The sequence below is a fragment of the Perca fluviatilis genome, chromosome 3, assembly GCF_010015445.1.
Source record: "Perca fluviatilis chromosome 3, GENO_Pfluv_1.0, whole genome shotgun sequence".
Classification (NCBI taxonomy): Eukaryota; Metazoa; Chordata; class Actinopteri; order Perciformes; family Percidae; genus Perca; species Perca fluviatilis.
This window is the reverse complement of record NC_053114.1, coordinates 42,088,328-42,153,042: the sequence shown is the minus strand read 5'-3', so window position 1 is coordinate 42,153,042 and position 64,715 is coordinate 42,088,328. Positions and strand designations below refer to the sequence as shown.

General features: G+C 40.8%; 2 protein-coding genes across 3 annotated transcripts in view; both read right to left on the bottom strand.

Annotated features, from left to right (window-relative positions):
• Positions 1 to 13,189: 13,189 nt before the first annotated feature.
• On the bottom strand, positions 13,190 to 55,206 carry LOC120556371 (CD82 antigen-like). The gene is made up of 9 exons (XM_039795926.1): positions 54,992 to 55,206; positions 37,570 to 37,642; positions 36,420 to 36,492; positions 26,056 to 26,177; positions 24,166 to 24,240; positions 19,186 to 19,284; positions 17,775 to 17,936; positions 17,554 to 17,637; positions 13,190 to 14,505 (listed from the first exon to the last, which is right to left on the bottom strand). The coding sequence occupies exons 2-9, from the start codon at positions 37,630 to 37,632 to the stop codon at positions 14,425 to 14,427; spliced, it is 759 nt and encodes a 252-aa protein (XP_039651860.1). The 5' UTR covers positions 37,633 to 37,642; positions 54,992 to 55,206; the 3' UTR covers positions 13,190 to 14,424.
• Positions 55,207 to 60,413: 5,207 nt separating this feature from the next.
• Positions 60,414 to 64,715, bottom strand: part of LOC120556558 (G2/mitotic-specific cyclin-B2-like) — a 4,861-nt gene continuing 559 nt past the window's right edge. For both annotated transcript variants that reach the window (XM_039796208.1, XM_039796207.1), the window contains exons 3-8: positions 63,636 to 63,920; positions 63,391 to 63,549; positions 63,076 to 63,312; positions 61,340 to 61,480; positions 60,719 to 60,829; positions 60,414 to 60,642 (exon numbers count right to left, since the gene is read on the bottom strand). In XM_039796208.1, the coding sequence (XP_039652142.1) occupies positions 60,532 to 60,642; positions 60,719 to 60,829; positions 61,340 to 61,480; positions 63,076 to 63,312; positions 63,391 to 63,549; positions 63,636 to 63,920 (1,044 nt within the window). In that variant the 3' untranslated portion in view covers positions 60,414 to 60,531. The remainder of the gene's footprint in view (positions 60,643 to 60,718; positions 60,830 to 61,339; positions 61,481 to 63,075; positions 63,313 to 63,390; positions 63,550 to 63,635; positions 63,921 to 64,715) is intronic.

Genomic DNA, 64,715 nt, shown 5'->3' with positions numbered 1-64,715 from the left:
GACCCGGGAAGCGCGCGAAAGCAGGACCCAAAGCGTTACTGTAGGGAGGCAAACGTCGGGAAATATCGAGGGCGTGAGCCGCAAGGTCTGCGGTACGTTGCAAATATCCCATTAACATTGATTGAGTAAAAGGGCCGAACCTGGTCTACGTTGATTATAGCGCCCCTAATGGCCGATCTTCGCCAAATTTGGTACAGAGCCTCAGAGCGGCATGCCGAACAAGCATCACAAGTTCCGTGTTTATAGCAATTACTACGGCAGAGAAATTGCAATCGAAAGTGTACCACCGGGGGTTAGAACGCCAACACAGAGGAAGAGGAAGGGGACGGACATTCGGCCAAAAAAAGAGGGACATCCGGCGGGATTTCAGGCGGCACCGGAGCAATCCAGGAAGTGGAGCTTCGTCGATATAAACTACACTACAGGTGAATAGCGAAAACATTTTAACCCATGAAACTTCCATAGTTGATTACTTATATTAAGACAATAATTTTTCTGAAATTCTCTGTTTAGAACAGAAATGTGAACACTGGATAAAGCCACATTCAAAATTCTTGTTTGATTTAGTTGACATATTAGAATCAAAGGTTTTTTTTACAGAGGGGGTTTTGGAAATCTCTTTTTATCTCTCCATAAATCAGAAAAATGAAGCTCAGCGTTAGTTAATCCAGGACACAGAAGTCATAAGTCTGCTGGTTGAACTATCATTAATATCAGACACAAACCAATCACAGCCATTCTCACATCAGGGTGGTCCTTTTAAATATGACTCTCTCCTCACTGCTACACTGAGGGAGGAGGAGGAGGAGGAGGAGGAGGAGGAAGATGAAGAGGAGGAAGAAGAAGAGGAGGAAGAGTAGGAGGAAGATTAAGAGGAGGAGGATGAAGAGGAGGAGGAGGAGGAAGAGGAGGAGGAGGAAGAGGAGGATCATGAAGAGGAGAAGGATGAAGAGGAGGAAGATGAAGAGGAGGAAGAAGAAGAGGAGGAAGAGTAGGAGGAAGATGAAGAGGAGGAGGATGAAGAGGAGGAGGAGGAGGAAGAGGAGGATCATGAAGAGGAGAAGGATGAAGAGGAGGAAGATGAAGAGGAGGAAGAAGAAGAGGAGGAAGAGTAGGAGGAAGATGAAGAGGAGGAGGATGAAGAGGAGGAGGAGGAGGAAGAGGAGGAGGAGGAAGAGGAGGATCATGAAGAGGAGAAGGATGAAGAGGAGGAAGATGAAGAGGAGAAGGATGAAGAGGAGGAGGAGGAGGATGAAAAGGAGGAAGATGAAGAGGAGGAGAAGAGAGAAAAAAAGGAGGAAGAAGAAAAATTAAGAGGAGAAAAGAATGAAGAGAGAAAGATGAAGAGGAGAAAGATGAAGAGGAGATGAAGAGGAGAAAGATGAAGAGGAGAAGGAACTGTTCGTCCATCAGGATCAATCCTGGTTAACTCCGAAGGATGATGAGATGATGGATGATGATGATGATGATGATGATGAAACAGCATTTACATCAGGGTGGTCTTAAATGCTACTGCTAAGAGGAAAGAAGAAAAAGAAGAGGAGGAAGATGAAGAGGAGGAAGAAGAGGAGGAAGAGTAGGAGGAAGATCAAAGAGGAGAAGGATGAAGAGGAGGAAGATGAAGAGGAGGAAGAAGAAGAGGAGGAAGAGTAGGAGGAAGATGAAGAGGAGGAGGATGAAGGAGGAGAGAAGGAAGAGGAGGAGGAAGAGGAGGATATGAAGAGGAGAAGGATGAAGAGGGAGGAAGATGAAGAGGAGAAGGATGAAGAGGAGGAGGAGGAGGATGAAAAGGAGGAAGATGAAGAGGAGGAGGATGAAGAGGAGAAAGATGAAGAGGAGAAAGATGAAGAGGAGGAGGATGAAGAGGAGGAAGATGAAGAGGAGGAGGATGAAGAGGAGAAAGATTAAGAGGAGGAGGATGAAGAGGAGGATGAAGAGGAGAAAGATGAAGAGGAGGATGAAGAGGAGGATGATGAAGAGGAGAAGGAACTGTCTGTCCATCAGGATCAATACCTGGTTAACTCGATGATGATGATGATGATGATGATGATGATGATGATGATGAGCCTGAATCACTGTTAACAGCCATAAAGAAACGTGTGTTTAGGTCCAACATGCTGCATCAATCAGACTGTGGATGATGATATCAGTTGGGTGTGTGTGAGTGCTGCTGAAGTGGAGATTTCTGGCTCAGACTCTGAGAACGAAACCTTTGAAGATATGGATTGTAAAATTCAGACATTTTGAAAACACTACAGGTGAAACAGGTCAAAGATTTTAACTGGTCTTTTGAAAATTGTATGTTTAAATTTGCTAATGTAACTTTTGGTAAATGTAGGAGAACTCTCCAGACGCAAACAGACAACGTGTAGTAGAATAAACTTTCTTTCCACTAGTCTGAAAGAAGACACGTTATGGAAGCGAAATAGCTTCTGTGTATGTATCCCTCCCGACAACAACGTGAGATCAAGGAGAGGGTAATACTTGAGTAAAAGTACAAGTATCTTACCAGAAAATGACTTTGGTAGAAGTTGAAGTCTCCTTTTAGAATATTACTTGAGTAAAAGTCTTAAAGTATCTGATATTATCAGTACTTAAGTATCCATAGCAATTTTCTGATATTAAATGTACTTAAGTATTAGAAGTAAAAGTAAAAGTAAAAAAAAATAAACTTTGATTATGAACTTTATGGCCAAAGGTGTGTAACGTTATCTTCATCACCACTGTCGTCGGGGTGGTCATCGTCTGTTACCATGGCAGCAGAGCCTGCACCAGGTGCTTCCATGACACTATCAGTCATTATGCTTCCTCCTCTTCTTCTTTAGTTTTTGCCTATGTTTTTTGGCACAAACAGGCATCAGGTCACCAACTGGAACGGAGCGTGCATTATCTTGGCAATTTAGGAGCAATTTTTGATTTTATTTTGTAGTAACGAGTAGCTAAGATGCTTAGGGGGGAATGTAGTGGAGTAAAATTATACATTTTATTTAGGAAATGTAGTGGAGTAAAAGTAAAAGTTTCCAGAAATATAAATAACGAAGTAAAGTACAGATACGTAAAAATTCTACTTAAGTACAGTAGTGAAGTATTTGTATACTTTGTTATATTACAACACTGCTCTAGAGTCACTACTCGCTCCGAAGCTAATCGCCGTCACTCTCTCACTTCTCCCTCGCTCTACCACACACACACACACACACACACACACACATGCCGGCTCGACGCACACACCAGTGCACAAGTATAAACTTCAGGCCACTTCCGTAGGCTACGGAGAAATCTCTGCGTGGAGCCTCTGCAGGACCATAAATCAGCCTTAAAGGGCTAACACATTTTTTGTCTCAGTGCAAGTAATTAGGTTGTTTTTTTTGTCTTTTGTTGGCTCACTTTTACTCACAACATGCTAACCGGCAACATAGGATTCCATTCACTACGCTAAGCTAACTAGCGGCGGCGCTGCCGGTGTTGCACCGGACTAAAACGATGCATGCACAAACAATGCGTTGGCCCCCCTATCTACAGCTAGGGGAGACCCCACTCATATTTACAGCTAGAGGAGACACCCACCTATCTACAGCTAGGGGAGACCCCCCCACCTATCTACAGCTAGAGGAGACCTCACCTATCTACAGCTAGAGGAGACCCCACCTATCCACAGCTAGAGGAGACCCCACCTATCTACAGCTAGGGGAGACCCCACCTATCTACAGCTAGAGGAGACCCCACTTATCTACAGCTAGAGGGAGACCCCACCTATCTACAGCTAGAGGAGACCCCACCTATCTACAGCTAGAGGAGACCCCACCCATCTACAGCTAGAGGAGACCCCACCTATCTACAGCTAGAGGAGAGGAAGACCCCACCTATCTACAGCTAGAGGAGACCCCACCTATCTACAGCTAGAGGAGACCCCACCTATCTACAGCTAGAGGAGACCCCACCTATCCACAGCTAGAGGAGAACCCACCTATTTACAGCTAGGGGAGACCCCACCTATCTACAGCTAGAGGAGACCCCACCTATCTACAGCCAGGGGAGACCCCACCTATCTACAGCTAGAGAGAAACCCCACCTATCTACAGCTAGGGGAGACCCCACCTATCTACAGCTAGAGGAGACCCCACCTATCTACAGCTAGAGGAGACCCCACCTATCTACAGCTAACAGCTAGGAGGAGACCCCACCTATCTACAGCTAGGGGAGACCCCAACTATCTCACAGCTAGAGGAGACCCCACCTATCTACAGCTAGGGGAGACCCCACCTATCCACAGCTAGGGGAGACCCCACCTATCTACAAATCAGAGGAGACCCCACCTATCTACAGCTAGAGGAGACCCCACCTATCTATAGCTAGAGGGAGACCCCACCTATCTACAGTTAGAGGAGACCCACCTATCTACAGCTAGAGGAGACCCCACCTATCTACAGCTAGGGGAGACCCCACCTATCTACAGCTAAGGGAGACCCCACCTATCTACGCTAGAGGAGACCCCACCTATCTATAGCTAGAGGAGACCCCACCTATCTACAGTTAGAGGAGACCCCACCTATCTACAGCTAGAGGAGACCCCACCTATCTACAGCTAGGGGAGACCCCACCTATCTACAGCTAGGGGAGACCCCACCTATCTACAGCTAGGGGAAACCCACCTATCTACAGCTAGAGGAGACCCCACCTATCTACAGCTACAGGGAACCCCACCTATCTACAGCTAGGGGAGACCCCACCTATCTACAGCTAGAGGAGACCCCACCTATCTACAGCTAGGGGAGACCCCACCTATCTACAGCTAGGGGAGACCCCACCTATCTACAGCTAGGGGAGACCCACCTATCTACAGCTAGGGGAGACCGTGATGAGCCCTATTTCAACACATGGTGGAGTATCCCTTTAAGTCTTCTGCTGCAGGAAGAACTTTTAGACCATTAGAAAGCTAATGTCAGCGAGAGGGAGCATGATGTACTGAAGGCATAATACCTTCATCAAACTTGATTTCATGCATGTTCTCTGAATTATTATCCATTTGTTTCAATAAACAGGACACAGATTTATTTGTTATTTTCCTATTTTAGCTGCATTAAGGAAGAAGCATTTTTATTTTTATTTTTTTACAAATAAAGCTCGTATTTGTATGAAGTCTCTAATATGTACGTTAGTGCTTCATGTGGTGTCCAGCTTTGGTTCTTTTCACCCACTCAGCACCCACTCAAGTGAAGAACACCATCAAACGTTCACAAACAAATACTCAACTTATTTAAGGATACTCGGAGAAAAACACCATCTGTCTGATGAAAAAAACATTCACGATTTTCACATTTATTTTCAAGAGGACGAAGAAAATGGAGAGGAAGACTCCTGGGTTGGAGCATTACATGTCATTTAGCTGACGCTTTCATCCAAAGCGACTTACAATTGCTATTTATGTGAGAGGTCACACACCTCTGGAGCAACTTATAGGTTAAGTGTCTTGCTCAGGAACACAATGGATGATGTATCACAGTGGGAATTGAACCCTAATCTCCCGTACCATACGCACGTGTCATACCCACTGCAGTTCATATTTGTATTTAAGGTTTCTACTAGAACATGTTTACATGCTTTAATGTTAAAAAAAACACATTATTTTTCTCATACTGTCTGTCTGAATATATTTGTATTCACCCCTCTGTCTGAAACACTCTGTTGTGGGCGCCTGTCTCTTTAACCATCCCTCCCGAAAAAGCCCAGTCTGCTCCGATTGGTCAGTGTTTCTGGGTCTTCTACATCAGCGCTCTCAGAGTCCCTGCATCGTCATTGCAGGGACTCATACTCTGCTTCTGACTGGCTAGTAGTCCTTACCTAGGTACTGTCAGGGCCCGCCCTCATACTCTGCTTCTGACTGGCTAGTAGTCCCTACCTAGCTACTGTCAGGGCACGCCCTCATACTCTGCTTCTGACTGGCTAGTAGTCCCTACCTAGCTACTGTCAGGGTACGCCCTCATACTCTGCTTCTGACTGGCTAGTAGTCCTTACCTAGGTACTGCACGCGACTCCCAAAAAAGATGTAACAGAAGTGAGATGTCTCACTCTGTAGCTAAAACAGAGAGCTCAACACACAGGGTGAAAAGAGGAGCTGCAGCAATGTGCAGTACAACAAAAATATGGTGTTTTCTGAAAATTAAACCATGTAAACCTATTCTGATACAACCTCTAAATACAATTATGAACCTGAAAATTAGCATAATATGAGCACTTTTAATAAAATCTTCTCCAGTTTAGACCAAATATTTAAACTCAATTATTACCCAAACTACATGATAAAAGCATCTGTTTTTGTAGATTTGCTTCCTGATTTCCCTTTGTTTGACTGATACTTCTCTGATACACCTCTAGTCGTGTGATACCTTTGTTTTCACTTCCAGAGAGGTGGTTAAGATAATTTGGGAGGGCCGTGTTTAAAACCATCATTTCACCGTCAGATCATTACCCAAGACTTCACTCTGGTGGTGTGAAGGTGGGTCAAGACTGAGGGGTGGTTGCTACGAAGTGGATGATGATCCAAATGTTCTAGAGAAGACTGAGTTTGAGTCCCAGCCATCGTTCAACGACAAACTGATCTGTGTGAACTCAGTGAAAGAGACTTCCGTTAAACTGGAGATTCTCCTGTGAGCTCTGAGGAGACTCGCAGCCGAAGCGCGAGCGTCTCTCTGAACATTTCCACCCAGCAGAGACTCGTCAGGAAGCTCTGACAGTTTGAATGAAACGACCCCACACAGACTCCCATCCATGTCACTAATGACTTCCTCTCATTGTGAGCTGAAATTACATTACGCTGAACATGGCTGACGGTGATCTCACTGCTCTGGACTTTGTGTGTGTGTGTGTGTGTGTGTGTGTGTGTGTGTGTGTGTGTGTGTGTGTGTGTGTGTGTGTGTGTGTGTGTGTGTGTGTGTGTGTGTGTGTGTGTGTGTGTGTGTGTGTTTGTTTTTGTGTGTTGTTTCTCACATCTGTTTTTTTTTTTTGTGTGTGTTGTGTTTGTGTGTTTGTTTTTTTGTGTTTTTTTTTTTTTTTTTTTTGTAGCTGTTGTTTTATGTAGAAGACGTATGGTGTGTGTGTGTGTGTGTGTGTGTGTGTGTTCGGACTCGTCTAACTTTATTTAGTCGGTTCCCGGAGCAGCATGTTGTCACATATTTCAGCGAAGAAGAGACCATGCACATCTGGAACAACTAATCAATAATTAATCAACATGCTAAACTAGCACCTACTGTATTATCCATTATCTGATCGCACCGATCACATGAGCACAAGCTGATTCTTTAACAGTGCACATGTGTACTTTAACAAGTAATAATAATAATAATAATAATAATAATAATAATAATAATTATATAGATAGTTATATAGCACATTTCAAGCATAAAGCACAAAGTGCTTTTCAGAAGATTTACAGGATATTAATTAGGAATCAGAAACCCATGTAAGTGTAAATGTGAACCTAAAAGAAACATGTATGGAGATGCATCTACATATACTAAAATGATAATACAAATCGAGCATAATTTAAATACGTAATGACAATCATGTGTTCAAATAAAAGTTCAAATAAAACCATAAAGTAGCAAAAAGAGGAAATGGGCGACCATCAGCCTTCTCAGTCTGCTCGGTGGAAACGCTAATAAATATCCAGACATGAAGCAGCTGTTGACCATCAGGCAGAGGTGGAAGAAGTACTCAGACTGTTGTGTGCTGTGGTGGAAAGTAGCTAAGTACATTTACTCAAGTACTGTACTTGAGTACCATTTGGAGGTACTTATACTTCACTTAAAGTGATGGTTCGGAGTAATTCACCCTAGGGTCCTTTGCACCATGACATGGAGCCAAACAACCCCCCAGAAGCTTTTTTCACCTGGGTCTAACATTGGGAGAATTAGCTAGAGTAGCGTTAGCCGCTGAATAGCTTAGCGCAGGGGCTAATGGACCCACGTTTGTATCTTGTAAGTTACCCCACTAATAATGCCCGAAATTATACCAAACGTCTACAAGTAGTACAAATAGGTTATGCACTCATAAAACGATGGATTGGAAAGTTTGTAAGTACACCAGAAGTTTATGAACACTTGCCTGCTCTCTTCTGCTCTCTACTGCTGCTGCTACCTGCAGTTAGACGAGTGCTTAGGGCCGTCTACAAATTACAACACCGAAAAGAGATACAACAAAAATATTTATTAATTCAATGATTAAATAAGGTAATGTCTCCAAACTTACCTCAATTATTACTTGTCTCCTGCTAGTTATACTACAGCACTTACTTAAAAAAAAAAGTTAAATTAATAAATATTTTTGTTGCATCTCTTTTCGGTGTTGTAATTTGTAGACGGCCCTAAGCACTCGTCTCACAGCAGCAACAACAACAGCAGAGAGCAGAAGCCAGCAGGCAAGTGTTATTTACATAAACTTCTGGTGTACTTACAAACTTTCCAATCCATCGTTTTATGAGTGCATAACCTATATGTACTAGTGTAGACCTTTGGTATCATTTCAGGCATTATTAGTGGGGTAATGTTAAGAGACACTTCGGATCCATTAGCCTCTGCGCTAAGCTATTCAGCTGATAACGCTACTCTACGCTAACTCTCCCAATGTTAGACCCAGGTGAAAAAAGCTTCTGGGGGGGTGTTTACTCCGAACCATCACTTTAAGTATTTCCATGTTCTGCTACTTTACACTTCATTTCTCCTTTGTGTGTGTGTTTGTCTGTGTGTGTGTGTGTGTGTGTTTGTGTGTGTGTTTGTGTGTGTTTGTTTGCATGTTTGTGTGTGCGTTTGTGTAATGTGTGTGTGTGTGTGTGTGTGTGTGTGTGAGTGAGTGGAGTGAGTGAGTGAGTGTGTGTTTGTGTGTGTGCGTGTGTTTGTGTGTATGTGTGTTTGTGTAATGTGTGTGTGCGTGTATGTGTGTGTGTATGTATTTGTGTGTATTTGTGTGTGTGTGTGTGTTTGTGTGTATGTGTGTGTGTGTTTGTGTGTATGTGTGTGTGTGTTTGTGTGTATGTTTTTTTGTTTGCATGTGTGTGTGTTTGTGTGTATGTGTGTGTGTGTGTGTTTGTGTGTATGTGTGTTTGCATGTGTGTGTGTGTGTGTGTGTGTGTGTGTGAGTTGATTAACAAATCTTTGCTTACATAAATACTGGAATTTTTTATCTCAACAAAACTTTACAAATGGTTAAAATGAATAAATACGGGACAGAAACATCCGTATTCTTTGGATAAACTGCTTACATCTTATAAACAATCTGTACCGACTGGCTGGGAGGAGGAATCATCCGTTTATAAAGTGTTTCTGAAGTGTTAAAGTGATGTAAGAGATCATGAAAATGTCAAGTAACCAAATAAAAACCTGTTTTTCATCTAACTAGATGAAGATTCAAGTTCCTTCACCAATTTTTATAAAACCTCTGTTTCGAGACATTTTGAGAATATCTACATTAATAAATAAATTACATTTTGCAGTTAAAAACATTGCAGCATCAATCTTCCCTTTTTCTTAATGTGTAGAACAACCAAGAAACTGGCCACGACTGCTCTTTTTCTTTCTTTCTTTCTTTCTTTCTTTCTTTCTTATCAGTTTCTGATGTAGTTTTTGTGTAGAGTGGCGTCGCCCTCTGGTGGTTGGTATCGGAGCTGCAACAGGATGTGTGCAGCTCAGTCTCGTTGGTCCATTCGTTCGGTTACATATGTAACGAAATGTAGGTCATTGCTTTCCAACAAATACATAGCACATACATAGCAATAACTTGAAAAAAACTTTCATTAATAGAGCAAGTTCTTTGTGGAATAAAATCCCAAGTAACATTTGTTTTATTACAGGAAAGGTATATTTTAAAAAGAAAGTAAAATCTTACCTTCATTTAAATTATTTATCATGAGGTTTCTGATTGTGTGGGGAAAAAATATCAGATTTTCATCCATTTCAATGTGAGCTACCTTAATGTTAGCCATGTAACATACTGTAATATATAACTTCGTTTTCAAGAAATTTCTCTATTTCCTTGGTTTAATTATTGTTTTCATTTAATTTTAATTGTAATTTTTCTTCTTTGTTATTTAGTTTTGTAATCAGATATTGTGGTATTTAGTTTTTTTTTCTGTTCTTTTCAGTATATGTTATGAAATGTTGTTTTGGACCCCAGGAAGACTAGCTGGTTGTCTATCCGTCAGCTAATTGGGATCCTTATAATAAATACAAAATACAAATAGTATTGTGAAGCTCCACTGGTAGAATGTAACCAAGTGCTGCACTTAAAGGCAGGGTTGGTAACTATTTCCAATATAAACTTTTTGTAAGTTGTTTAAAATGGTCTTTACACCCCGACAGCAATACATTAATTCTGGGCTTTGACAAAAGGAGCGAAAAAGATCCATCACCTGGAGCTGCTGTAATCCTGTAAAAACGCCCACCAATCACTGCCTCGCGGTCCGCTTGGAAAGAACCAATGAAAAGCCTCCTTGCCCCTGCTGAGCGAACTCTACCCCTCCCATGTATGAGCCTGAGCTCAATGCGCCGCAATGCTAACAGTAGTCATGTTTGTTTTAAATAGAGATGGTCCCATACCATTTTTTTGCTTCCCGATACCGATTCCGATACCTGAACTTGCGTATCGGCCGATACCGAGTACCGATCCGATACCAGTGTGTCATATATTTTATTATGTTTTAACAGCTGTATACTACTATCCCTGTATGGATGTGATATGATGTATAACAGCTGTATACTACTATCTCTGTATGGATGTGATATGATGTATAACAGCTGTATACTACTATCTCTGTATGGATGTGATATGATGTATAACAGCTGTATACTACTATCTCTGTATGGATGTGATATGATGTATAACAGCTGTATACTACTATCCCTGTATGGATGTGATATGATGTATAACAGCTGTATACTACTATCCCTGTATGGATGTGATATGATGTATAACAGCTGTATACTACTATCTCTGTATGGATGTGATATGATGTATAACAGCTGTATACTACTATCCCTGTATGGATGTGATATGATGTATAACAGCCGTATACTACTATCCCTGTATGGATGTGATATGATGTGTAACAGCTGTATACTACTATCCCTGTATGGATGTGATATGATGTATAACCTGTATACTACTATATCTGTATGGATGTGATATGATGTATAACGCTGTATACTACTATCTCTGTATGGATGTGATATGATGTATAACAGCTATATACTACTATCCCTGTATGGATGTGATATGATGTATAACAGCTGTATACTACTATCCCTGTATGGATGTGATATGATTTATAACAGCTGTATACTACTATCTCTGTATGGATGTGATATGTGTAACAGCTGTATACTACTATCTCTGTATGGATGTGATATGATATATAACAGCTGTATACTACTATCTCTGTATGGATGTGATATGATGTATAACAGCTGTATACTACTACCCCTGTATGGATGTGATATGATGTATAACAGCTGTATACTACTATATCTGTATGGATGTGATATGATGTATAACAGCTGTATACTACTATATCCCTGTATGGATGTGATATGATGTATAACAGCTGTATACTACTATCTCTGTATGGATGTGATATGATGTATAACAGCTGTATACTACTATCTCTGTATGGATGTGATATGATGTATAACAGCTGTATACTACTATCCCTGTATGGATGTGATATGATGTATAACAGCTGTATACTACTATCCTGTATGGATGTGATATGATGTGTAACAGCTGTATACTACTATCTCTGTATGGATGTGATATGATGTATAACGCGCAGCTTATACTACTATCCCTGTATGGATGTGATATGATGTATAACAGCTGTATACTACTATCCCTGTATGGATGTGATATGATGTATAACAGCTGTATACTACTATCCCTGTATGGATGTGATATGATTTATAACAGCTGTATACTACTATCTCTGTATGGATGTGATATGATGTGTAACAGCTGTATACTACTATCTCTGTATGGATGTGATATGATGTATAACAGCTGTATACTACTATCTCTGTATGGATGTGATATGATGTATAACAGCTGTATACTACTATCCCTGTATGGATGTGATATGATGTATAACAGCTGTATACTACTATCTCTGTATGGATGTGATATGATGTATAACAGCTGTATACTACTATCTCTGTATGGATGTGATATGATGTATAACAGCTGTATACTACTATCCCTGTATGGATGTGATATGATTTATAACAGTTGTATACTACTATCTCTGTATGGATGTGATATGATGTGTAACAGCTGTATACTACTATCCCTGTATGGATGTGATATGATGTATAACAGCTGTATACTACTATCTCTGTATGGATGTGATATGATGTATAACAGCTGTATACTACTATCTCTGTATGGATGTGATATGATGTATAACAGCTGTATACTACTATCTCTGTATGGATGTGATATGATGTATAACAGCTGTATACTACTATCCCTTATGGATGTGATATGATGTATAACAGCTGTATAGTACTATCTCTGTATGGATGTGATATGATGTATAACAGCTGTATACTACTATCCCTGTATGGATGTGATATGATGTGTAACAGCTGTATACTACTATCCCTGTATGGATGTGATATGATGTATAACAGCTGTATACTACTATCCCTGTATGGATGTGATATGATGTATAACAGCTGTATAATACTATCCTTGTATGGATGTGATATGATGTATAACAGCTGTATACTACTATCTCTGTATGGATGTGATATGATGTATAACAGCTGTATACTACTATCCTGTATGGATGTGATATGATGTATAACAGCTGTATACTACTATCTCTGTATGGATGTGATATGATGTATAACAGCTGTATACTACTATCCCTGTATGGATGTGATATGATGTATAACAGCTGTATACTACTATCCCTGTATGGATGTGATATGATATATAACAGCTGTATACTACTATATCTGTATGGATGTGATATGATGTATAACAGCTGTATACTACTACCCCTGTATGGATGTGATATGATGTATAACAGCTGTATACTACTATATCTGTATGGATGTGATATGATGTATAACAGCTGTATACTACTATCCCTGTATGGATGTGATACTTTAAGGAAGTGGATGAAAAACAAACGACGAGCTCCTGTAATAAGTTTATTGGCAAAAAGAAAAGACCGAATGTTGTGAGTACACACTTTGTAATCTAGTTACAAACATACTTTCCGTCTTAGAAATTATTAATATAACTGTTAATGAGATGCTTTTCATATAGACTGTACATAAAAAAAAAGGAAAACGAGATGGTGGATTTGTACATTATAAAAACACATCTTGGCTGAAAGTTACAAAAAAAACAATTGTACATAAAATGAATTTTAAATGTTTCTGTATAAAGAAATTTCCAAGATGAATCTCCCAAAAAATATTTTTTCTACGCCAAAATTATTTCCCCCTTTCCTCATATTTCAAGTTCACATATTTCAAAAAGTGGTTAAAAGAAACCTTTCACTCCTAGAACACCATGCTTGTTTTTTTTTTTTACATTAAAGTGGCTAAAATATGAACTTAAAAGTCGTGTTTTCACTTTTTTTCGTCGAAGACAATTGTAAACTTGGAGTGATACTTTTGGAAAACAAGTATCATAAATGTTCCTCTTTAGTATTATTTTCATTATTTCTATTATTTCCAAGAAATATTCAAAAAGAAATAAAAGGAAAGAAAACAACCGACTTAAAAACCAGCTGCTAAAGAAAACACTGGCAGACTTTTGTGGATACAAATTCACAGAAATTATGTACAAAGTACTACAAACTTTTCACAATAACTCAAAATGCTGGTGTATAAAAACAAAACAAAATCAAAAACACACCACACAAACACGAGGTGGATTTTTCCAGTTGTCCAAATCAGGTACGTCGCGTAAACGTTAGCTTTTGCCTCCTTCCTCACCGAAAATAAACACTTTCTTCCTATTCAGATTATTTTTAGGGAAAACTGAAACCACGAGGCGATAACTTGCAGAGAAACCAGCGACACACACGGGCAGCCTCAGCCATCATTTCTACAACATAAATGTAATAAAAAATAAAAAATAAACATTTTCAGCATCGCTCTCTGATCCAAAATAATATCTAAAGTGCTCCAAAGAAAAACCTGGACTGACAAAAACCGAGAGAGAAGTTCCTCAAAAGAAGAAGAATCCCAAAAAAAAAATAAAAATAAAAAATACAAAGCAAAGACATTATTTTACATTTGGACAAAACGTTTCACCGAATACAGGATAAAAAAACAACCCAAAATGCATTATTTTACTGTTTCCTCTCGTTGTCGTTCTTGCGTCTGTGTTCCGTTCAAAGCGTTAACTTCCTCCACTTCTTCATTGGTACTTCGGCACTTTGGTGTATTCCTCCGTGTGAATGTTTTTGCACATGCAGATGGACAGGACCATCCCCAGCAGCTGTCAGACAAAACAGAGACCCCATCGATACGTTTTATATCTTGATAAACAGGTAAATAATGTTGTCAAAACCAGCTTCTATCTAAAAAATGTAACCGGTTTTATCTCTTAAAGACTTTGAGCATTTGGGATTCATGCTTTTATTTCAACTCGTTTAGACTACTGTAATGCACTTTACATTGGCGTGAACCAAACCTCTCTCTCACGCTTACAGTTCAGTCCTTCCAGAAAAACGATTATGCGATCGCATAATTCAACACATAATCAGCCAAAGTCCGCATATTTATGCGGGGGGGGGGGGCACTTTCGCCGCATAAATTGCCGATTTCCACGCAAAATATGCGGAGCTTACATGATTTCATAATCCCCTCATTTTCGTTGCAAAAAAGTCCCATAATATATCTTAGCAGAAAGTTGAAAAATGTTGCTTCACACAAGAGCAGCCATTTCCCCCTGTTGCCATGGGAACGTTATGAAGTGACGTAATAACACGACGTTAACATCATCGGAAAGCAGGGTGTTGGGGGGGAGGGGAAATCACTTATTTTTTCTCTTTTTCATCAAACCGCAGTTTTTCCAAGTTCCGATCATTTCATCGCATAAAATAGCATAAATATCATATAGCATATTCCATCGCATTTTTTAAGAAAACATGCCGCATAATCAAGGATTTTTGCCTGCAACAATCCCAAAAATACTCCGCATTTAGTAACCGACAGTTAGTACAAAACTCGGCCGCACGTCTTGAACACATAACGCCAGTCCTGGCCTCGCTACGTTGGCTCCCGGTCCATTTCAGAATACATTTTAAGATCTTATTGTTTGTTTTTAAGTCACTGAATGGTTTGGCTCCTTGCTACATCTCAGACCTCTTACAAGTTTACGCCCCCTCACGGTCACTTAGGTCTACTGATCAACTTCGGCTGGTCGCTCCGAAAACCAGGTTAAAAAACCAGGTGGCGACCGCGCTTTTTCAGCTGCAGCCCCTAAACTGTGGAACGAGCTATATCCACAGGTCACACTGGCCCCGACCCTCGGATCTTTTAAATCTAGTCTTAAAGGAGCACGCCGACTTATTGGGACTTTATCTTATTCACCGTAACCCCCAGAGTTAGACAAGTCCATACATACCCTTCTCATCTCAGTGCGTGCTGTAACGCTGTCTGACGGCTCCAGCATTAGCTTAGCCTAGCACAGATCCTGCAGGTAACTGGTTCCAACTAGCCTACTGCTCCCAATTGTGACAAAATAACGCCAACATGTTCCTGTTTACATGTTGTGATTTGTAGAGTCACAGCGTGTACAAAAAACAACGTAACATGAGACACAGCCATCTTCTATCCGTAAACAAACCGGGAACTATATTCTCAGACAGGCTTGCTGCGAGCATATCACTCCGCCCAAGTACTATATTCTTCCGCCTGAGAATATAGTTCCCGGTTTGTTTACGGATAGAAGACGGCTGTGTCTCATGTTAGGCTGTTTTTTGTACACGCTGTGACTCTACCAATCACAACATGTAAATAGGAACATGTTGGTGTTATTTTGTCACTTATTGGGAGCAGTAGGATTACTGGAACCATTCACCTGCCTGTTCTGTGATGGGCTGATGCCGCTGGAGCAGTCAGACAGCTTTACAGCACGCACGGAGATGAGAAGGGTATGTATGGACTTGTCTTACTCTGGGGGTTACGGTGAATAAGATAAATTCCCAATAAGTTGGCATGTTCCTTTAAAACTAATTTGTATTATCTGGCTTTTAACCCAGCATGAGACCTGTGTGATCGTATGTTGATTTATGCGTTTATATGCGTTTTTATGAGTTCTCTCTTGTTCAGCACTTTGTAAACCTTTGTTTTTTTAAATGTGCTATATAAATAAAATGGATTGGATCTTCAAAACACTCTCTCAACAACCGCTCATCCAAACAACTTTGCGTAACAGAGGTTATCATAGCTTTGAATTTTCAGATAGTTTGACTTTTGGATTTCATTTCAGTTTAGTTTGAGTTAGTTTTCAAAGTTTGGTTTGCTAGAGTAACGTCCGACAGACTCCCGGTCGGTGTTTTCTGCCGCATTTGTCGCCTTGTGTCTGGAACCATCTCCCAGAAAACTGCAGGTCCGCCACAACTCGCATGTTCTTTTAAATGCTCGATGGTGTTTTAAGCCCCCACCGTCGACTTCAAGGCACCTAACCCTTGCCTAACCCTAGTGCCTTCCATGCAGCGCTGCCTGGAAGACAGCATTGGGGGCTTAGAACACCAAACACCCTTTTAAAATCAAGGCTGAAGACGTTTCTTTTTGATGCTGCCTTTCTTTAACCCTTGTAATGTGTTAGAAAGCTGCGCACATTTTTGGGGTAAAAGCGGGTCAAATTTGCCCCTGTGATTTAACTCATACCCATAAAACAATAGGAGCATCTGTTTGTGTGTGAGGGGGGGTAAAGCTGTGTGTGTGGTGGGGGGTGTTAACATTCAAATTAATTTTTAGTCAAAATGCATCGATATCCTGCGAGAGCCCGTGCCCCGTATTTTGTGGTAGGGTCGTGTGTAGCGTATAAGTGGTGTGTGTGTGTGTTTGTGTGTGTGTGTGTGTGTGTGGTTGGGGACCGTTGAGCCAATTTTCATCTACAAAAGCAGCCCCACAACTGCCAATATTCTCTGCCGGGTCATATCTGACCCGTAACACCACATATGTAGCTACTCTCTGAGCTACTACCAGGTCAACTACCAAGAACTGGGCGGAGTGTACATGCTGCTTCCTGTTTACACCGGCACGAGCATGCCCAGTATACGCCAATGGTCATGTAATATGTGTTTGGGCGTGTTAGTTCAGAGATTAGTTCAGCTACTGGAGCTAAAACTCTTCTGTGCACGGAGATCGTTTTTTTTGGCTCCAAACGCCGCTTAAAAGACCAAAACGTAGTAGTGTAAATGTAGGCTTGGTCTGGCGCCGATGTTTGATTGACAGCTTTCACAGGAGCCTAAAGAACTTAGCAATGTACCCAACAGTTAAAACTAGACATTTTGTTTCATGAATGAAGCTGTACCTCAATCAGAGCCACGCCGAGGCAGACGCCCAGGACGACCCCGATGTTGGTGACGAGCCAGCTCTCCACGCTGGCAGCACAACCCTGAAGGAGATTCATCCAAACAGCACAGCAGAATGAATGTTTGAATGAATGAATGAACGAGGAACTCAGTCAGGTGAAAGGAAGGAAACGGGTAAATATAATAATGACAGGAAAAACGGTTTACCACGCGTTAGGACGGGCCAGTCGGGCGTCTGAGCCTCGCAGAATCCGCTGTCGGAGAAGTTCCCCGAGGCCAGCGAGACGTTCTGGCAGGAGCAGGGAAACAGCAGCTGGGAGCTGTTGACGATCACCTGGTTACCGCTCCAGTCCTGACGACCGGTCCAGCCACAGCACTCCATCTACACACAGACACACAGACAGACAGACAGACAGACAGACAGACAGACAGACAGACAGACAGACAGACAGACAGACAGACAGACAACACAGACAGACAGACAACAGAGACAGACAACACAGACAGACAGACAACACAGACAGACAGACACACAATCACAGACAGACAGACAGACACACAGACACATAGATAGACAGACAGACAGACACACAGACAGACAACAGAGACAGACAACAAAGAGACAGACAGACAACACAGACAGACAGACAGCGAGACAACACACAGACAGACAGACACACAGACACATAGACAGACAGACAGACAGAAAGTGATAATCAGCTCCATCTTGCATTCACACTGACTGCGTTGGTTGTCAGGCGGTGAAAACGCAGGTCTTCCCATTCACCTTGAATGGGGGTAGTGTGTTTCGTACCTTGGGGGTACTGCAATGGCCTGGAGCGAAAAGTTGAGACATATTCAACTATCAGAGAAATGCAACCAGACGTCACCCTGCGGTGGCCTGTCATGTAACTGGCGATCAGACTTGTCAGAGTGTTTTGAGGCGGTGCGAGAGTCCCGTACAGGAAACGGGAAACATCACTGCCTCCATTACTGCCACAAGAAAGTTTAACACCAAACACAAGCAATGAACTGCCCGGAAGATAGTGGAACAGCTGACTGTTTCCTGCAACAACAAAGCACCTTCGCTCCATCTCTGTTCTTTCTCTCTTTCTACGTTTTCGGGAAACGTGCAGATCTACAAACGATCTGAAGGAAAACAATAACTGTGAAATATAAAGTCTACTTGTGCTACATTAAAGAACACAACCGGAAGTCACACAAATGGGCCATTTAAGTGACACTACAACTGCCGCATAGCCCTGCTGCGATTGATTTTGTTGGTCAAAACGTTACGAGTCTTGATAATACATTTTCTTCGGTTTGCTTTTGATATTTTTGCTACAGTGCGCGGTACTAAGTTCCTTTACTAATTATAAAGTTTTTTTTTTTAATGCATCACTCTTATTTATTAGCGGAAGTTTGTCGAGGCCTGTGTGTCGCAGATCTGTCTTTGTTTTAACAGGAACACTTCAGTGTGAGGGGTGTTTACTTCAGGTTTGTATTCATCTGTAATTATATAAAAGCACTTGGCATTTTGAACATAAGAGGTAAGATTAAAAAAAAAAAAAAAAAAAAAAAAGAGCATTTTGAGTCATGAATCTGACTCCAGATCAGTTCTTCCAACTCACATTCCTCTGGATGAAGTCCCAGGCCTGCTCCGTGGTCGAGTTGCTGCCGGGGTAGTCGTCCAGCACTTTGCTGACGATCTTGGACATCTCTTCGTTCAGCTGAAAGAAAACAGGTTTGTGGTTTTGAATTTAAAAAAAAATATGTCGTGCGATATCTGGAAATGGATTCAGATTCAGATTAGATGCAGCTTTATTCAGATAGAGACACCCCTAAAAAAAAAAATCTCTTCTCCCTGCTTCCATCTGGCAGGCAGTATCGGGCTTTTAAAGCACGCACATCCAGGCTGCAGAACAGTTTTATCCCCAGGGCCATCACAGAAATTAACAATCATGCCCCCCCCTCCACACCCTTGACTGCTTTAGCCCGGCGAATGGGAGGGGGTTACCACCAGACCAAATTCTGTCCTAATTCAGGGTTCAACGCTGAAGGTTTTTTTCACTTGTCCGGTCAGGCAAGTTAAAAAAATAAAAATAAATTCTACTTGCCCAAAGATCATTTTTACTGGCCCTTAACATTTATTTTTTTTCCTGGGAAAAACATCATAAACAAAGAAAACAGGAGAAAACAACGTCCAAAAATTTTTAACTTTGAGAAAAAAAAGAAGCATAAAACTAATAAAACGTAGAGAAAAACGTAAAAAAAAAAAATTCTAAAAAAAGTCAAATGTTGAAAGCATCGAAGTGTAAAAAAATAAAAAAACTACTTCAAGCGCCAACAACACAGTCCAATCAAATGATTAGGATACGATGATGGTCGAAACGGGCCAGTGAGTTGCTTTAAAATATTTATCAGTTACTTTATCGAAATCCACATGAACCACGTTTTACATCGGCATGAATTGGATCCACCTTACCAGAGACCGCGAAAAATGTGTCTCCTTCAAAGCTGAGTCGCCCGTTACTCCCGTTATTTCCCTACAAGCAATGTAGCATTTAAAAAAGGCAATATTTTTTTAAACAGATTCCGGCGCATTGATCACTCCACATGAAATGCTACGCTATAGGGCTGACCGATTGGGGGGGAAAGCGTTTTGTGCCAGTTTCTGCCAGTTATTGCGAATACGATTTGATTGGCGATTTTTCTCAAAAGTTTAGCTGAAGTTCAATATTCACTGCAACAGATAAAACATGTCATGGAGCATCATAACATGAGACACCATCCAAACTGCTCTATACACACGGACCTGCCGCTAGTCTCCTAAAGAGGCGTGGCCGTGGCGGAGCCCACGGGACACCGATATAGGAAACTACTCTGAGTTGGGGCGCCTCGGTTCTAAACCGTCTCTGAACTAACCACTGACAGTTGCTTCATTCATGAACTCATGGGGCCCCATTTTAACGATCTAAGCGCACGGCGCCATTCCCTTTAAAAGCCAGGCGCGTTTGTACTTTGGCGCATTGCTATTATGATGGAGGATTTGCACCGTAATATTTTTTTATTTGTAATCTTTTGCATATGTGTGTGCTGCTGCGCTTCCCTGTGTGTGTAACAAGCATAGTGTGTGCACTCTGTGCACGAGCCGAGGAACATTTTACTAATTTGCTGTTAAATTCACAATGAAATGCTGCGTTATTGACTTCAGACCAGGTTTTTGTTGGTCAATGGCGCGATCACTTTCTGCTGCCTCAAGATAGCAATACGCCCAGAATTCACCTGAACACACCTCCCTGTAAGACCAGCACGTCCAGAATGCACCTGAACACACCTGAACACACCTTACACACCTCCCTGTAAGACCAGCAGGCCCATGGGCGCACAGATGGGCGCAGGTGCATTTGCTATTTAAATGACGCGGGTGCTGGACGGGAAACTGACAACTGCGTCGGTCTTAAACTAGCAAAGACACTTGCGTCGGGCTTTGCGTTGCGCCGGGTGTAAGATAGAGCCCATGGTGTTGGCTGTCACTGCAGAATAAGTATTGGGGGAAACACAATGGATATTTTGAGTTATTTTTAGCATTACATTTTTTTTTCCGGCCTAGCAGGGGTTCTTGTTGGCGTACAATTATCGGGTAAACCCTGCAGAATTGCCTATTAACATTACATTACAGCTCGTTGGCAGCGGCCTCGCTCAATACTGGACCAATGTCAAAGATGATTGTTCCATCAGTCACTTTACACAAAAACATTTAAAAGTAGGATCCAGGTTAAAAAATACTGAAGTTAATTCGTTTTAACAAAATCCTCAATGTTCCTTAACAAAGAGGGACTCTTCTTAACAATATTAAAGTTGTATAATCAGAGCCATGTTCCACTTGCATTCCTCAATAATCACATTTCTTTTTCATGACTTTGGTTTGCCAACTCCAACGTGAGCCACGGATTCTCGCTGTGCAGAAATTTGGCATCCGGATCTGTGAAATCAGATTTGTAGGATATCCAGAAACATTACAATCAGGAGCCGAACACAGCGGCACGTTTAACGGATGAACTGATCCAAATCGCTGGAGACCAGACGCAAAAACCCTGAATTATAATTGTTGCTAAATCGTTTCTCCAAGTATGTTGAGACACTCAAGGTCTCCAGTGAACACGTTCTGGAAAAGCAGATATACTCAAACAGAGGTTTTTCCTTGAACCAACCATTTGGCAGAGACGCATGGTGGGCTGAAAATAAGTCTTAAGAGCTTCCAACAAATGTTCAGATACAATAAACAGATCTGTCTGCACTCTGAACGACTGAATTCCTCCTTTTTTGTTGCATTTCATTCTGTTCGGATGATTTACGCATCTGGAAATGTGGGTCAGTGAGGACAAACTCAAACTTCTGGTCCAAGTCTGAGGTTTTCTTGCTCTCGTTTGCTTGAACAAATCATAAAAGTGCACATCATTAATACTGCATTTGTAGATGTGTGTGTGTGTGTGTGTGTGTGTGTGTGTGTGTGTGTGTGTGTGTGTGTGTGTGTGTGTGTGTGTGTGTGAGAAACTATAAGCCTGCAGGTCTGTGTTGTTAATTCCTTTCACAGAGCCTCGTCAATCATTCAACAGTCCAGACTCCGTGTTAAGTAAAATGTTACTTAGTTTTTGTAAAAATCTTTTTTTAATTGCACCCCTTATCCTCCATATTTGTCTTTCATATACACAGTATATATATATATGTATATTCTTTTTTAAGCTTTTGTGTTGCACCTTTCATTGCTTTTATCATCCACCCTTTGTTTTATTCTGAATTGCGTACAAAGTACGACACTTTTAATGTCTTCAATTGTCTCAGTGTGATTTTACTGTGATGCAAAAAATATAAAAATAAAATATCAATAAAAATCTGAACTGAACTTCTCAGAAATTTTGCAATTTTCACTATTTCCTGACATCAATTGAGAAAATAATCCAGATATTGATGTAGCAGCCCTAAAAGATATCATATTTATAATGTTGTATTGAAGTCATGTAGGATGGAAAGAAGTAACTGGAGAGATTTACACGTTAAGGACTTGCGAGTTTGCATTTACAAAATGACACTATATATACACTTTTGGCTACGTGAGGCGTCTATTTGTTTACATCACATTACACTTCCGTATTTTTGTCAAAGCTCTCAGAAAAATCTGAGTTTTCAACTCGTAATTACCACTCGCATGTTGACATAAATGGTACTTACGAGTTTGAAACTGGTAATTACAGCAACTCATGTGACATGAACGCAGCATAAAGTCTTCTCTCAGGGAAACACAGGTGGTTCGCATTGCAGTTAATCACTGGAGCGTCTATATAACCATCTACGTGTGTTTGACCTGAAGACAGCGCAGATGAAAGAGTGCAGAAACTCCTCTTACATTAACAATGTACGTAATGTAAAAAATAACTCATGGACACATTCAGAGAGGCAAACAGGACTCAGTTCACTTGCACATGAACCGATTAGTTGGTCTTTCTGTCAGTCAAAGCATCGATCGCTCGGGTTCTTTACAGCGAAATGAGCCTTCATGCTCAGTTGTAACTCGTCCTCTGTTTTTTGTATTTTACTTCATTGTTGTTGGCTGTATTGTTCTTGGTTTTATTTGCTGTTTTTCTGGAAAGCACTTTGTAACCTTGTTAAGAAAAGTGCTATAGAAATAAAGTTTAATATTATTATGATTAGTATGTGTTGAAGATATGCAAGCGACAAGTGCATCAAAGTTTGGTTGTGTCTCATTCTCTTTAAAGGAGGAAGAGGCTGTAAAGTTCAATAAATAGTTGCTATAATATATATATATATATATATATATATATATATATATATATATGTGTGTGTGTGTGTGTGTGTGTGTGTGTGTGTGTGTGTGTGTGTGTTATGTATTGGTTATAAATAGGACTAAGGGTTTTTCCTGCATAAAGGAATTTTTGGCACCCCCCCCAAAGAGGTTTTAGCCAGCCCAAAGAACAAAAACAAATCACCATCACCCAAATTATAAGAATTGAGAAAAAAATCTCTATATCAAATTGTCAGAAATAACAGGAAAATGCATAGATTTCTATCAAATAAGGTAACACAGAATCTTTGCCTTTTATTGTACGTGGACACCCCCCATTTTTTAAAGGATCGGTGATTCCCACAGTATTATTTCCTCTCTTTAAAGCCAAAACTAATAAAACACAACAAAATGTTGTGTTAGAAGAGAAGCTCATTTGACACTCTTCCTGTTTATCTGTAAAATGTTTCAGACTCGAACACCAGAGGGCGGCGCAGCACTAATCGCTGTGCGTTTTAATTTCAGGCTGCTGGTGTCACATCGACCATATGTCTCCTCATCATCAGACGCTGTTCTCTCAGATGTAGCTGTATGCTTGTTGGAAGTGTAATTAGTTTCTATTTATAGCACAAGTTGTTGTTTATCTGTTAAAGCACATAGTTCTGCTTGTTATAACACATCATGGGTGGGACCACAACCAAACGGAGGACAAAGGTGTGTTGCAAACCTGCAACATTCCTTTTGTCGCAATCACCTGTTGAAGTAAGACTAACCAAACGGGTTATGAAGAGGAAGTGACATCACTCACCACATCCTTCTGGAAGAAGATGAGCGCGCCGGCTGCTACCTGAGCGAGGAGGATCAGCAGGAGGCAGCTGAAGTACTGAGGAGAGACACAACAGATGTTAAACACATCTGTAACTACACTGAGTGTTCAATTCAGTTTATTTAAGAAGGGGACTTTAATGCTTTAATGTTTAAAAAAACTCTTTATTTTTCTCATCCTGTCTGTCTGACTATACCTCTTTTCATCCTCTGTTTTAGCGTCTGTCTCTTTAAGAAACCCTACTTAAAAAGCCCAGTCTGCTCTGATTGGTCAGCGTTTCCGGGTCTTCTACATCTGTGGTCTCTGAGTGTTTGCACCGTTAGTCATTGCAGCCGGAGAATAACTAACGGCACTGCAGTGGTACTTTCTACCTTTTATATAGTATAGTTATGACATAAAAATCGTACAGAAGTCCTGACGACACAGTTTCTGAATACGAGCTGTGTGCATTTCTCTGTCAATTGAGGGTTTCGATATTTTTACAGTATTTATAAAAAAATAAAAATAAAACCTGACCAGCTTTATAATCAAAAGGACATGGAAATTTCACTTTATACAACATGGGACCTTTATATACAAATACGTACTAGGCTAAACAAGAGAGACACACAAGCAGAGCTTAGCACAAAACAAGAGACAGCACAAGCAAAAAGATTAGCAACAAAATAAAGCAGAACAGGTAACAAGTTAAAACAAAGACAGACAAAGATCAGAAAAGACAACTGTTGAGACCAATAAAAGTGAAATAAGAGGAAACAATAACATATGTCAAGATTGCACACACCATAAAGTATATGCAGTGTGTTTATTCAGAAGTAGAGGACCACTTTCAAAAAACACAAAAAATAATGTAGCATACAAAGGAGAAAGTAAAGTACCAAGATAGTATATTATATTCTTGAATGTTTTTGTATCCTTTAATGCCCAATGGAGTAGCTGTTGTTGGTCCTTTAGGACAGGGGTTCCCAACCTTTTTGGTCTGAGGAACCTCCAGATAGGGTCAGATGAACTTGCAACCCCTTCATCAATTCCCAATGTATTTACCAATATATCATACTATTAATTAAAATAAAAAGTATATTATTAGATATTGTTAATTATTTCATACAACTGAACTGTCAATATTTAGGTTGGTTTAGTCAGCAATTCTACTACTAAAAGCCTTCCAGGCTACTACTACTTAAAGTGAAGCTGAATTTTTCAACCATTTATCCATTAACGTTACTTTATGCCATTACTTTTAGCTAACTTTCTCTACGTTAGCTAACTATTTTAACTGTTAACTATTTCAACCGTTAGCTAAATATTTCTACTGTTAGCTAACTATTTCCACTGTTAGCTAACTATTTCAACCATTAACTATTTCAACCGTTAGCTAACTATTTTAACTGTTAAGTATTTCAACCGTTAGCTAACTACTTCAACCGTTAACTATTTTAACTGTTAACTATTTTAACTGTTTCTCCATTACTTTTAATCATTTGAACCGTTTAGTCATAACTTTAAGCTAGTTATTTCTACCATAATTAATCAACTTCTGTGCTCGATGCTAACTAGTTTTCACACATGCTTAAATGACTGCAACATGTGGTGTTCAGGTGTTAGGGTCACTTCATGTTAATACATGGATATATTCTTTTTATCAAATCATAATTTCTATTTCTTCAAATTAGTTGAGCTGCTCTACAATCTTTCCACGTAGCCCCCTGACAACTGCAGAAGTCCCCCTGTTGGGAATCACTGCTTTAAGTCCAAGAATTATATTTCCACAGTATACATCCTCCACTTGTACCACAGCTGCGTTGTTCATCATCCTGTCTGAATGATCAGGACGTACGTACATACGTTATGTTCATACAAACTGTCACTCACCAGGCCGAGCAGACAGCGGATCTCATAGATGGCGCCCAAGCAGCCGAGGAAGCCCATGAGCATGGAGAAAGCCCCGACTCCAATCAGGATGTAGCAGGCAGCCTTTACAGCTGTGGAGTTACCTGGATGGACATATCAGAAGCCACAGGTTATCACAACTTTTATATACAGCAAACATCTCCTCACTATCCTCCAGCTGCCTGTCCCCTGAACACACTGTAAAAAAACGCGTTCTCTGTAGACAGCCCAGGCTCCACACACGCCAACAAAAACATACTGCGCCAACCTGCACCACCAAACATAACAAACGGTGTTCCAGCCAATAACCGATAAGAAAGATTTGGGGGTGGGGGTTGAGGGAGTTAGTGCGCGGAAGCACAGAAGGGAGGGGGATGGGATGGGATGAGGAGGAGGGAGGGGCAGGCTAGCCTCCGTTTTGTTTGAAAATCCTTCGAACGTCAACAAGAAGTGCCATCACCCAACATCGCTTAGAGCACCTTTAAGTTAGACTTACTCTGTAGCACATTTTAAACACACTGTAGTTTTCTGCCTCTAGGGGTCCCTCAATCACAACAATAACAAAAGACTGAGTCGTGAAGCAGCATGGGATCATGGGAGTTGTAGTCTTTATGGCAGTCAGCTTCTCCTTGTTAGGATTCCTTTAGTGTTCATCGTTCAGGAGGTTTTTTCTCCTCTCCAAAACAAGATGCTGATTAAAACCGGTAAAAACACTGAATAAAGCAGTCTCACGTTTAAAATCAGTGTTTCAGCGGCTGCGAGTTAAGCTGTCTCTAACGTTTGCTCAGCTCGTTTCTCTGATAACTTCAGATCCAGACGTCAGATGACCAAAATCCTTCATCTGGTTAAAATATAGTTAAAAACCACCAAGATCTAAAAAGTGCATCGTAAAGATTTTCTAGGTTGTAGGTCACTAAGAAGAAGAAGCTTCTCAAATGTGAGGATTTTGTGCAGTAAACTGAATATATGAACTCTTGTCTGGACACATTTTGACGACTACAGGAGACACCACAATATAACCACTAGGAGAATAAAAACGACAAAAAATAGATGCAAAATGACCACAAACAGACCCAAAGTTATTACAAAGAGACACAAAAAGACTACATAGTCAAGTAAAACGATAAAAAATAGATGCAAAATGACTAAAAGTAGACTCTTTAGGACTCTTTGAGTTTGAGTGTCTTGTTCCTATGTAGACACTCTTCCGTGTCTAGATGCCCACGTACCAACTGTCTCATAATCCGTCCCGACTACTGCAGAATACTTCTGAGGTTTTAAATAATGTAACTTCATCCGGCCGTCTGTAAAATGCATGTTTTTTTTCATCATACAGAAGTCTAAAACAAACAAAACTGTATTTCATACTTTATCATCCCAGTCAGCTGACAAACCAGAACATTCACCAACATGTATTTTAATTAATTTAATAGTTTTTGAGAGAATTTCCCGTCTCTGAACTCTGCAAACTTGTGGAAACTGAAACCAGACGAGCTCGCCGAATCAGCAACATGTGTTAACATAAAAAAATGAATGAAATTAGAAGCAAATGTGCATAAAGTAAAAATCTACTTATGGCGAGTGATTAGGGTCCAACGTAACGCAGGAAGCTAAAATCAGACCTCAGGAACAATTCAAAACCCCTGGCTGGGATTTTGGGTAACTCTCTTCATTGTCGGAGCATGACTCATCAAGAACTGAGAGCCAGTTTCATTTGACAGAAACGCGTTCTGAGTCACGCAAAAAGATTGTGAACAAGCAGCTAGTTGATGTCGGCCAATGCAGCGTTTTAAAGACTGAACCGTCCCTCGCTGAGCCCTCATGGCCTCAAGGAATCATGGGATACCCCCGGGGGATCAGTGAACCAGGGCACGCACACGAGGGGAGTTTATGATGGAAAATTAGGCTACGGAGGGGGAGGGGGTGCAGGAAATGAAAACCTGTGTGTGTGCATGTTTATGTGCACACACACACACACACACACACACACACACACACACACACAACACACACACACACATTTTTAGGGTCAACCTGCAGAGACTACCAGTGCAGTTCTCGGCCCCAGATACTGGCTTTTATTTGAGGATACAAAGGGGGCCTGTGAAGCCCCCCATGCATGTCACATAACACACACACCGCAAAAGTCCACAACACACACTCATGTGCACACAAGTTTCTGTTAATGCTCACCAAACTAAAGCCAAGGCACTTTCAGAATCAGATTTGAAGATAAAATGAGCACATTTACATTTATTTTGGATTTAAAAGCTGTTATTTGACAGAAAAAAAGCCCAGACTAGAGACTACAAACAATTCAAAATGACTACAGAGATGCAAAACGACCAAAAGACAAGCTTAAAGACTGAAAATAGACACAAAAGGTGTGCAAAGACACGCCAAATGACTGAAAATAGACACAAAACAACCACAGACGCCACAAAATGACTACAAAGAGACAACACGAGGTGCAAATCCAAAATATGTTGTAGTTCATCAATGTGGAGCCTATTAGATACCTTGTATAATGCTGGGTAAAGTAGTAGTATACAACATCTTATCATATACGCATATTATATGTTTTATGTGTAAAAAAGTAAGTGTAGTGAAGTAAAAGTACAATATTTCCTTCTCAGATGTAGTGAAGTAGAATCATAAAGTAAAATAAAATAAAATATTTAACTGCAAGTACCTTACAATTGTAAAAAGTCACCTTTTAGAATATTACTTGAGTAAAAGTCTTAAAGTTTCTGATATTAAATGTACTTGATTATTAGAAGTAAACGTTTAAAGGGATACGCCACCGTTTGTTGAAATAGGGCTTATCACGGTCTCCTCTAGCTGTAGATAGGTGGGGTCTCCTAGCTGGCGTATGGTAGGGGGTCTCCTCTAGTTAGCAATGGAGTCAACCTCCTCTAGCTGTAGATAGGTGGGGGTCTCCCTAGCTGTAGATAGGTGGGGTCTCCTCTAGTTGTAGATAGGTGGGTCTTTTCTTAGCTGTAGATAGGTGGGGTCTCCTCTAGCTGTAGATAGGTGGGGTCTCCTCTAGCTGTAGATAGGTGGGGTCTTCCTCTAGCTGTAGATAGGTGGGGTCTCCTCTAGCTGTAGATAGGTGGGGCCCCTTTGCTGCTCAGCTGTAGTTCGGTGTAACACCGGCTGCCGTTGCTAGTTTAAGTGAATGGAATCCTATGTTGCCGGTTAGCATGTTGTGAGTAAAAGTGAGCCAACAAAAGACAAAACAAACAACCTAATTACTTGCACTGAGACAAAAAATGCGTTGGCCCACCTATCTACAGCCAGGGTAGACCGTGATAAGCCCTATTTCAACAAACGGTGGCGTATTCCTTTAAAAGAATCGTTGATTATGAACTTTATTGTGGCTTCCTTATAGTAAAGCACGATATTCAGGCTTTCCAAATAGTCTTAAACATCAAATTCAAAGTCTTGTCCTAGGACTTGCCAGCCCAAATTCGCTCAAGTTAAAAGGAGGGAAACACTGCATATTTTGAGAGAGCTGACATCAACAAAGCCAAAAACAGAAACAATCTAGGAGCATTGATTCGCCAAACCTGCTTTTTGGCAGTCTAACACATTTCTTCTGATTTTATTTTGTGGTAATGAGTAACGAAGATGCTTAGGGGAAATTGAGTAAAAATGAAAGTTTCCATAAAAATATAAATAACGAATTAAAGTACAGATACCTGAAAAAGTATAGTAACAAGGTATTTGTACTTGTTTACATTACAACACTGATTAGGGAACGACTCCAGTGTTCCCTGAGGTCTCCCTCCTCGACACGGAGGTTTTGTTTACAACCCGTCTGGGTTGTAATAAAACCGGGGTCCCTTTCAGGAAGGAGGGTTAACAAACTGAGTCTAACCCTGAACTCTGAGTTGATTTACCCTGAGACAGAAAACTGAGTTTTCGGTTTCAGAACAGCTGATTTGAGTTGGTTCAATGAACTCAGAGTAGGTTGACTCAGAGCTAAGCACAATCACTATAAAAAGGCAGCATGAACGGAGCCATGATTCTACGATTCACCATGGTAACAACCACAAACAAACTGGTTGGCGGAAATACTCCGTGCGGCTGCTTTTTATTGATTTTTCTTCAGCCTTTAATTGCATTCAACCACATATTTTGGCAGGGATCTTAAAGAATACTTTTAATATTGATCATAGTCTTATTTGTTGGCTGATGGACTTTTTAACTGACAGGTCACAACGGGTGAGAGTGAATAGCATCTTATCCGATGTTCTCTTTTCCTCCACTGGTTCCCCCCAGGGCTGTGTCCTCTCCGCGATCTTATTTATTTTATATACAAATGCATGCCAAAGCCAGCACACCAGGCGTAACATCATTAAGTTTGCTGATGACTCTGTAATAGTGTCACTGCTGACTCACAACGACCCCGAGTATGGCGCTACTTTAAATGATTTTACAGCGTGGTGCAAGTCGTCTTTTATGAACATCAACGCGGCAAAAACTAAAGAAATGCTGATCGACTTTAGGAAGAATCCCCCCACCCTCTCTCCGACCCTTATTAATGATCAAGCTATCGAAGTGGTGAAGCAATACAAATACCTCGGTATCATAATAGACGACAAGCTCACCTTCGGAGCCTCTCAGGTTCGCCCGTCTGTAAAAAGCACACCAGCGTATGTTTTTTTATCGTAAACTTCGCAATTTTAATGTCGATAAGACCTTTATGAGGATGTTTTATTGTTGTTTTATTGAAACTATTCTTTCCTTTGCCTTTGTGAGCTGGTTTGGGTCCCTCACTCTTAAAAACAAAAACAGGCTGCAATACATTACTAAAGTGTGTGGAAAAATTTCCCTGAACTCTCTGACTGACTTAAAATCTCTATACGAGACAAGGACCCTGAAGAAGGCCCAGTCAGTCCTGGCTGATATAAGCCCCCCCCCCTGAACAGCTACTTCATGTTGTCGCCGTCTGGCCGCAGATTCTGTCTGCCTAAATGCAGGACAAACCGACACAAAAACTCTTTTGTTCCTGCTGCTATAGGTTTTGTTAATAATTCAATGTGAGATGTGGACTTTTGTGTAGTATGTATTTACTTGTGTTCTCCATCGATAGTGTCTGTTGTCTGTATGGCTTATGTGTTGTTTATGTTGCACTTTATTTGCTGCAAAACGAATTGCCCCTCGGGGATAATAAAGACTCCTTGACCTTGACCTTGATACTCATGGGCACAAACAGCGAGTTTGAACATGTATTTCGTTAAAAAAGCAACACAGCGGCTGCTGCAAAAGAGAGAGAATTGGTGTGGGAGAAAATTGCTGCTCGAGTCAATGCGTAAGCATCGACAGCGTATTCATTTCATATTTAATCACAGGTAACCTATAATATTACTGGCGAAAACTGGAATGATATTACACTTTTTCATTTGAGGTGCAATCCCGCGGGCGAAAAAGCTACTACTAATCCCATTCTGAGCCTGCAGCACCATGATCATTAACAGAAATATAATTTATGAATCATTTAATTCTTTTTAATGGCTCTTATGGTTTGTGTCCAGGGAACACTACTCAGAGCAAGGCACACTTTTCTGACGGCTCTGCATACAGTGGCTTTACAAATATGCTCCACATCACCAATGTTGTAAAGAAAACTGCCGTTTGACTGAAAGAAAATACCTCTCAAATCGGTTATCTGGAAATGAAAATACATCTAGTCGGGACTGAATATCATCTCCCGACGGAACTCTCTGTGAATTAATACAGCTTTTTCATCAACGGGATCATCGACAAAAGTTCATGACACGTTTGAGAAAAAAACGTTTTATAATCTGCCTAACATAAACCAATACGTTTTTTTACTCATGCTGATAAACTGCACAAAAATGCGCCTGATACACGTGTGAATGAGGGAATGACAGCGTAGCTGACTCTGAGGTTAAGTTACCTCTCTTTCTGAAACGGACCCCAGATCTATCCCTCTATATGTGATGACATCAAACGTGTTCTGACTCAGCGCCATCTTTGTACAATCAGGGTTACAGCCGCACCAGGCAGCTCATTGATTCAGGCTCCAAAACGCGCTGCGATCATCAGCGACGGGCCTATTTAGCATCAATACGTCTCGTTTATGTGCAGACACAAAGCTAAACTGTCCACTGTACTTTCACCCTCTGGTGTGCGTCGTATGACCGCATTCCTGCCCTCGATGAAATCCCTAGACTCACGCTATCCCGACGCCGTCCTCGCTGCGCGGACGGAGCGGTGATGTAGCGTGTGTGTGTGTGTTGTGTGTGTGTGTGTGTGAGATGAGTAAGGCGGTGAGCGCACTGGGCTGATGTGATGCATGCTGATGCTGGACGGAGCAGAAAGAGCCCAGTGTCTGAGGGGAGGACACCTGCAGAGAGGCCGCGGACCAGGGACAAATGTCCTCAGTGATGCTCGCTGGTCTGACAGCAAGCACACACACACACACACACACACACACACACACACACACACACACACACACACACACACACACTATTACAGCAGCTCAATGTCTGTCTCTATATTTCTGCATCAACACTTCTTCAGTCGTCTCGGAGCCTTTCTGTCTCGCTCACACTGGTCGTCTCTTCTTCTTTCTCGCTGATAAACTCTTACCGTTACTATATTTCAGACAGAGTTAAGGGGAAAAGTTTGAAACGTTTTGGGGAAATTGGCGTTAGGTAGTTAAGTACAGAGCTGGACTCAGTGTACGTGGCTAGCGTAGCTTAGCGTAAAGACTGGAAGCAGCTAGCCTGGCTCTGGTTTTACTCCAACAGTGGTGAAATGTAACTAAGTACAATTTGAGGTACTTGTACTTTACTTGAGTCTTTACTTTTGATGCCACTATCTACTTCTACTCCGCTAAATGTATCTGACAGCTTTAGCTACTTTACACATTAAGATTTTTGCACATAAAACATATGAAGAGTTTATAAAATCTGATGTTTCATTATAAATTTAAACTCCCCAACAGTTTATACAAGTACAGCTGAGACGATTAGTCAATTAATCTATTAGTCAATTGGAAGAAAACTAATTATAAACTTATGTGATTGTTTGATTGATTTTTAAGCAAAAACATTTTATTTCGTTAATGTCACTCCGAAAACAACCGGCCAGTCAGAAGAGAGGCTCATGAATATTAATTGGACAGGCCAAAACTTAAAATAAAACTCCAGAAAGGTGTAACAGTATGTGACCTTTAACGTAGAAGTAATAAAGTTGATGATTGGACTGTTGGTGTCACTTTGGGCTTTTGGGTGAATTTGATGTAATTTTTCACTATTTTTAAGAGGACTGCACAATAAATCGATTTATCATCATCCCGATATCAACTTGAAAGAGAATCAGTAGGAAACTGAATAAGTGTATTTCCTAAATCAGTTGGTTTCTTCAATCTTTTTCCAAGATTTCTTGGAACGCTTCGTCAGTAACAGGAGAGTCACTGAGTACGTTTACATGCACTAATATTACACATACATACACTAATATTCCACTATTATTGAGAATATGACAATATTCCTAATTTGATATAGGTCATGTAAACAGCATATTCCAGTTGGATATCCCGAATAAGGCCTTTTTCTGAATATAGCATTTTCCGATTAAGACGTGGATATTCTGGTATTATTCAGGTTTTAGAGGCATTCTTTGGACAAGTATACAGCACATTCAGAATATGCGTCTCAACCAGGGTTTACCTCAGTGTACAGCCTCTTGCCTGTTCACGGCTTGTGGTCAGCTCTGTGCGTTGCTATGGTTGCTCACACAAACCAACCAGCCAACAGTTTGCAAGGCTGCAGACCCGATAAGGAGGAACACAGCTACTTTTCAACATGATCAAAGATTTGGATATCAAGAGGTTTTTGGATATGAGCAGACCTTTCAAGAAGCTGGTTGAAGGAATGAAAGAGGGAGGCTGTGTTTGCATTCTCCAACAAGTAAACCACTGGTAAACTTTGAAAAAATTGTATTTTGCACGGCTACATGTAAACGGGAATATCAGTTGAATATTCACTTTCCTTAGCCATGTTAACAGCAGTCAGAATATCGTGTTTTTCGGAATAAGGGCAAAAACCAGAGATTTTTGCCAAGAGATCTGTGGCGTGAAGGAATTTCTTTTTTAAACACAGTCCAGATAGCCAGACAGACAAAAACATGGAGGAAAATCTGCTGGACACTTGTGTTTAACAAACCAGTGTCAACACACCAGTGAACACACACAGACACCTAAACTTTCACGGTGACGTCACCAACGTGTCAGCCTCTGGTGTCGTGCCAAAAAGTGATCATCAGCCAAAAACGGTTTCTGTACGTGGGAGCGTACGCAGCCTGTTAAAGCTGTATCGCCCAGGTTATGAAGCTCACTTGGAAAACTGCGTATTACTGGATGTACTGGCCCTTTAAAAATGACCTCTGGCCTCCATTAGGGTCGCCTGAAGTTAATTTGACTCCTTTAGCGGCTGGCTCTCTGCCTCGTAACATTACTACTCCGCTGCTTGTTTGACGGTTACTGCAAAATCTCAGCTCCGCGACTTACCGGAAGTCGGCTTATTATCGGAAATGGATTTGAATGGAAATGGCCTTTCTATCCATTTTATTTCTATGGTTTTAAGTCTGGAACTGAACCAACCAGCTAGGAGAGGAATTGTGACCATATCGTGATTTCGGCGCAACACTGGAAAAGCCTGTGATTGTATCCAGCCAGGTAAAAGGGTGGCAGGAGATGTCTTTATATAGGCCTTATTGCATTTTAATTGTATTTTAGAAGTTATCTGTTGTAGTTATTGCTGATTCTGGGGGAGGGCCATCACAGAAAAGAAGGGAATTAAACGACTAACAACTAAAAGCTAAATGTGAAAGACATTTGTCTATTAACAGATGGAGACAATTACAGGATTGTAAATGATTCAAAAACGTCCCCGAATTGGCTCTCAGGTATGTAATATGTCTATTTCATTCATAAAATATAAGTAATATACAGTGGGCAATAAAGCACCGTAAAGAAAAGACCTTTACGACAGCAGGTGTAGTAAAAACACCACCGCTTTTGTCCAAAGCTGTCGCTAGAATCAACACAAACTGAAAGTTACAAGTGGCCACTTTGGACTTGTGGCTTCTACAGGAGCAAAACTGTCGTTTCACAACCTTGTAGCTCGTGGTCAGTCTACCTTGGATGATTTAGACATTATGGCTGATAAGATCCTTATGGAAAAAAATTAATGGGATTCGACGAACAATCAACGATAGGCAAGACTTGGCGAATCTGATTCCACTACGTCAATTCTTAGTCAGGGAGAAGTTAAAGTATCCAAAAGCAATCTCATGAAACACCTGCAGCTCCTGATGTTAATGTGAAGGGCTGATGGGATGTGAAGTACCTCATACAACCACACTTCAAAAGATCTGTCCAACTGTCCATCTGTACAACTATACCTTTAAAAAAGGCCCTGAACAGCCACACAGGGGGGTTTATAGTTAAAGGAGAATTCCGGTCGATTTCAACACGTAGCTCTGTCGTTTGTGGTCACAGAGTTCGGTCAGTAGCGAGAAAAACAAAAATAATCGGTGTTGCCTACACCGAGTTATGCTCCTGCTACAGTTTGCACCCAGGCGGCTGAAACGGGGCAGGTTTTAAACCTCTGAACATGTTCGAGAGGTCATTACAAGTGCCTAGCCATGTCAACAGATTCCTTCCGAGTGAACACCGTGAATATGACTGCAGTAGACGTGAACGAAATGCATAAAAGTTGTGCTAATTCAGCCAGTGCACATACTGTACCTCTGTTTAGTTTGATTGTCAAACTCATACAATCCAATATTCCAAAACGTACGTTTTCCACCAAAAAACGATGGTCACGAATTGCCGTGGTTATGTCCATAGTAATGACTATGTAGCAACATAGATAGGCCGTAGCCTGACATCACAACGGATTGGACCTTTTCCAGGACTGTGTGGGTGTGGCTAGAATGAGCGACTGACATCTTCCCGAGTCCACTGTTAGTGTTGTTGCACGTGTTAGGGCGGGACAAATGACACCTTTATTATCCTTATTGGTATAAAGAATTTGTGAGCTAATAAGTTCCCATCAAAGCTCCGGCCCACCTTCAACCTGAACAGAGTCTAATCAGCCGGAATAACCGAAAACACCTGTGTGGGTGTTCAGAGAAACAGCGGAAAGACACGGAAAACTGAGTTCACTGAGAGCAATTACAGGAAAACATGCAAATAAACACAATCAGGTCATCAGAAGTAAACTTCAAAAGCATTCTTGTTGCATGGAAACTATCAACCATTCAGCCCGAAAAACACTGTCAACTGTGAAACAGGAACTCACTCAGGACGACGATGAAGCTCTGATTGTCCAGCAGGAGCCACAGTCCGAAGCCCATGATGACGCCCCCGCACAGCTGGAAGACGAAGACACACACACACACACACACACACACACACACACACACACACACACACACACACACACACACACACACACACACACACACACACACACACACACACACACACACAGTGAATATGTGTGAACGCTCCCAGTGTGTAAAGGCCTTCAAATAATTCAAATCAAGAGATATAGTAGTAAATATTATTTATTTTTAAACAGTATCTCACAAAAATGAGTACACCCCTCACATTTAAGTAAATATTTCATTATATCTTTTAATGGGACAACACTGAAGAAATGACACTTTGCTACAATGTAAAGTATTAAGTTTACAGCTTGTGTAACAGTGTAAATGTGCTGTCCCCTCAAAATAACTCAACACACAGCCATTAATGTCTAAACCGCTGGCAACAAAAGTGAGTACACCCCTATGTTAAATTCCCATAGACTTTTGTTGCCAGCAGTAAGATACTGTATACAACTTTGAGTGCTCATTTCATGTTGCTATAATAATAATAAAATAAAAAAAAAGGACTTGTGCACATGACGTGGATTGAGAACCAGTCCCTCCAGAAAAGCGATTATGCTATCGCATAATCAGCCAAAGTCCGCATATTTATGCGGGGGCTGCATTTTTTCAAATAAGCCGCACTTTCGCCGCATAAATTGTCAATTTTTTTTTCTCTTTTGCCAAAAAGACCCATATATCTTAGCAGAAATTTGAAAAATGTTACGTTTACTTCACACAAGAGCAGCCATTTTCCCCTGTCGCCATGGGAACGTTATGAAGTGACGTAATTACGCGACGTGAACATCATCGAAAAGCAGGTGTTGGGGGAAATCACTTTTTCATCAAACCGCAATTTTTGCAAGTTCCCGCAATTTCATCGCATACAATTGCATAAATATCCCGCATATTCCATCGCATTTTTTGAGAAAATTTGGCGCATAATCAAGGATTTTTGCCCGCAACAATCACAAAAAAACTCTGGAGAACAGCTCTAAAACAGTGCAGGTGCATTTGCCCTTTAATGGCACATTCTTTTTTATTATTATTATTAATCATTAGTAAAGGTAAAACACTTACAAAGAAGATGAGGTTGAAGAGGAACAGGAAGTACTTGGTCACTTTCAGGCAGCCTTGCCCCATGATGCTGGATCTGTAAACATAAGACAGTCACAACATTAGGGCTGGGTACCACGTACCATCCTCCGTACAGAAAAATGCCTCCTCATTCAATAGCTAAGGAGTAAATCTCATCAGCGTCAGTGAGCCAATAAGCAGGCAGCGTGCTCGTACCAAGATATGATAATGTTTGTGATTGGCTGTCGATGTGAACCGAGTTACCAGCGGAGTACGTCAAACACCACTTGAGCATTCAAAACTTGAAAAACAATATCCCTTTTAAAAGTACATTTAGAACAGATATAAAATGTGCAATTAATCTCAAGTTACAGGGCTCCAGACTGTGACCAGATGGACGCATTTTGCGACCAAAATTTGAGAGTGTGCGACAGAATTTTACATCCAGTTGCACATGTGCAACCAGTAAATTTGGGGGAGTGAGTAAAAGGCACAAGTTGTTTAGGCCTACTTTACATACATTTGTTAAGTATTGTTTTTAACTGTGAAATGACCAAAAGGTTACTAAGCACTTCATTACTAAGCACATTTTTTTTAATTCTGAATGTATGGTATATTTTTTTTAAATATTTGTACTGTCATGACAGCGATGGGGCTGTGTTCTATGTTGCATCTTCAAAAGTGCACAATACAATGGGACACTGAATTTGAAACAGCACATTGTAATTTCTGCATCTATTACCAAAGTATGTATTAGTAATAAAGTGGAAATTAGTAGAAATGTGAATATTGGGTTAGCCTGTTGATTTACGGCGTGTGCCCCTACATTTTCTGGTTATGCCCCTAAAATTTTCAGTTGGAGGCCACTGAGCTCCTAATGAAAAAAGTTAGTCTGGAGCCCTGAGTTAACTATGGACAATCATGCGATTAATTGCAATTAAATAATGTAATCTAACGACAGCCCTAGTTATAATATAGAGTAATTTAGAGGAACGGAGTGCAGGCGAAGTTATTGGGTGTGAGAGCAGAGCAGGATTGTGTCTCCAGAGTTGCTTTTGGGAAGAGCGTGATGTGAACAAGTGGTGACAGATGCTGCACAGACCTCCGAGACTAAGCTGGCCCGGCTGATCATGATCTAGGACTGGGGGTCAAATCCTCCAGGATTACACCCACAGAACCACTACAATCACATCCTCAATCTGTGAGCACGGAGGGCGGACAGGTCCTGCCCTCTGGAACCGAATCGCTGTCTCAGATCCAGATTAGAGCTGCAACTAACGATTCATTTCTTTGTTGATCTGTCCATCATTTTCCGGATTAATCCACTACTCGTTTCATTTATAAAATGGCGAAAAGTGTCGATCAATGTTTCCGTCAGTCTTCCGTCGTAGATTTTAATTGCGTACCTCAATTGTAATACCTATTAACTGATTGTTTGGAAAATTATGAATCGTGGACCTGGACGATGCTGCATCGATAATCGGCAGGCTCATAATCGATTATTTCTGTTTACAATTTACTTTATGCCCAACAACCTTTCTGTTTACATATTCTGGTATGTTTTGCCATGTGCCATGTGCTCAGTGCTGTATAGTCTTATGTATCCAGTTTATTTAGTATTAGAGCTCTGCAGAATGTTTTGGTTTTGAAGCTTGAAAAGCTATGAATTAAATCTCCTACACGGCTTTAATAGAAAAATGAATTTGACGCATCGTGATATCGAATCGAAGACATGATAATCGAATCGAAAGATCAGTGAAGATTCACACCTCTAATTATGATCATCTTTGAGAGCAAAGCGCTAGGGAATTTTTTCACGGAAACGAAGCAAAGTTGAAAGTTATCAAATCAAAAAGTGCATCCAACTCGTATTCAACACCAGGAAAATATGTGTGGTGGGCGCCTCATATTTACAAAAAATCCTGCCTGACAATGAACGCAGCATCTCTCTCTCTCTGTGTGTTTTTTCCACCTTCTCTTCCCCTCCCTGCAGCCTCCCCTCCTCTCCGTACAGTAATGGCCTCTTACTGTCCAATAAATCTATGAAAATCTGGGTGAAATAGGGGCGACCTCTAGTTCACCCCGTAGAGCGTGCGACCCATGTACATGTAGGCCGAGTCCTTTGCAGCGGCCTGGGGTTGGAGTCTGACCTGCGTGTCATCCCCCATCTCTCTCCCCCCTTTCCTGTCTATCCACTGTCACTATCAAATAAAAAGGAAAAGCCCCCCCAAATAAAAAATCTTTAAAAATAAATAAATAAATCTGGGTGAAATATGGCGGCTCGACGTTTCCTCCTGGCAGTGAAGCCCTGTAGCGTGAGCACAGTGCCCGTGTTTCCGACCCATATTCCCATCACTGTAACTGGGTTACTGTTACATGGCTGCCTGTGCCAGTTTAGAGGGGGGGGTGGGGCAGGCACCTGCAGGGGTGACAGAGGGAAGAGACTATGCAATGGGAAAGACATTTTGGCGGTGCAGCAAGGCCAGATGGAAGGTATTACAGACTGTAAACGGAGCAGGCTGAAGCCTTAAAGAGCAGGTCAGCGAGAGACGCTGCGTTAAAAGACCCCACATTACACGCAATCTTCCTTTTAGGTTTGGTTTTAAACCCTAAACTTGGGCAAAAGATAGCTGGGTAAAGATTTCACACTAGAAAAAAAAGGGATTCAAACTAAAAAGACACTTAAATCCAAATCATCAATTAAACTCTTTGATTTAAATGTGGTACAAGCCTTGTAACCAAACGTCAGGAGGAGTAAACAGCACAGTACCAAAGAAAATAGAAAGCTATGACTGACCAGCGTTTGCAGGTTTCCGGTTTGCTAACGTTAGCACGTTAGCTCGCCACCTACAGTCGTTCACCAACTATCGTTACTGTTGGATTTGGTCTTTTTATTGGATTTGTCGACAGTAGGAATATATAAAATATAACCAGGCGTATCCTTTAAAATGACATTACGGTGCCTTCAAGGCCTAAGGACTACATAATGCAGTTCTGGTTGGGGAAAAGAATTCCCAAAACAAAAGGCTTTGTTAAATTTAGAAAAGTACCACGTAGCCACTTTGTGCTGAAGCTGCTATGTGAATGGAAACCATGTCCGCTTCAGGAATGTACACCATGTTTCAATTCATTTATTAGTCTACAAAGTTGTTGAATACGGCGAGTTTTATTGAAAGTCTTTAAAACAAACCCATAGGGAAGATACTATTCTCAGCAGCTGCTTTTTTTTTACACTCATGTCTGTGCAGAAATGTGCGAGAACAAAAATAGAAAAACAGGCGATCCCAATTCCAACAGAGAGCTTTCAACATGGTCTGGAGCACATTATGAAGGCAGCCAATGTCCTGACCAGAGACTTTCCCTTTTGGTTTCATTCTGAGGTCCTGTTCGCTCATGGGTGAAAACGCCAAAATATATTTTATCAGATGTGCCATTCATTTAGACGGCGACGGCATTTTTTGGGGGCTTAAAAACACAAAAAGTGAAACCACCCACCAGATTGTTAATCTTAAAAACGCTCCACCGTCCACCGATCTGCTCTCGTCGCGTACGCGTTTACGTCACAGGCATGCATGCACCAGTACAGGAAAATAACAACAAACATGTCGGATTATTTCCATACGTCGGACCTTCCAGTTGCCCTAGCAGCTTCTCGTGTGGATATGACATCCCTCCAGGTACAGGATACTGCTGAAGAAATTCAGTCCATATGTTTAGATGTGTGATATGTTTATTAGAGATGCACCGATTACAACTTTCTAGGCTGATTCCGATTTCAGATTTTCTTTGAGTTAGGCCAGCCGATACCGATTTTAGCCGATTCCGATTTCATTTTTTCTAACAGCACAGGTAAGAAACCTTTTTTGCACACCTCTTTGGTCGGGAAGATGCGTAGGATATGATCAAAGGTAACAGATCAAAAATTGTTGAGAGAAAATCCCGCACACTGACCATTACGCAAGCAATAATTTATTTAGAAAAATAAAACGTTTCGGTCCCAGACCTTCATCAGGTAAATAACACCACACGCAAATATGTATTTTCTATCTTTTCTTTAATAGAACATGCGTTGAACAGATAATGGACCACTATAAAATAGAAATATATAAATGACTCCTGGTGTGGGACATTCACACACATCTAAAGTGCAATGTTAGAATCATTTCCTTCTTTTCACATCCAATATCACACTAAAAAAATGTGATTTTGGTTTTTGGCGTCGTCCCTCCACGCCCTACTTTTTTCCTTGCAGGTGGTTGCATATTGCAAACTTGTTATCTTCTGCACACACGCTGAAGAATTTCAAACAGCTGACATGTTGCAGGTTAACTGACGAGGTTCCCTACATGTGGGAGAACAGCGCCGACACGCTTAACACTGCGAGCGGTTACGCGCCACACACGGCGGAGAAGTTGAGAGAAAGGAAAAAGAGACCGCGCTGTGGCGTCCGTGCGTCCTTGAGAACTGTAACTCGTATAGCTTATGTTGCCAGTTAATTGTAGCGTTGACCGGCATGAAATGGGCATATGTCAGACTGACCTGCCGGTCGCCAGTCAAGGCCGAGCATGTGAAAACCGGCCAATTCCGGTCACCGGCCGGTCTATCGGTGCATCTCTAGTCGATATATTTTGACTGGCAGGACTCCCAGTCCACGCCCTGTTGTGGCTTTGTAATCTAAGATTGTTTGGAGCAATAACTCCACCTTCTCGTCTGTCCAGACAAAATTCGCTTCGCCATGTTTTGGTTTCGCGCTACTATGGAGAGAAGTAGAAGGAAGGTTCTACGCAGGCGCGTGGACTTGGTGGTGTTGTGCGGCAGTGCTTCACGCTACCAACTAGCCGCCTGGTGTGCATACTACATCGAATTTCACACACTTTTGCGTCACCATATGCACGCAGATTCCCCCCCCACCCAAAACACTCGTTTTCTCTTCAGATTGTAACCGTCTAAACATAGCCTGAGTTGTAATCAACAAACCCTTCCACTCCTTCATTTTAACATTCCCTTCCTCCTCCTGGAGCCTCGGGGCGTACCAGGCACCACAGCTCCCAGCTCTCTGGCTCTGAATGAAGCTGAGGAGAGAAGAGCAGGGCTCTCTTTCTAGGAGCACGTGGAGCTGCACCAAACTTGTATTTCAGAGTGAAAGAGTTCAATGTGTGTACTCGATTTCGACACAATATCACGGCAGTCTCTTTTTATCCAGTTTCCAGCTGACATCGCAACTCCAGGACATAAATACATAAAAAAATTAATAAATGAAGTTACACAAAGAAGGTTTCAGAGACAATGTGTGTCTGGAAGACTTTGTTTTAAATGTTTCTGCTACGTACGTCTCCTCTGGTATTGATAACGTCAGCCTCCTCCTGTTTCTCTTTGGGTTGAAAGGTTGTGTTTCAGTTTATGGCTGCACGATATGAGGATAATATGCAATATGCGATAACGTTGAATATCCCGACAACAATATGACTTGCGATAAATAAATTAAAAATGTAAATCCAATTTTAAACAAATGAAAGGAAATCATTTTCAACATTCTTTTAGTGAACAAATTTCACATTGAATATAAAAAGGCAGCACTACAAAAGAATGACAGTTACATTTTAAAGTGCAGTTATCTGCTGACAGTTTGGACTAAAAACGAGGCGGTTTCTCCTCATTGAGGTCTGTCTTCTGAGACAGTTCGGAAGGCTTACACACTCTTTGACTCGTGCAGAAATGTGCAGGAGGTGCGTGAAGCAACAACAATAAACTCATCTTATATTTGACAATCTTCCCTCCCTGTTCCATTTGCAGCCTGAAATTTAAATCTCATATTAGCACACATAACACAAAGAAATCTTGCGCGTCTTTCGAGATATGTCGCAGCCTTTCAACGATGGGTTTGTAGTGGATATCGCGATGACGGTAAGAAACGATATACTGTGCAGCCCTACTTCAGTTTAGTTAAGTTTTAGTTCATTTAGTTTATTTTGAACATATTAAAAAAAAAAGATAAATAAGAACATGTACATATGAGTACAGGCAAGAAAAAAAACTAAATCCTCAGCACACATAGCTTTCAGTAACGGACTTAAATAAAAGATTATTTTTTGGAGCATTTTTAGGCCTTTATTTGATACGACATCTTAGAAAGGGGAGAGAGAGGGGGGAATGACATGCAGCAAAGGGCCGCAGGTCGGAGTCGAACCAGGGCCCGCTGCGTCGAGGACCGAGCCTCCGTATATGGGCGTTTCCGTGTTTTTGTCGTTTTTTTAGTGTAAGTAAAGCCTTTCCCAATGTTCTTTTCCTAAACCCAACCTTTTTGGCGACGCCACAGCGTAGACATACACGTAGATAGCTCAAAATGCGTACAGATAACACGCCACTTGGCTTTAGGAAAGTCATGATGCCATGTTGGCTACACAGGCGCCCAAAAGATTTCCATGTTTAAAAAAGTAGTAAAAAAAATCAAACAGTTGGTATTCTTCACTTATTTATATGCATGCATGTATGTATGTATATACACATACATATATGGACAGAAACGAGACATCTTCCATCTACATTTTGCATTTCTGTAAGGAACTGTTTAATCCCGGTGAGGTTTCTTTATGTCATACGTCTGATTTGTTTGTTTGTGTTTAAGCAGGTTTCGGTTTTTCATCCACTGCTGAGAAAATGCAGTCGAGCCGGCCGTCGTGTCCCAAAGTGAGAAGGTGTGTCTAAAACATTTGGTTTTAACTCCCTCCTGTATGATCCGGGCACACATCAAGCTGTGAAACAATCCATCAGAAGTTAACAGGAAGAAACTTTTCGTTTTGTTTGTTCTGAGCTTTGTTTTCATATCAGCTGCTTCATGTTACGCTCCGATTCACCCTCCCAGTGTTGGAGATAATCCACCAGAAACTCTTTTCGCTGGCAAACATCTTCACATCTTTTTGTTTATGGCGCCTTTATAATCCACGGCAGCGGTTCACGTCTCGCTCGCTTTGACGACTTCACTGTTTGCTGACAAAGAAATGTGTGAATAACGTTTGTTTACTGTCTTTTGTACTTTTTAATTCCCCTCTCTCCCATGCTGCTGCAACAATGTGAATTTCCCCGTTGTGGGATTAACAAAAGGATTTTGAATCTTGAATACAAGAAAACTACTTACACACATGCACTGCAAAAAAAGGAAAAATGTTTTGACTCTATGACAATAAATGCTCCGCTAAAAGCCTAATCTGCTACATGTACAAGCACAGCCGGTCTCTGCGGTCTTCTAACCAACTGGTTTTAGAAGTCCCAAGGTCAAGGTACAAACGATGGGGTGATCGGGCTTTTGCGGTTGCTGCCCTGAGACTCTGGAACAAGTTGCCCCCTGATATTCGCACAACTACAGAGGTTGCTCTTTTCAGGTCCAAACTCAAAACCGACCTGTTTTGAAATGGCTTACAATACTCAGTAGTGGTGTGACAATTACCTTTTCCTGTTTCTATGTAACCTTTTATGATTTTCCTGTTTTCTACGTTTCATTATTCTTATTGCAAGATAGGTTGTTTTTTTCTTAGTTCCTGACGTGAAGCACTTTGGATACCTGCTGGTTGTTGTAAAGCGCTATACAAATACATTTTGATTGATTGATTGATTGATTGATGTTTGCTTTGAAACTGACGAGATATTAACAGTTAGGATTATTTTCATTACAGATATTAATTATTTATAATTTTATTTATAAAGTTGCCCATTTTCAAATTGCTAGTTTTAAAGCTTATCAATGTAATGATTTGCTGCTCTGTCGTATCCGATTGAAAAATGTAGATTTCTGGGGTTTGGAATGTTTTAATACATCGGCTGAATCCCAAATCTCTTATTGGAGATCTCCTCACTCTTGAACCAAAAATTGTTCTGGATCTCTTCTGTGAAGGCCGTCTCGAAGCTCTTATTCCTGCCCTGAAGAGCGAGGATCGAGGAGGGATCTCTTGAGGGGCTATGAGCGAGGAGGGATGTCTGAGGAGCTATGAGAGAGGATGGATCTCTGAGGAGCTATGAGCAAGGATGGATCTCTGAGGGGCTATGAGCGAGGAGGGATCTCTGAGGAGCTATGAGAGAGGACACACAAGTAGCCTTCCCGGAAGCTGTACAGCTGAAAGCCGTTGCTAACTCTGCAAACAGCTGACAAATTCACATGGAAGGGAAAAGGACGTCTCATCCCTCTAAAAACACATTTCCTCGTTACCTCTCTCCTCGCTTGATTTCCTTAAGTATTAAGGAGGGATGCAATATAACGACCGATGAAGTACCCATCATCTTGGGCTTTGGGATATTATAGCTGGCAACTTTCACATTTTAAAGACAAAACAATTGATTAAAATCAAAAGAATTATTGCCAGATTATTGGATAATAAAAGCAATTGTTAGTTTCAGTCCCACTGTAATGTGTGAGGGGCAAACGCTCATGCAATGTTTGCTATGAGGGAACTTTTGCATGATGCCGTTATTGTTAGAACATTTTAGTCCTATTCTGAAAAAGATCATTTGACAGTTTGGACTAAAAACAAGGCACATTTTTCGTCTGACAAAGACAGTTCTGAAGGCTTACACACTCTTTGACTCGTGCAGAAATGTGCAGGAGGTGCGTGGAGCAACAACAACAATAAAGTCTTTTGTTGTCATCTTCCCTCGCTGTTCTATTTGTAGCCTGAAATTTAAATCTCATATTAGCAGAGCAGAGATGAACAAAGGAGGCGTTTCTCTGAAACTCGTGTTTATCATTTAAAGTTTAACTTTGGTCAATTTGTCCATCACACAGGCTTTTTCTCTCTTAAAGGGACAGTTACACATTTTGGGAACAGCCTGGCTCTTTCCATACTTCAAAAACTTTCGCCTGCCAACACGTTGAAAGCTAAAGTAACATGACGCATGTGATTTGTTTTGTATATTTTTGGATTTCTTGGCAGTGAGAGGGACCCATAACAATAAAGCTGCGAGACAGAAAATCCAAACAATGAGCTGAAAGACACTCAAATGCCCCCGTAGAGCTGCAGAGTCGGGGGATTATCTGGTTTGTCGACAAGCAGCACCTTTCACGTTATCTATCATTTTATAAATTGTTAATACATTTAATATAATTATTAGTGCAGCTCTGAAGAGTATTTATATGCAGTATCTTATTGCAGAAGAAGCTTCCCTTCATGTAACTCCCTTACACAGCAGACATCTCAAAATATTTTCATTATCGATTAATTTGCAGATTATCTTCCCGATTGTTTGTTTATAAAATGTGAAAGGTGCCGGCTACAAATGTCCTAAAGCCTGAGATGATATATTCAAACTGCTTCTTTTACTTGACAAACATCACTATTGTTTGGGGTAATGAAGTCAAAGAGTTTAAATGCTGAAGCAAACAAATATTTGTTTTAAGATGTGCATAATTCATAAAAAAAATAAAGAAAACACATCCCAAAACACGTGTAATGTTTTGAATCTGCCGAAAATTGTCAACAATACAGCAGATTAATTAATTAATTATAATAATATTTACATGAATAAAAGACATTTGCATGCAGAAAAGGCACAAATTGTTGCAGAAAAATTCACCAGAATGCAGGAAATGAAGCGTTTGATGCCCAAATTTTCCTGGGGGACGACCACCAGACACCCCCGTTATGTTACCCGCCTAATGTTGATACCAACGCTTTCACTAGTCAGGTCGGAGATCTCAACCCCCTTGGTGTTGAACCCAAAGTTACGCCCTTGGGGTACCGACCTTTTTAGGCACTGATCGAATTGCCTCCAAAGCATCGCGTATCGAAAAATGCCTCGTCATTCAATACCAAAGTCCAATACCTAAAGGAGTAAATCTCATCAGCGCCAGGCCAAGGAGCCAATAAGCACGCAGCATGGTTCTACCAAGATCTACTAATGCTGCCGATTGGCTGTCTAACGTTACAGTTTAGAGACACGCAGGAAAAACGGCTCGTGTGTGTGTGTTGTATTTTGAGAGGCTTGCCTACAGTTAGTTGTAAAGGAGCGTATTTATGTAATATATTGTAATTTATATAAAAAAAAATTATATAAAATTGTTAAAAAAAAAAAAAAAAAAAAAAAAAAAAAAAGGGAGGATTGTTAATTTAAAAATAAAAAAAGGAGAGTTAGGGTGGTAGTAATTTTTAAAAATAAGAAGTGGGTATTGATACTTTGCAATGCTCCTCACTAATTGTTGCCAGTTCTTTTTATCTCATTCCATTCCATCGTCTATATGTCAATTACATTCCAGTACCACTCTTCCATTTATCCCATTTCGTTTTTTCCTTATCCATATTCCTTTACTGCTTTCAGTGTTTTCCTTTCACATGTCTCATTATATGTTCATTATTTTTAACTCTTTCAACACCTCTCTCTCTCTTTCTCTCTCCCTCCCTTTCCCTTTCACTCAGGCCCTCTCTTTCTCACGTGAGACTTTGTTTTCTCAGTTTGTGTCTATTCCTACATGTGTGTGCATGGGCATGTTGCTGGTTTCATTTACTCCTCTCTGAGTGGACTATTATATTTCTGTGTACATATATTTCCTGTGTCCCTTGTATTCTTTTTTTGTTCTATTATTTTTTATATGCTGTTTTTATATAATATATATATATTATATACTATATATGTATATATTCTTTTATCATATGTATATATATATATATATATATATATATATATATATATATATATATATATATATATATATACATGTATATATATATTATACATACATACATACATACATACATACATACATACATACATACATACATATACACACACACACATATATATATAAAAATAACTGTTAGGGGGGGTGGGGAGAGTGCAACATGGTTAATAATGCTTCCACTTCCCATTTACCAGAAGTACTGTATATATTTGTGTATTTTGGTTTAGTATCATTTTTAAATAATACGTCTGCGGTCGTATTTAGGAAATGACAAGTTAAACGGGCAAGTTAAACTGGGAAGAACATAAGGTGCGTACCTTATGTTCTTCCCAGTTTAACTTGCCCGTGTGAGCGGTAAGTCATGTTTAAAACACCGGGTGGTTTATTTTAAGAGATTGTTCATTTTTGTTCATTATATCCAGGGCTTTAAATAAAAAAATTTTAAATCATCAGCCAACACGGATAATAGATTTTTAAGTTACCAGCCAATCAGATTTTCTACTAGTTTTTTTCCCCCCTAACTTTACTTTAATTTCAGCGCCTCTGGTTCGTTTCGCGGCGTTCCGTTTTGTCTTTTCTCTTTCAGCGTTGCTTGCAATCGATACCACATGTTAGGCACATAGCCAACAGTTGTAGGACATGTCACGACACAGTGTTCATGGGAAATGTAGGATTAATACTACAAGCAGTATTGCTGGATAAGGCAGGCAAGGCAAGGCAGCTTTATTTGTATAGCACATTTCAGCAACAGGGCAATTCAAAGTGCTTTACATAAAACATTAAAGAGCAGTAAGAAAACAATTAAAAACAATTTAAAAACATTAATAAACAAATTAAAAACATTAAAAGACAATAAAAAAAAATTATAGTGCAGTATAAGAAATTAAAGTTAATAAAATAGATTATTTAAAGAAAAGCAACATCAAAAAGATAGGTCTTTAGCTTAGATTTAAAAGAACTGAGAGTTGGAGCGGACCTGCAGGTTTCTGGGATAAGGATTATGTTTCCAAGCCAAACACACACAAACACCCAAATTTCTTTGGTTTGATTGGTCTGCAGAAAACAGACCAATCTGGAAGCAATGAATCAAACTGCAAATTTAAACAGACGTAGTATTATTTGCTTCATTTATCACCGGCCAAATTGGCTATTAACGTCACGATGTTACCCGCCAAAATTAAGTTGTACAGGCATTTAAAGCCCCGATTATATCAATGTATACGGTGTGTATATAGAGCAGGTTACAATGACAGCACAAATTAAGGGCGAGTGTCGATCTACATACTCTAGGGCTGCAACTAACGATTATTTTCATCGTTGATTCATCAGTTGATTGTTTTCTCGATTAAAATCGATTTTTGTTTGCTTAATTAGTTGTTTTGTCCACAACTCAAAAGATATTTAGTTTACTGTCACAGAGGAGAGAAGAAACTGGAAAATATTCCAGCAAGTCCTTCAAACCACACGACGATATATAGAACAGTTATTCCTTCCCTCTAATACGACCCGCGGGAGAGTTTTCAGTCCTCATATCTAAACCAGAGAACGTAACGTTCACGGTTTTAAACGTGCCATTAACGTTCGTACCGTAGAAATAAAACAGATAGAAGTTACGGACTATCAAAATAGTTGCCGATTAATTTAATAGTTGACAACTGATTTACTCATCTCTGCAGCTCGAGGTGATGGTGTGTTCACAGTTAGAAGAATAGGGGGGAGTCACCAAAACAAAGTGGGGTCCCACCCCCCCGAGTGTGTGTGTGTGTGTGTGTGTGTGTGTGTGTGTGTGTGTGTGTGTGTGTGTGTGTGTCAGCGGGGGAACCCCACCCACATCCATTATCAGCGTGTTGACCGCTCGGCAGTGGCAAAACCAGTTTGGGCCTCCCAGACGTCTCTATTCCCAGTCAACTGAAAGGAGCAAGCTGTGCCGGTTTCTATGGTGACGCTGCAGCAGCAGGAGGTGTGTGTGTGTGTGTGTGTGTGTGTGTGTGTGTGTGTGTGTGTGTGTGTGTGTGTGTGTGTGTCTGTGTGTGTCTGTGTGTGTCTGTGTGAGAAAATGGAGTCGCTCAAATCTCATGCTTGTTGAGAAACAAAATCAGGCGCTCACTCCCACAACGTGAAGCACGTCAACAGAAATCTCGGCTTTGTTTGGACGAAAACATCTACCGAGCCTCAACAAGTCTCATTTTTCCTCTTACACTCAAACTCATCACAGCGATCACTAAAACTCTGATCTCCTTACTTCCCCGCTGCGTTCGCCTGTTTTACTTTCAAAACTCAGGCGTGTTGTACCCTGGTCAGGCACCGGCCTACAGAAGTGATCTGCTGTAGAGCTGGGCAATATATCGATATTACATCAATATCGTGATATGAGACTAGGTATCGTCTTAGATTTTGGATATCGTAATATGACATAAGTGTTGTCTTTTCCTGGTTTTAAAGGCTGCATTAGATAGAGTGATGTATTGTGTAATTAGTTGTTTTGTCCACAACTCAAAGATAGGACAGAAGAAACTAGAACATATTCACATTTATAAAAGCTGCAATCAGAGTTTTTTCAATCAAATTTTGACTTTTTTTTAAATAAAAAAAAAAATGACTTAAGCGATTATCAAAATCGTTGGCGATTAACTTAATAGCTGACAACTAATCAATTAATATCTGCAGCTCCAATTAGGTGACAAGAAGAAAAACACTTAAAATATCACCAGACTTAAGCCCAGTTCAGACCAGAGATTCGCGACAACTTCTTGCAACGAGCCGGTCTGCAGCGTTCTGAAAGCTGCCGGTTCACACCAATGAGACGAGACGGTGTATCGTCTCCATAGCAACGCCTCTGGGCACTTCCGTTCTAACGTCTGACTTTTTGTAGCTGGATCATTCATCATCATTTAAAAAAACGGCCGACAAACCGAACAGACTCTTTTAGGTGGGTCGTTGAGGCTCCGTCTAAAACTCCATTTCAACCAGCTGTTTGTAACATAAAGATAAAATGGATTATTGATCATTTTCTCTCTATAGTTGGTAGCTGACTTTACCAGCTAACTTCTCTATTGGCTGTTGAAACAGGAGACGTCAAGCCTAGAAGTCTAGACACCCCCTAGGGGCAGCAAATTTAATTTGCAGCCAGGGTCAGTTTGCAGCCAGGGTCAGCGACTCTGGAAGACTTGGAGTTCAGCTTTTCTTTGAGAAAAGAACAAAGAATTTAAAAAAGTTACATGTGTTCGGAGTTTAAACTTTAATCTACCAACTAGCGTTGCTCTGGTTGGTTGTAGCGCTATCCTATTGCGTGCAGAGGGAATATGAAAGACAACCATTTATCCCGCCCCCTCGGATTGAGCCCTGACCAATGGGGAGTTCCCAGACCCAACATCTGGATGTGGGTCTGACTTGTCCGGCTAACCAACAAACTAAACCATCTGACTTCTCTATTGGCTGCTGAAACAGGAGACGTCTCTTACGTTCTAAAACCAGCCTCTGGAGACTCGACCAGCTGAGTCTCAGCGGCACCATCAGCTGGTTGGAGTCGAGCTGAGACGGCCCGGTTCAGACCGCTGAAACCTTTCCCGGCGACGTTCTAAAACGGTTTCGTCTCGTCGCGAAATCTTTGGTCTGAACTGGTCTTTATCTGGATCCCTGTGGTTTCAGGATAACCATCAACCTTTTATGAAACTCCGGTTTCACTTTTTTTCTGCAGCAACAACTTTTCAACTCAACTCCAACATGTTGTTTTTCTGCAGAGGAGAAATGGGAGCAGCTTGAATCTGATTGAACCCATAATTACCCTTAACTAAAGCGGGTAAACAGGGCAAACAGGTTATGGACTCACTGGGTCAGTCTCTGCTGAAGAGGACATGCAGCTGTCATTTCAGAGCTTTTCCTGGTTTTAGCCAGCACCAAAAGGAAAATCAACATCACCAAAATGATAGAAATTGAGAGAGTTAAAAAAAAATATATAATAATAACAATAATAATAATAATAATAATAATAATAATTCGCAATTCAAATCCTCTCCGAATGTGTTTGAGAGCAATTTACCAAACAACCGTTGAACGAGCAGAACATAAACTTGAATTTGAGAGCTGATCTCAGTTTTAACGTCCAGAGTCTGGCTGTACCGGACTCTCCCGGTGATTTTAACGGTAGTATTCAAATATTAATATTATTTTTTGAAGCAGTTTTGTTAATTGGAGTTTCATTTAACTCAAACATAATAGGCGTTTGGTTTATGAAATTGTCAGAAATGCAAAAGCAAAGATTTCTGTCCCCCCCTCCCCCCCAAAGGCACTTTCTGAGTCAGGAAAAAAACCTGCATTTTTGTTAGAAACATCCAACGTACAGAAGTGTGTTTCACTATTTTTTACATTTTTCAACACACACACACACACACACACACACACACACACACACACACACACACACACACACACACACACACACACACACACACACACACACACACACACACACACACACAGCTTCAAATCTCAGAATGAAGACGAACTGGTTGTGTGTGTCAATTTGTGTGTGTGTGTGTGTGTGTGTGTGTGTCTATGTGTCTATGTGTGAGTGGAGTGAGTGTGTGTGTGTGTGTGTGTGTGTCTATGTGTCTATGTGTGAGTGTGAGTGAGTGAGTGTATGTGTGTGTAATCACTCCTGTCTGACAAACAGCTGCCAACTCCAACAGTATCCCTTCAACCAAACACTCTTACTAGTTTCCTGTGTATGGAAAGGTAATTAAGGTCACGCTGTAGTGAAGCTCCACCTGCAGCTAAACTGATTTACAGCCCCCCCCACCCCAGCCCTAGATGGACGATAGCGGAGAAATCTGAAATCCCGACTGATCCATGCACAACACTGCCCCACATTCCCATCTGTAGCACTCACAAACACGCAACAGCCAGTCGATAAACGCCGCAGGAGAAGAGCGGGATGTTGCGTCGTTATGAAGTCTGACTGACGCGTGTCGTGGCGGCCCAATATTTTGTCAGATTCCCCTCGGGCTGAAACAAACAGCCGATCAACTTGATTCCACTTTGTTGGCTCAGGTTGGAGTCATGTTTATGAAAATGACAGTTAAACTTCTCCGATGTCAGCTTTGTTAAATGTGAATATTGTTCTAGTTTCTTCTCTCCTCTGGGACAGCAAACTGAATATCTTTGATCCACTTTTTTCATTTTGTGTAGCAGAAATGACCATCATGGGACACGGAAACTCTCTAAACTATATTAAATAAAAGTCTAAATCTGGGCTACAGAACAACTGGCTCTACCAACCAGCATTAGGTTTGCTGGGAATGTGGACTGTTTTAACCCTTGTGTGGTCCTTCGGGTCCCAGTGACCCGAAGGACCACACAAGGTATGTACTTCCCTTTACTTTGTTGAGAATTGCTCTCTAAATCCTGTTTCTTGTAAAGTAAGTAAGTAAAGTTTATTTCTAGAACACATTTAAACACAGTTTAAGCTGACCAAAATGCTGTACAAACAAGAACTAAGGTGCTGTATTAACCCTTGTTTAGAGAGCAATTCTCAACAAAGTAAACGGAAGTACATAATCCTTGTGTTGTCCTTCGGGTCACTGGGACCCGAAGGACAACACAAGGGTTAAGGGACAAGTGAAGACTCTGTTCAGGCTAGCTTTTGGGTAGCCTGTGTCCTTTATTTATTGATAATTGTATCTGTTGTATTTGTATTTTATTCTATTGACTATTTTTACCATGTTTTTATTGTCTATGCACATTGTAAAGCACTTTGTGACTTTGTGTCTGTGAAAAGCGCTGTATAAATAAATAGTACTTACTTTAGTTAAAGAGCTAGATCACAGAAACTTGTTTATGTTTTTCAGACTTTCCTCTAATCTTTAAAAAATAAAAAAATTCTAGTCAAATATGGGATATTTTTATTCATCTTTGGAGCCTTTAAAATCTAAATAAAGAAAAAGATTAGACTGTGGTGGAACTGGTAACAAACAGGAGACACATGCAACCGGCAAGGAGCCAATACTATTTTGTTTTTGGGGGAATCACGAGCCAAACAAAGTGAGAAATGCGGTTTCAAAAGCTTTTATAATGCAACTCACTTGAAAAAAATTAATCCTTTAATCCTTTGGTCAAATAATGTCTTTAAATATGAGATTACTGAATCAGCATGTAAGAACTGATAGGCCCTATCTGTCCAACAGCTCTTCCTGAAGTCCACTTTGGGTTTAAAGTCCAACGGAGTTGATCAATTTCAGTTTCTGTTGCACCAAATGACATGCATTAAAAAGCATTTTTTTCATCCAGAGCTGACTTTAGTCTTACAAAACTTTAAATAAGTTAGTCAAGTTCTGACGGACTTGGAAGTATTGACATCTCTTTTTGTGTTTTGTGCTCAAGAGCCAAGAACAGATACTTGGATACTAAAAAGTACTTCAAATAAAAGTATTCCACTCCAGTTTGAACTTGAAACGTGTATTTCAGTGTTTCTCTCACACACACACAAGTTACCCAGCGGTCTGACAGTGAAGCTCCTCATTGTGCCAAACACATAAATCATGCACACAGGCGCCACATCATCAGCCATGTTCACTTTAAATTACAATCATAAAAACAGCTTCCAAATGTGGCCGTTTCCCACAAAACTATACCGATCAATCGACGAGCTGAGGATCGATCTCGCAGCCACGCGCAGCAGCCTCGTGTTCACGGACAAATCACGAATTAAGAGAGAAGCAGCTTCCTTCTGCAAAACCAGAGTCTCGCTTTGTGGTTTTTACTTACGTTTTTGTTGGGTTAAACTGCGGAGAGAAGCGGTGTGTGCGGAGAGCGGTGCGGGTCCTGTGAGCGGAGGAACCTCTCGTCTCGTCTGGACAACAAAGCCAAGCAGCAGCAGCAGAGACCAGACTGAACCGAGGGAAGGAGTCTCAGACTGAGCCGAGTCTCAGACTGAACCGAGTCTCAGACTGAGCCGAGTCTCAGACTGAACCGAGGGAAGGAGTCTCAGACTGAGCCGAGTCTCAGACTGAGCCGAGTCTCAGACTGAACCGAGTCTCAGACTGAACCGAGTCTCAGACTGAACCGAGTCTCAGACTGAACCGAGGGAAGCAGCAGACGTCCCGGCAGCAGCAGCAGAGTCCTCCGGTCCCCACCATGTGGCAGATACGGGAACTAACGAGTCAGATAAAGTCCTCCTTTAACCCCTAAATCCCCGCAGAGCATCACGAAACAACAGAGGATACAAATCTTGTTTTCTTTCCTTTACTCCTTTCCTTTCCTCTTCTCTTTCCTTTCATTTTCATCTGTAAAGTGTCTCGAGATAACTCGGTTATGAATTGATACTATAAATAAAATTGAATTGAATTTCCTCCTTCCATTTTCTCTACTGCTATCATTTTCTCTTCTTTTCCTTTCTTCTTCTTCTTTCCTTTCCTCCTTTCATCTGTACCTTTTGTCTCCTTTCCTCTTCTCCATTCCTTTTATTTTCCTTTCCTCCTTTTGTTTCCTTTTGTTTTCTCTCCTCTTCTCCTTTCCTTTACTCCTTTTCTTTCCTCTTTTCTTTTCTTTCCTCTCATCCTTTCCTTGCTTTTCCTCTTCTCTTCCTCTTCATTTTGTTTCCTTTTCTCAGCAGCATCAGGGAACAAAAAAAAAAGGCTCTTTTGCAAGAAAACAAGTGTTCATTACGTTCAAATAACAGATATAGTGGAGTTAATCTACAGAAGATTATTTGGATAATTATTCTTTTTATTGGGCACATTATTAAATTGACTAACCTTTATCTTGTAGTTACTGAACATACATTTTACTGAAGTAACCTTTTCAATGCAGGACTTTTTTACTGTGTGGTGTAGAGCTGCAGAGATGAATCGATCAGTTGTCAACTATTAAATTAATCATCAACTATTTTGATAATCGCTTAATCGGTTTAAGTCATACATAATGAAAAAAAGTAAACCTTCTCTGATTGCAGCTTGTTAAATGTGAATATGTTCTAGTTTCTTCTCTCCTCTGTTTTCACGTTTTTCGGACATTTTTAAAGACCAAACAAATAATCCAGTTTGAAGTTCAGGAGTTTTGGAATAAAAACGCTGCCAGGTTGTTTTTTTTCCACTACAAAAGCACCTTAGTCAACTTTTTCTTGTCAAAAAAGACGCCACTTGAGAACATAGCCTTAGTCTTTATTTTAAAAACATTTTTCATTTAAGTGTTACATTTCCTGTAACATTTAACCCTCATGTTGTCCTCGGGTATTTGACCTGTTTTCAAAGTTTCTATATTAGAAATATGGGATTCCTTCAACCTAAAATAACATTAATGGTTCCATCTAAAGGCCTTTTTATGCTTCTGCGTTGCATTTCCCCCCCAACTCATTTCCTGGTTCTCCTTCTCCATGAACATGAGATCAAGGAGAGGGTTAACTCTCCAGATTTCCCACCGTGGTCAGAAAGAACAGAGGAGACACTTTGTTTCTCTCACTACGACTCTAAAGTTGCTACTCGCTCCGAAGCTAATCGCCGTCACTCTCTCACTTCTCCCTCGCTCTACCACACACACACACACACACACGCCAGCTCGACGCACACACCAACGCACAAGTATAAACTCCAGGCCACTTACGACGTAGGCTACGGCAAAAGCTCTGCGTGGAGCCTCTGCAGAAGCATAAAACGGCCTTAACCCTTGCAAGTAAAATGAATCTTACTTTCATTAAATTTGGGTGCTGCCATTAAGGAAATTCAAATGGTTTTGAAACAGTATCGCGACGAAACTTTGACATGTACCCGTCTGTGTTAACCCAATCACATAAATTCCTCTAATCTTAACTTTAAATTAAAATAATTCATAATTTCTGTTTTTTTCTAATATGTAAATTAGGTTTATTGACCATGAATTCCATAAAGAAGTGCAAAAGTAGAGTAAATAAGTTGAGATGAATATGGCTAAGAAGATGGAACACAGAATTGGGTGATAATTTATACGTTCTGCGTTATAAACAGGCCAAACAGAAGGACAACAGGTGCACGGTCGACATGAAGACAATACCAAGGTTAAATGATGTTTCAAAGTCCATACAATGCATACAATACAATGTGATGTATTAATTAGTCTTAAAGTAGTCAAATTTAAATAAAAAGGTTAAAAATTAAAAACTGAAATGCACCGATAACATATCCATCAAGTCTTAACAGTAAAACCTTCATACTTGCAGAACAAATACAAGTTGTTTTTTTTAATTATTTTAAGAGCAAACATTTCTCGTGTGCAGCAGATTGCAGTCCCGTCCTGCTTCAGCACCATTGATTCTGTCATTCATTGGGCAAAAAGTAGTCAAATTTAAAGTCCTCCTCAACCAAAATATTAGTTTTCTTTGTTTATGTCCCCTAAAATGTTTGACTCTGACCATACTGACGTGTATCTGTGAAGTTTGTCACTAGAGGTGTTTCCACATTCCTCTCCTGAAGGCCGGCGATGTCTCTGCACTTTCGAATGGAAAAACATGTTAAACTAAAGATTAAAGCTTTAGTGCGTAACTTTTTGATATTAATAAACGTCCGTTACATTCAAGCCATTACCAAGCGAGTTGCTACAAAGCTAATTAAGACTATCAGCTCCTCACAACTCTCTCTGGATTTCTCAGTAGGACTACGTTCAGAAGATTATGGTGGCCGACGACTTTCCCGCGCAGAAATTTGAGTGAAGATAATGACCTCTTCTGAAGAGTCCATGTTTTTTTAATCCTCCGTGTCCTCCTTGGCTACTAGCAACTGCGTGGAGGAAGGGGGGAGGGAGAGGCTGTGCGCAATCACAGAAGGCTTGTGTCATGTGGACGCGCCGACAGTGTTGATGTCATTAGGCAAGGCAAGGCAAGGCAATTTTATTTGTATAGCACAATTCAGCAGCAATGCGATTCAAAGTGCTTTACACAAGACATATAGACAGTTAAAAATATCATACAAATTGGGAACAGATGAAGAAACAGTTATATAAAAAATGAATAAATAAAGCATAAAATGTAAAAATTTAAATACAAAAATGAATTAAGAAAAGGCAGTGTTAAAAAGAAAGGTCTTCAGCCTTGATTTAAAAGAGCTGAGATTAGGTGCTGACCTACAGTTTAGCGGTAGTTTGTTCCAGATGTAGGGACCATAGAAGCTGAACGCAGCTTCCCCCTTTTTTGTTCCGACTCTGGGTATGGCAAGCAGACCCGTCCCGGATGATCTCAAGGATTACTTTACATTACTTTGAATTCCTCATGGAGGCGGCAGAAACTACGCACTATAGCTTTAATCATAAGAGAGTAGTTTTTTACGTAGTTAAAAATGTGTCTGGAAGAGGACTTTAAATATATTAACTTTAAAAAAAAAAAATTACTGAATTCAGCCAATAAAATATCAAGTTTTTAACAGTAAACCCCTTCATATTTGCATTAGAAAAAACGTTTTTTTTATGTACATAAATTAGAGCTGGGCAAAATGGAGAAAATCTAAAATCACGATATTGTTGACCAAATACCTCGATATCAAGACGATATTGTAAAGTTGACTATTTGTGCTTTCAGAGAACATTTACACAATGAGATTTGTGATAAATAATCATCAGTATAGTGGAAAAAAATAACTAAGTGGGTAAAGGCAAATAGAGCTGCGAGAACAGGCCGGTAAGTTCAATTATATTACACACAAACCAGGAAAAGACATTAAAATGTAATAAGTCAGACATTACAATATCTAGCCTCATATTATCTAGATTATGTTGCCCATTCCAATATGAAATAGTAATATTTCTGCAGCAGATTGCAGTCCTGTCCTGCTTCAGCACCATTGAGTCAGTGCGGAGGAAGACGAGGAGGAGGATGAAGTCATGCAGGGTCAGTGTGACGAGTACAATGCTCCTTCACACACACACAGCAGACAGTCGGTTCAGTGTGAGCGAACGTGAGCCTTTAAATGCAGCATGAGCGTACAGTTGTGATTACACACACAGCTAACTGTCTGTGTGTAATCTGTGTAACGCTGCTGCAGGCGAAGGACTGAAGAGACCGTTTGTCTCGTTGGGACTTGAGATGGTTGGGACAGATGAGTGACGCTCCAGATTAATGACACCGTGACCTCAGACTAACAGCCAGGAGTCATTCTCGCTCTCTCGCTCTCTGTGCAGTTACATCGTATCACAGTGGCCTCATTTATTTCAACTTCTAACCCACAGAGACGTCACAGTCAAGTACTCCGATCATTGAGCTTTAGAGGGGAACCCCTGATTTTACACAAGTAAAACTTAAATATATCTCCACACACACAGTATCATTCCCTTTTGTCTACAAATAGCAATATTTCCATACTTCTCCCTTGCCAGTTATTACCATCATGCAGATGGTAATAAGGGCCACTGGCCCAGAATTATTATTTTTTTTTAAAACAAGAAACCTCTCTGCAATAACCACAACTTGACAGCTGCAGTTTAGTATGTTTAAACCTTACCAGACTTCTGTCACTGCTTTTGGACAAAGTTATCTTTACGAATCTGTATCTTTATCCTCTGTGTGTTACGAGTTTAAATGTGTTAAACATCCCCATCAGCAATTGTTTAGCTAGCTGTACTAACATGTTCTGAAATAAGCAGACAAAAGTTGGCTGGTGTATGCAGTTTAAGTGTAGGTTAACCCACTCAAGGCACTTTTACCCCCCCATTGCATGTAGCAGAGTTTGCCTTTACTGGTGTTTCAGATTCAATGTCTGTAGGAAGTAGCATGGAGGACAGTGACAATGTTGGTTAGGTTTGTTGCTTCTGTCAACTCTGTGCCAACTCCTTTAGAACGATGACCGTGCATTTCTTGGGTGCAGGTGGACAATTTGTGTCCAAGAAGTTGCCAACCGAGGTAATGCAAAATGCTCTGAAATGAGTTGACCATTTTACTTTCTTTCCCCCATGTCAAATTCTCACTCAAACTGATAATCTTGCTTACTAGCGAGCAGAATTTTGGCACCATTTGTCAAGACAGGCCACAACCTGCAGGATAACTCACTAAATGGAAATGTTTGAACACTTGTATAAATGTAGGCAGAACATTTGCAGTCAGTATAAAGCTAGTCGAAAAGTTTATATATAAAAAAAAAGAAAAAGGCTCGAGAGTCTAAATGTGCACAGGAATAAAACCTGGCATACCATCAAGATTTGACATAAGTGTATTGCCCAAAATCTCTGAAAATTCTAATTAAAAATTAAAAGTTTTATTAAAAAAAAAAACACAGCATGAAGTTTCTTCACATCTAAAATAAAGTGCAAGTGAAATGTCCTTTGATCTTTGGAAATGTAAGAGTAACGTCTCAGGGATTGTTGCGCAGAGCGTCCACCATGGTCGTGATGGTGGAGGACTTCAGCTGAGGAATGAGGCTGATCTTCATCAGCTTGCTGCTCGAGTACTTGTTCCTCACCGCCTGCAGAGGGACAAGTTATTTAAGTTTCATTTAACACCAAAATCACAAGTTGTTGTGCGCTTGTCATGCAACTCACCTGGAACTTGGTCTTCCCATTATTTACCATCACAACATTTTTGGCGATGTGCTGCATGATGGGCTCCAGGTGGGCTGCATCATAAGTGGAGTAGTGCTGCTGTGTAGGAGACTGACAAGGCCGATCAGTTAAAATAATGCAGCAAAAACAAAACTAAGCAATATTACGAGGTGAGATTTCATGTTTTATTGGCATGGCAGTGATGCCGCTAGGACCGTAAGCATCACCGAGTGTCAAGATTTTACATCACACCCTCGAGTGTAATTGAGAAGATACAATGGTTAAGTTAATAAACTTCATACTGTGGGGTATTTGCCCTCAATAGACAGTCTCAAAAACACGATCGCTTAATTCAATGCATAATCAGCCAAAGTCTGCACATCTTTGTGGGGGCTGCATTTTTTCCAAATAGGCTGCACTTTCCGAGGGTGTGGTACAAGGGGCCACCTGCTCAGATAAAACATTCACATGCTGATCGCGTGGCATCTGGAGCCATTTGGGGTTCAGGGTCTTGTCCAAGTACACTTTCACATAGGACTGCAGGGCCAGGGATTGAACCACCTGAACTGGCCGATAGAAATTGTCCAAGTTCTAAGTGTAGAGGACAACTCTGAGACTCACCCAGGGCAGCTCTTCAAGCAGCAGCTGGGAGAGACTGAGCGCTGCAGCGGCGATCTCCGACGGCCGATAGTGCACCATGCTGTAGTCGACGAGGGTCAGCTCCATCAGGTACTTGGCCAGCGTGTGTCTCTCTACATCAGACTGAGACACAAACATCCAGCCCACTGAGAACACCGATACCCGACATTAACAAATCCAAACCCATCTAAAATACTCTGAAAAATTAGAATTTTTTAAGCAGTTTCCTTCATTAAAGTGACCTTACCTTGATTAGAAAAATGCATGAATGTTTCCCCTTAAACAAAAGGATTTTCTCAGCAATAATTAGTCAAATAAAATCCCACTTTGTTGGTATTCAAACTGACCAATAAAATAGAGATTAAACATGATACTGTGCAGCTTACCAGCTTTTTTTTTTAGAAGCCATTACAGAAGAGAAATTAATGGTGCGATCTTTGGCTTTTAAATCGCGACTAGTAGCTCGAGTGGGACGTCACATCAGTGTCGAAAAACGAATAACCGCGGGTTGTTGAGTTCTTTTTGTCACACAATACTACGAGTCGGAGAAAAGATGGATTTTTTAAACATTTGTTTCTATTCACCCAGTTATTGACATACTACACAAATGTATCTCAGTTTGATACATGAAAATTACATTTTAACGTTAAGCTACTGCTCTGCTTTCTGCTCAAGACTCGGCTTAAAGCCATTGTTGTCATATAGTAACCGAGCGTCTAGTGAATTTCAGCTGCACAAGCTACAAATTAGGCGGTATTTAACTCCTAATAAGACTGTAGCAACATGCCTATAGGTAGCAGTATATAGTGCTAGGTGTACGACTTCCTTTGGTTAAAACGAAAAAAGTGCTTAAAAAAACAATAGTAGAAAACCACAATGTTTACTACGTGTGATGCACGACGTAGCCATCTTTGAAAGTGAGCTCTGAGTCCTCTGAGTTCTGACGACTTGTATATACACACGACCTCGGTGGTGTTCTTTTTGCAACTTCCGGTTCGTAACTCAGGAAAACGACTTGTAGATCGACTTTGGTGGACAAAAAGAACACACCATAAGGCTCAGTGCACTAAACCAAAAAGGGATGTAGTGGCCTACAGATGCCTGTATAAATAAATTTGCTGGTGATAAAGACTAAAATGTACCAGGTTTTATTTAATATGACCATGTGTAGATGTCAGAGTTGTGTGCACATGCCTGCAACTCAAGACATGGAAATTTAAAGCACATAGTTTGGTTTTAAATAGTGCAAGGGAAGAAACGTGAGGCTTAACTGCTCGTTACATGCCACCCATGGCAAACTGAACACCCAGTGACCTGATATTAAGAGATAATGTAGTTCTGTGGTTAAGTGTCAGATGAAGGAAAGTTCCCACTATAGGACTTTAGCCCTGATTTTCAGATTGGAAATCTGAAAATCACAAATCTGTGTTGGCTCGGCACACAAAGTGTGAGTCGTTCAAAAATGTGACGTTTGCAGACATAATCCAGATACAAAGTGGGCTAAATATCTGGAGTTGCTGGGGACTCTGCTAGGTGGCCAGTTGGCAGGAGCACCAATGACAGCAAGACAAGGGCTGAGGTGAAACCAGGCGAAGAGGTTGCCTGTAACTTGCTGTAGTAGACAGAAAATCTTATAGTGTCAGCAGTAGAGCGAACACACTACTTTGAAAGTCTTTTAGTGGGAACTTAGCTTCAGTTAAATCTATGCAAAAACTCACATTCGCCACCTTGGAGGCCCGTCTGAGGAAGTGTAAAGGGAGAGGACGTCCCAGCTCAAAGTTTAAGGTCCTCAGAACCAGCTGTTCCATCTCCAGAATCTGATCCTTTGTAAAGGCGTTGTCCGTGATGTATGCAAAGTCTCCGACCTCGGGGGCGTACATCTCCTCGTATTTACAGGCCACCAGCATGGCGGTCACGCCAACAAGCTGCAGCTTCCTGCGAGAGACCGGCTGGACCTGCAGCACAGCGGGGAAATGTTTATATACACACAGCTCCCAAAAACTGAGAGAAGAGACAGTCGAGTCAGTTCTTACCTGGAGAAAACGATCCAGGACAGCAACTGTGAGGTACAGAGTCTCCTGCAGCAGCTGGAACCTGGAGTGAACCTGGACCAGCCAGTCGATCAGAAGCGCTCTCATGCGTTCGGTGATTTCATAACCCTGCATGTAGTTGGCTCGTACGGCCTGCTGCACCTGTGGAGACAGACTGATGTAACACACACCAACGCAGGGAGAGAGCAGAGAGTCTGGCTGAGGGAGGGGGGGGGGGAATAACCTACCTCCAGGCCGTGTAGATAATTATAGATATCTTTGACATAGTCTGAGCAGAGCTGTGGCAGGTCCGAGTCCTGCTCGTCCACATCCTGCACTGTGAGCAGCGCCTCGGAGAAAGCTTGGCACAGTTCTTCCTCCTCCTTCATGGACACATCAGCCGCCATCTCCTCTGAAACTGGGGGGAGAGGATCTGCAGGTGCTGGGACCGGGACTACTGGAGGCTCCACGGGTTTGGCTTTTTGGGCACAAGATTGTTTGACTGATGCAGTTGATTTGGTTGGTCCAGTCCTCTGAGGAAACAAATCAAATTTTATTCAGAAGAGGGAATTTAAAATTTCAGGCTGCAAAGCTCATTAGATTTGAATAATTGAAACATTTAACTTAACATTTTGAAACTAAGTTGCCATGTTGTGAAGAACAGTTACTAGGGGGTATTGTCATCAAGCAATTAAGCAGATTTGCTTATTTTGATGCAATTTCATTCATCGCCTCAATTACCCCCACAGTTGAATGTACTTCAATAAGTTGCTTTGAAAGAATCCGCTAAATGAATCCAAAATGCTTTAATAATCCCAGGGGTAAATTATTTGTTACCACTCCAGGTATAAAAACAAAAACATTAGACTTTTAACAAATCATAAATATACAGTAAAATATAAAATGTACAGTGTTAATGTGCAAATAGTGCAATAAAAAAAGAAATGATTGTCTATATTATGTTGAGATTATTTTAGTGGAATAGAAAAAAAAAAAAAAAAAAGGAGGGATTGTCTGTTTGACAAAATGATTACAAAGAGGGGGTGTGTGACTCCCTGAGGGAGGCGTTGTAAAGTGTAATGGTGCATCTGGGTGAGAGGAGTCTTCTGCTGAAGGTGCTCCTCTGCTGGAGATGCAGGACGTTGCATGCGATGCATTTCGGTTCAAGTGTCAAACAACGTTACACACTGGGATTAATAAGCTGCTACAGCCTCTACAGGATTTTGGATTTGTGGACAAGGGTGTCCACATACTTTTGGCTATATAATGTAACAATAGTTAGTGTCCATGTGTGTGTTCCGGGTTATTTTCAGATTCACAGCGTTTAT

Coding starts and splice junctions, on each gene's coding strand:
- LOC120556371 (XM_039795926.1), bottom strand. CDS start 37,632: ATGGGGCAAGGCTGCCTGAAAGTGACCAAGTACTTCCTGTTCCTCTTC. Junction 19,285..24,165: donor TCTTCTTCCAGAAGGATGTG/GTGAGTGATGTC, acceptor GTTTTCTTTCAG/CTGAACGAAGAGATGTCCAA. Junction 14,506..17,553: donor TCGGCGTGGCTCTGATTGAG/GTACAGCTTCAT, acceptor TTTGTCTGACAG/CTGCTGGGGATGGTCCTGTC.